We start from the raw sequence: 71,916 nt of genomic DNA on the forward strand, positions 1-71,916 counted from the left end.
GCGTGATGACGGACCGCACACGAAGGAACGGGTGTATTTTTTAGCCGATCGTGTTTTTCCAAGTCCTGCAAGTCGTGTCCTGCGCTTGTTATTCAGAAAATACGAGAATAGCAAGAAGAAATATCAGTTATCATCTTGAAGACGGCTTGCATGAATGCGCCGGCTAAGGCGCTGTTTTTACGGTTCGATTTTTGGCCCCCTGGTGGCGAAATGAGTGAACTACCAAAACCAATAAAGTCTTGGAAGCGTGTGCAGCGACTACCCCAAGGCTGTGAAACCGAAACAGGTGCCACTTTGTAAACAAATTTGTTGATTGATTGATTGTAGTGTTTAACGCGCCGACGCAACGCACGCGATGAGGCGCGCCGTAGTGGAGGGCTCCGGATTGATTTTGACCACCTGGGGATCTTTAACGTGCGCCGAAATCTCGTACACACGGGCGTTTTTGCTTTTCGCCTCCATCAGAAAAGCAGCCGCCGCGGCAGGGAATCGAACCCGCGACCTCGTGCTCAGCAGCGCAACGCCTTAGCCACTGAGCCACCGCGTCAGGTTAAACGAATTTGTTGACCCACACGTTTGTGTGGGCTGGGCTGTAAAGGGATAAGCTGTGCCTAATTTTCCTTAGCTTTTGCCGGCCTCAGCCAATTGCAGAGCTGGCGTGTATGACATCATAGGTTCTGTTGTGGGAAATGAGCTAGTGGGTCGCATGGCCATTCTCTTTTATCGTAATTATATAGCTTATTTGAGTGAAGTGTGCGTTAAAAGTAGAGCCAGTATGATTTAACGAGGCAATGTTTTGAACGACCCAAACTTGTGCTTTGTGTGTTTAAATGTGCTTAAATGCTTGATTCCAGCCTCCACTGCACACATGTCCAAATTAAATGGCAACCTCAGCTTTGTGCACCAAGCATTGTCCGTGCAAAAAGAAAACCTGAATAGACTGAAGGGTAAATGCTGTGGCTGATGCTGTTCCACTAAGCCAGACATTAGTATATTGGTCATGGTCATATAGGTGGCACTCATACTCTTTGAAATGAGCAGCTAGAGGGCCGCTAGCGCAAAAGAGGAAGAAATCAAAGGCAACAACCACCTGGAGTCAATTGAAAACCTATTCTTTTTTCCGTTTTTTTTTTTGCAGTTCGTAAAAGTCGTGTTTATATTTACAACAACGCCAACTCCGGGAACATGTTGGTGCCAAAGATGAGGATGGGGGGCATTCATCTTGACTCAGGAACATCTGCAGGCAAGGAGGGAGCAATCCAAGAAAAGTTAGTTAACCTCAAGAAAGCAAACAAACAAAACACTGGCCGCGTATCTGCTCGCTTCGCTGGAAATGTCAAAAGACGATAGTCTTCTGCACGTAACTGCTACGCAACTGCCTCCCCTCCTTCAACCTCCTATCTCGGTTCTTCCATGATAAACGTAATCAACGTTTGCTAAAATTCAATTTTCCCGCATTTGCACTGCTTGTGCGTCACCTGTTGGCACCTTTTGCAACTGTCGGGCTCGAGGCTCAAGCATCTCATGTTCAGCGCTAGCCCTTTTTGTATTTTTGGCATTTTTTGTTATTTGCAGCCACAAAAAACAAGCCCACATGCATTTTTAATTCACCAGTTATGCATTGATGTCTCTCTTCAAGTATGCCTAATGTTTCCTTTTGCTGAACAATGTTGACGAGTATGAAACACTGTGCCAGATTTGGTAGTTTGGGAAGTTTTTTGCTTACACAATGTTCTCATTTCAGAATTTTTTTTATCTTATGGCTGGGCAGCTGAATTGAGGGACAGACCAAAATTTTCTCGTTCGAGTAGCCCTTTAAAAAGAGCAGTCTTAAAAAAAAAATACAGAAGTTGCAGTTTATTCGAGCTATGACACAACTAAGGTCCACCACAAGTGCAGTTCACTGTTTTAATAGCTTCCCCGTGCTACTTCCACATATGCTTTATATGGAAGTATAAAGCGTTTAACCAAAAAGCATATGCTTTGCAGAGAGAAGGAATTTCTTCAATAGACTTGTGCTTGCGGTGTTACACTTTGCCTCATGGACGGAATGTATAGGGTTGACATGTGAGCAGATAGAGTGGATCCCAATATTCGAGGCACTTTTTGCGCTGTACACAGAAAGTCCGACCACAGCATTTCCTCCGCATGGTCGAGGTAAACCACACAAAAATGAGGCAGACTAGAGAGACGCACATTTTGAAAATTGCTGCAAATCAGCTGCTGCCCGCTACGGCAACACTTTGAAGCTGAGATTACAACGGTGGTCCCCTTTCTATGGCTTTCAGGAGCGGCACACAGCGAATTGTACTACAGTGTTTCCCTTCCGTTTTGCCCAAACATACACCAGTTTCCGGTGGTGTCTCGTTACGAATGCCTTATTAAAAAACATCCCATCCTAAAGAAAGTTGAGATAAGCGTGAAAGTTTTATTGCACCAAAACTGCCTCAAAAGTGCATCATCAAAACCTTCGCTAAAAGTGCGTGCAAACCTCGCTGAAAGTGCACACCCAATCGATCGTCAGACCTTCAAGGACCCAAATTGCAAACAAAAAACGAGCCCACGTGATGATTTTTTGCACACTAAGTAACCGCATTCATGAACGATCTGCATGTGTACCGATACGTGGTTTATGAGATAAAGGTATAATATTGTACTCCTTCTCGATGGTCGATGTGTGCATCGTCTTATCTAGACCGTTCCTTTTTCGCAATTTTTAGGTAGCCGTTTTGACACAATGCAAGCCCTGTTTCACGCACGTGCCGTGTGCCCAGATATCGTATCAGAGCTCCTCGGTCGACCAACCGGTGTATGAGGGAAATGCATTAGTTTTGTGACAGGATGCCGTCAGTCCCACCAACAAAGCTTTCGCTTTAAAAATCAGCTCAAATGAATCAAATGGCTCTAATCTGTCCTAAGAAGTACATTTCTCGGTGGAAAGCACCCCGAAACATTGACGAAAATGTACAGGCCACGATAAACAGGACACGGTGCCGACTAACAACTGCATGTTCCACAAAAAGAGAACACGGTTATACACCGATCTCTTGCTCTTCCTTTTTTCTCCACTGTTCGGGCTGGTTTTGGCCAAGAAGCAGATTCGCACTTCACGAGGCACATTAGAATTGTGAAAATGATGCATTTCCCAACGGGCTGCAAAAGAAAACTTTTCCAGGATCGTTCCAGGATCGGTGCACGTTCCGAAGATACCAACAGCTGCATGCTTTGCCCTAAGCTACGCGTAGGCTGACGAATGATGCTTACCTAACCGACTGCACCTCGAAAGGCCCGTGCTGTTGCAGCCAGTTCTCGTAGCTCACGCCACTGCCGCGCTGAAAAGCAGTGAGACCAAACGTTCGTCACGCAAGGCTGTTTCTAGAGGTGCGAACAAGCATGCAACCTTGCTCAGGCTATCCACCAGAACAGCGGGCAAGCCCTGCCTGGTTATGAGCAAAAATGTGCTGCAGCTTGGTGGCTTCCTTCAGCCATCAAGCTTTTATTTTTTTTTTTCTTGAGGTATAATTCACGCAACAATGAAAACAAATACAATGTAAGCAGACCGCTTATAATGCAAGTCGTGGGAGCCGTGAAAATCCCCCCTATAATTGAAAGCGCACTATAAACAAAACATGCACAGATCCAATCACATCATAAACTACCGTTCACTCGTCACTCAAACGAACGCTATTCAAAAAAGGTACGGTCTTTAGTTCGCCTTTTTGTTTTCCCTGCATCAGATTCTGCTGCACAGTCTTACAAACTGCTAGTGCAGCTGTAACTTATACTTTGTGTTTATGTTTGGAGGGACCTGCGTTTCTTAGCGTCTAGAAGAACGGATGCCGCAGAGAGGGAAGCAGCCCGGCTCATGCCGGGGAAGCAGCCCGGCTCATGCCGGTGAGACGCGATAAAAACAAAAGTTAAATTTTTATTTCTTTGTTTCTTTCCTTTTTTTTTCCATCGGTGCTTTGCATTTGGGATGCCAAAGGCGGTTGCTTATCAGCACAACTAGTGGAAACCTCCAGCGTCACATTTTGGCTCGATATCTCCAGATGTTCGAAAAGGAAAAGCGTGGTGGCTCATCTGCACAAGGTTCTATAATCATAACAACTCACCGTGCTCACAATGGGGGGGGGGCTTGCTATTATCAGAGGTGTGCCCAGAACAAGGGCAGGTGTGGTTATCACGCGAGTGGAAACAGAACATGCGAACTAAGAGGTGCCTATTTAAAAAAAAAAAATTGGTGTGTCTAAGTTGTAGGGGAGTCCTTTCTCTCAAGCTGCGTTGAACGGCTGAATCACGTTTTTTCTATCTTTTTTGCGTCCCTGAAATGATGCTCCAGCTGCACCGGTTGATCAGTGGACCCACAAAAAAAAAAAAAAAAAAAAAAAAAAGAGAGCACTATAAACAGTATTGTTTTTTGGCCAACCGCATTAAAAGTGTTACGCTTACGCACCAAGTTCTCTATGTGAGGCATACCAGCGGCCAAGAAAACCCACATTATATCCAGCAGCGCCCCCGCACTACAAGCGGTAATGTTATAAATGGTCTACACTGTACAATAATCTAGACAAACAGGGCAAAATCTACATGTGAATGTCGATGCTCTTGTTTTTCTGGCAGCGAAGCAAGCCCAGTTTGTTTTGCATCATCACCACAAATGCATCAACTGTCTCGTTTTAGGTGTCCTGCCCAGGTTTTGGCATAATGCTTTTCCAAATGTTTTGCATATAAAATCATTGGGGTCTGATCAGTCAGTCCACAACCCATTTATATCACTTCTCTCACCTGTGGCCTTTCCTAACCTTCGGTGCCCGCCACGAATGCACAAAGAAGCTAGCTTCATTGAGTCTCCGTGGCCGATTTAAGTGTGACCCAGAGCGAAAATTTCCTGGCACTTAAAAAAAATGACTAGTGAAACTCTCCTCTATGCTGCAACACGAAGTTTGAGTGTTGTCGCTGAAAGTAAGCTGCACAGTAAGCTCATTTAAACCAGACACACGCACGTTCAAATAAATGAGCTTGATTTGTTCAGAAAACTGTCGCATTGTGCCACAGTGTGTGGTGACAGTCTAAGGATAAAACGCGTCAAGGTATGACAAGGTGGAGCTGAAAGGTGTGCCTCTCATGCAGGAAGGCATTGATACCTCCAGACTTTCTTTTTTTCTTTCTTTTTTGCCTAAGCAGAGGCATATTGAGATACTAGCCAGGGCTGGACCTCAAGATTGCACCCACCCAGGGGCCTTCTTGACGGTGGCGGCGGTCCACTTGAGCTTGTTCGGCGGTGGCACGCTGGTGTCCGGGTGGGTGTAAGGGCACGTCGCCGACTGGCACTTGGCACCAAACTTGCACGGCTGCGTACAATGTGGCGGGTACAACAGGGTGGTTGATCTCAAAGCTGGGGTGGCAACTCACACGCTAGTTCTCTCTCCCCCATTGAAACAAAAAGATGGAAACTCAAAAAATGTCGACACGTGTGGTCTATGAAAAGAGGACAAGGCACCCCACTGTCCACCACCATCGTCGGACTGGTTTTACATGCAACACATGAATTGGCTTTGTCAAGGTGTAGTAACAGTGCGGGAGATTATTCTTGGCACCACCTGAGGTTGCTCGACTTCAGTGAAAGTCTGCGTACTCCCGTTAATCTCCAATGTTTCCCTGCAAGACCAGAGGCTTCGGCGAAAGACAAACCCAGAAAACAAAAAACAAGGCTGGCTTCGCACATGCACTTTGTACTTCTTGCAGCCACGACTTCACAAAGAAGGAAGCTGCTGCTGCCTGCAAGTGTACCCGGCTGTTGGTGGCGATCTTGCGCCGTGCTAAGGGCATTGCCGCTCAAAAGCATTCTGCACAAACTAACGCGATACATACTGAGCACGGGAGTGCTTCATTAGCAAAGATTGCCCACTGAATAATACTTACCTGTTCAACACAGCCTTAACTCCAATACCAACACTTTTCATTTTCTTCTTTTGTACATTTCATGATCGTGAATAGCCCACCCGACAGAGTCTCCACGTTTCAGTGCACGGAACTAACGCTACCACCAACTCCACCCCCATTTGTGTCGTCATTCTACCACACAGTGCCGTCAGCAGTTAGGGGCACCCACCAAAGTGTGACTGCGTGCAAAACAAGTTTTGCAATCGTGAGAGAAGATCCGAGGGGTGTTGACAATGAGGTTTCTATCCTCGACATCACAAATTTGAAACTGGTGTACACGTTACACATCAGAACGTCTGTACATGCCTCCAGTTTCACAGGAATGCAAAAATTACGTTGTGCACGCAATCACCAAGCAGTATTAAGATTAAAACTGTAGCTTCTGTAGGGAAAGTTTGGGCCTGAGCGGTGACCTACTTTATGCACTTTAACCCTTTCAGGGTCACGGACCTACATGTACGTCCTCTGCAAACACCTTCAAAATTGTCAATAATGTACATGTCATCACTTGTATGTTTAAAAAGCGTGCATTTTTCACCATCTTCTCTTGCTTGTATATTTTAGGAGCGGTGCGCCGTCTATCGCGCGCGCATCTGGCCGCGCGTGCGCGGGCGCAGCGGCTGGTTTTGTTATCGTCCTGCGGGCGCTTCCCGCTCTTTGCGCCCACGAGACTGATGTCTATCTGATTTCGATTGATTGATTGATTGTAGGGTTTCACGCGCCGACGCAACGTAGGCGATGAGGCGCGCCGTAGTGGAGGGCTCCGGATTAATTTTGACCACCTGGGGATCTTTAACGTGCGCCGAAATCTCGTACACACGGGCATTTTTGCTTTTCGCCTCCATCAGAAAAGCGGCCGCCGCGGCCGGGAATCGAACCCGCGACCTCGTGCTCAGCAGCGCAACGCCTTAGCCACTGAGCCACCGCGGCGGGTCTATCTGATTTCGATTAACTCAAAAGGTGCCGGCTTGTTACCCTCTCGTTTTTATTTAGATTTTTTCTTGTGTTACTCACGAATAAACCACATGTATGTAACACCACAAACGATTTTTTCGTCACTTTATGGCCACCCTAAAAAATTACGATAATGTTTTCGCGAAACAGATTCATCCGAAGAATTTAAATCAGCAATAAAAAAATCGACCCTGAGGGGGTCGCATTTGACGAAAATATTTGACCCTCAAAGGGTTAATTAAAGGCGAACTGCACTCAAATTTCACCTCGGCCAAATTTATTTTTAATGTGCAGTACGTACCCCTAAAACAGCTGGTACAGGAGTGCTAGAGCTTGCGCGCAGGTTCGCTCCCGAGCTGGTGACTGTTCAACCGCTCGCTGGACGGCTGCGACGTCATTTTAATGGCCGTGCTCTCCTCGGTTCCGATTTCAAAATCGCCGATTTTTGCTGGCCCCTTGCGGCGTCCATGTGCGATTTGCCCTGCTGTATTTTGCATGTTGCTTTCTTTTTCGGCGAACTGTGCTGAAACAGTGTTTTCAAGAGGTTGAAATTTTGAGCGCAGTTGGCCTTCAAGAGACACAATGGCAAGGCGATTTATGCCAAGCTGGTGCAAGTTACAAGCTGGGGCATTGTCTTCATAGACCACTTTTTCACTCTGCTTACCCCGACTGTGGTGATAGGTGATATAGAGTGTGGGATGACCTTTGGGATGGAGACACACAGCCCTCACCTTTGGGTGGAAGAAGGGGCACTTGAGGTTGGTGCAGTGGGGGAAGAACTTGCACTGCTGCACCGGCGGAGACGACAGCGCTGGCGTGGGAAAAGGAAGAGGACACGATCAGGAAGAGGCTCCCACATCTCACGCACATTCCACCCCAATGCATCAAACTGGGAAATTTATACACAATCTGACACGATCTGGCTAAAACCGACACGAGCACCAGACTCCTTGCCTTTCAGGCTGTTTCGGAGCATTTTGGCGCAACTTTCGCAATTTTCATGCTTTTGGAGCAGCTTGGCGCAGGAAAACGGAGTTGTATCAAACCTGCGCAATATGCGCAGCTGTCTCACCCCTGCACAATACAAGCAAACTGTTCAGAGAGAAAAAACAAAAACAACAAAACAACAGTCTGCAACTAATTTCATAAGTAATTTCAAGCCTCCCCTGTGAGAGGTGACACATTACGCAGACGTTTGTATTCACCTTAGGAAGCAACCTTGCGCACTTACATTTTTGTGATTAAAAAAGAGAGAGAGAAGCAGCTCACCGGTGGGGGGCGGCGGGGGTCCGGGTGCGAAGGTTCGGCGGCTGGCGTGGGTGAAGGGACAGTCCTTGCGCTTGCAGAAGGCGTCGTACTTGCAGTTGGGGTGGATGAACAGGCACCGGTCGCCAAACTTGCACTTGGGGAACGCCCTGTTTCCAACCAGAGGGGGAAACTCGGCATCACCACACGAACGACCCGTCGCATCGTGCAGGGAGGTGCACACAAGTCAGTGGCTCTGCCACAGCACATATCTCAGTCCCTGGCCTCCCGGGCTTCTCAGGACAAACAAAAAGACAAAGGAACACGCACGAAAGTGCCTGATAAAGCCGAGAAACTACTGTGACAAAAATGAAGGAAGCTCGCACGCACGAGTAAGACTTGAAGGTACCGAAGCCGTACGCAAACCTTCCCGACCATTATGACGGTTTCGGTCCATGATTGCAGCCGATTTGCTTCTTCTTCGCTGCCGCAACAACCTTTACTCCATCATTGTTAGTAGAAGAAGTGTGAGCTTCCTTCATTTTCTTGGAGGTGGTAATCATTGGACATCACATTGGAGAGGCGTACGCTATGAAGAGTCTTTCTCGTTCCGATCAAGTGTTGCTGCGATTACGACAAATGCTAGATTTTTTTTTTTGCGAATATTGGCTTATGTCTCCTGGTGCGTATGTTCAGCATTCTTGGCCAATCTCGCTAAGTGGGTATATGCGTGGCAATTTTCTTTCTATTTTTAACCGCGGCCACAAAAAATAATGATTTGCTAAACAGCTTCGCTGTTCATATGCTGCTTGCCCACCTCTGCTGGGCATTTTCCTCCACCACCAGTGGCCCTGTTTTCCACCGATTATTACAGGAGTGGTAATTCAGCAGTAGTTCACACCACAAAATGCCAAGCGAGATGCACCATACACATCAGTTGAAGATGGTTGATATACATGGCAACTGAGCCAGGGAAGCAATTTATCCCAGCAAACAAGCGCTTCGAAATCATGCCAGTGACCCCTCCAACAAATGTGTCCGTAGAGGTGTCCATGCTACCGGGGGACCACCGACTCACTTGCAGGGCACGCTGGGGTGGTGGAAGGGGCAGCGGTCGCCGTTCTTGCAGGCCGGCCAGTAGCGGCACTTCTCCAGGAGGCGGGGGACTCCACCATCCTCCACCGCCATGGCCTCCTCGTCCTCCTCCACCACGCCTTCCATCAGCGCTGCGGAGCAGCAGAGCAAGCACAGTCCGTTTTAAAAGTGACAGAGCAGAAGCTGGGGCTTGTGGGTGTTTTGTAGCGGAAGCTTTCTCAGTGGGATTGATGATGGCGTCCCGTCAAAAAACTAACGCGTTTCCCCATAGACCGGTTGATCGACTGAAAAGTTCTGACACACGGCGCGTGCGTAAAACCTGGCTTCCGTTCCATCAAAACGGCTCCTTGAAAATCGCGAAAAGGAACAATTCTAGATAAGACAACACATGCACCGATCATGAACAAGGAGTACAATAGTGCACCTCTATCTCATAAACCACATATAGGTATAGATGGTATTCACTGAAAAGTTTAGTGGCCGATTTCTTCACTTCGCAACACAGGAAACCGCCATGTCTGTGTCCCCTGTGCCTGCGCATGCACCTTGTGCCCGGATCGCGCAGCAGAAAGAAACGCCAGCGTGCGTCGTCTGCCCGTTTCGGGTTGCGGCGTCAACATATATTATCATGCAGTGCACTCTCATTATGTGGTGGCGCTCTAGTTGCCCTCGCGAACTTCGCGTAAACGCAGAATGAAACCGCGGCTATGAACAAAAGCGACATGATGCGCAAGAGGCCAATGCTGCAGTCGCCTGCGACCACGGATGTCGACACAAGTGCCCTCTAGTGCGTGGTTGACTACGAAGACCAAATAATGGTTTGGAAGAAATGTTTCACGCGCACGCCGATTTAGATACGATGGTAGTGTAGCCACTAGTGCATGCGAGGCCGCCTCCCGAGCCGTGGTGTGCTCGCACCACTTCCCAGTCGGCGCAAGTGCTAGCGAATCGCAAGCGCCCTGTGAACAAATCACTTGAGTTTAGATTGCGCACAGCAAAATCATTGCCAACAATGGGCATCCTCAATTTACCAGTCCTGGACAGTCAGCGGGCAGTCCGGAGACTATGTTCGGACCGAAAATCCCATAGGAATACATGGAAAAATCAGGCGCCGGATCGCATCGCTGGCAGTCCGCGGACGATCCAGCACCAATAATCGAGGAGGCCCAATATTTCTGTTGTCTTTGAACAAATGACAGACCTTGAAAGGGCGATCGGCTTTCATTAGCGTGTGAGCGCGACTTCGTTCATCATGACGCAATTGCACAAATACGTCAGCTCCGAAGTTTTTACCGCTCTACCTAGTCGCACGACAACTTCAACTGTGTCTGGCGATAGATGGATCAAAGCCTGCTGCATGGAACAGTATTTGGCATCGAGGTATTATATAGCTTCGCATTCGGCGGGACACAGATTGGAACACCAAACGGTTCTTGTTGTTATGTGCAGTGCTTTAACGGACGTTTGACGATCAGTTAAACACATCTTGAGCTTTCGTGCTTCTCTCAACTTTCTTTCCGAAAGGATGGTAAATCAATGTTTCGTATTGCCACAAACTATAATCTGGGCCCACTTGCACGAACAAACGTGCTTATTGGCAGCCTTATTCACAGCCTAGTCTTATTCACGGACTTCAATAAGTCTCTGAATAAGATTCGGACTAGTTCGCTTGCTTGAAAGCACTCAGGCCGGGCTACAGAGTGGTCTAGTTGAAGACTACAGGGACAGCCGGTACCTAGACGGGGACAAGAGAGGCCCCTAGGGAAAAGCGGGGAATATGCCGCAAAACTGCTTGTTGCTGTCGCCAGCATTCGGAAAGCGTTTATTTTTAACCATGATTGGATAAATTCAACAAATGCCGACCATCAGGTGGTGTATTTGGGTCTCGTCACAAATGTGTTACAATGATCTGCCATCCTTGGTAGGCCAACACACGCGGCCGGGCCTCGGTCACCCGGCCGCGTAAACGAAGTCATAAAGATTGTCTGCTACAAATCGTGGGCCCGAGAAACCCACTGGGATCACGTGAAAAGCATCCACGTTGTCTCCCGTTGTCGCAACACGAGTCGTGCTTTTCATCTCACCATGAATAAGACTGTTGTGAATTGGCTTCAGGTTCATCGTCATAGACTCAGATGCAACGGGCACTCCAGCGGCATGATCCAGCGGCTCATGCCGCCAAGAACGGAGACACGATCGCAATAACCCGCTGCCCAGCCGGCAGCTCGCTTACCGAATGTTGATATCATGCATGCTGCTTTTACATGCAAAAGATCCCACTTGCTCAAGCCAAATTTGCAATCAAAGTACAAAAGTACACAGTACAGGCCTTGTGGCTTCCGGCGCTGGTGTTGTCTGGCCATTTCTACCCTCTCCTCCCCGACGCCGTAACAGGCATTTATTTGAAGGTCAAGCAGCCGCCACTCGGCATCGTTCGCCACTTCTACGGCTTCTGCACTCGTTTTCACAGTATGGAGGCCGATCTTTATGATGATATCAACCACCTCAGCATAAGACTCTCAATAAGGCTGCTAGGAGCAGGCTTATTCACAGTCTTATCCCAATCTTATTTAGAGCCTCATTCGCTGTCTTACAAGTTTACGGAAAGTGTCTCATAGCCTAGGGAACATAAAACCCTGAAAAGACTGCCAATAACATTAGATTGCAAATCAGACTGTCTTATTGGGCTTCGAGCAAGCGGGTCCTGGTCTGAAATTGATGCCCCGATGCAGGAGCTAGTGCAGAATAAGAGCAGCAATCTCAGCGCGACGAGAGATTCCGTTCCATCGTGGGTGCAAGCCCTATGCGCACCCAGTGCCATCAACGGCTTCACTTGGAATGGAACACTCTTATTCTTATATGCAACTCTTCCTCAGTAGCCTAGGGGTAGAATCGCGGGTGTTGGAACGAACGCCCCGGTTTGAGCACCGGCAATTGAATATTTTTGTAGCGTAAGCTACACTGGCCGAGGTTGAGCAGTTTCGCGTGCGCCGTGAAGGGCCGTCCTGCGCAAGCGCGAGTGGCATTGGATTGGATTGGACTGACTTGACTTGGCTTGGATTAAAGTGGACTGTGTTGGATTGTGTTGCGTCATAACCGCAGCAGACGCACTGGCACCGGCGCGTTCCCAGGTGTGCGTCTCAATTGCGCAGTAGCCAAGTCTGACGCTGCACCGGAGATGCTTGATAGCCTTTTCGCGTGGCTCATGAAGAGCTGCGCTGAGTATGCGCGAGGAGCAGTGACTAGACAGGACTGGACTGGACTGGATTGGACTGGATTGCTGAACGTTAGCTCACGCTACGTATATCCTGGCATAGCAGAGCTAAGCCACTACTAATTTTTTCCCAAGATGTGCAATTTTCTTACTGTAAAATGTTCTCTTAGCTCAAATCTGTGAATTGTTAACATAAATAAGGGTGGTTTGGTATCATTCAGGTTGGCTTAAAGGTGGGGCGTGGCATACCAACACTTTTAATCAATGTTTTGCATCACACCGGAAGTACCAGGCTTGTACCCTCCATGGAATGGAATATTGCTAGCGCAACGGCACGCACAGGTGAAAATCAAAGAAGGGGAAAAGAGAAGGAAGAAGACTCTCGGTAGCCACGTTAAAGCTTCTTTATGCCACGTAATTAATGTAAATACAGTTAGCCTTCCAATGCCTTCCGTTCACCTTTGAGATCCTTTAACAGCTGTTGATTCGTAATTGACTAGAAGGCACAGCGCCAAATACAAGGACAGGAGACAAGACAGGAGAGGTGAGCACATGCCCTGTGCCCCCTCATGTCCTTGTGTCTGGCGCTCTACATTCTAGTCCAGCTGGGGCCCTGCAACCAACATGAGCCATTCCAAACTAGACACGGCAGTCCTTGCACACTCTGTCGGCCTAAATGACATCTAAAGTGTCCGTACTGTACATTGCCAAATAAACCAGCAATCCAACATGCCCAAAAGATGGTCAGGACGACGCAAATAAAAACTCCGCTCAAGCAAAGTTGCATCCAAGATGGGCGTCCACTAGTGAGCCTGTCAGGCACAACACGCCAGCACGGCCAACGCTTCAGAGTGCCTGCAGTCGCCATCAAAACCTCTGCATCCCCTCCGTGACGGGCTACTCCGAGGGAACGTCTCGGAAGAGGTGGCCCCCCGATACGCACCCACTTCAGTGACGGGGCCCGTGATGAGGCGGCTCTTGACGGGTCTCCGGGCAGTGGGAGGGGCCTCCTCCATCTCCTCCTCCTCATCCTCGGGCAGTTCCTCCAGGTCCCTGCCAGAGGCCAGCACCTGCCTGCCTCCCCCTCCTCCACCGCTGCTCCCCTTGAAGCTGAGGGGGTCCACCCCGTCCAGGGTCACCACGAAGCAGGGGGACCACTGCTGCTTGCCTCCGGCCGCCGCGGTGGGGCTCGGGACGTCCCCACCCGCACCGCCGCCTAACCGGGACATCACGCTGCGAGAGAGTCGGGCACAATCAGGCCATCGCCCAGCTAGACTGCACCACAGTACAGCATCCAGACCCACGGCACGAGACGACCAACTGTTTTAAGCGTCACGCACTCACACACACCCTCTGGTGTGTGTGAATACGTGTAACAAGGACTTGACTTGTTTCTTTTGCTTAACAAGACCTCTTGGCTTAAAGAATCTTGGCTTAACTTGGCTTAACAAGGACTCTTGTTGGAACTTTAGTGTTCATAGAATGTAAACAAAAAACAGGCTTAGTGATAGGTGCGTCAGTCAGGCCTCTGTGTGCCTATACGATAAAGAGTTCGCCTTTTTTGATTGTTACTTGAATGCATAGCGTGAGCGTAGTTTCCTTCTAGGTTTTTTTTCTTTTTGAGCTTGAATTCGTGACGACATGAAGTTAATCTGCGCGTGTGCAATATTGATGCAATTATTTCACAAATGTGGGTCTTTCTTCCATAAATCTCAGTTGATAGTCAGCGTTCACCCTGTCTGATTCCTTCTTCTTGTGTACATGTTACCCCAGGTTGTTTCCCCACGATGAAGGTAGATAGTTCCACACATAGGAGCCCTTAAGACATAGTACGAGAATTTCATTTTCCAGTTCCAAGTACCCTATTCACTCGAATCTAGGCTGGCCTCAATTTTAAGACGATCCCTAAAATTAGGAAGTTCGGAAAATACATTAAAAAATTCACCCAATGCAAGCCAGTCAAAAATAGACAGGGGAGACAGCAGCCACACAACTAAAATGCATATAATTAGCTGGGAATCTGGTCGGGTTCACCTGACATCGTTGTAACAATTTCTTTCATTCATTCATTCTTATTCATTTTCACTGCCCTCCTTGTACTAACTGGCCCCCTCATGGACTGCACAATACTTTGTGCTGTCCACAGCACTTCACCCTAACATGTACGTGAGGGAAATCTGTGGCTGCAATCGTACATCACTAAACAGCTGGCAACATGCCTTAGCGAGCCGCATGCCTTATTTTCCTTTCCTGAAGTCGAAATCAAGATACCAATTTCTGACAAGTCCCGGCGAAATTGCATTGTTTCCAATGGGAAAAATTTCGGCTCTTACGAACGGACATGCGCATCCCGGGGGATGATATGAATGAGCCGGCGAGGCGCCCGTCAGCCGAGCAAGCAAGCGACGGTGATGTACGGAGACCCTCTCTCCCCTTTTTGCCGCTCTATTTCCAGGAACGGCCAGGCTGTTTTCTGCTCGCAAAAACGCACTGTGCACTCCACAGGCGCGCGGACGCCGCCACGAAACCGCCTGCACTTTCTGGTTCGTCTCGCACGAATCTTCTAAATAATCCCCGACAAATAAATCTTTTGGAGCTCCCCTTTGCTATCCAAAAAACAACTTCGAATATTCTTTTACAATATTATCGCATTCTTTCAAAGCCACAGGCAACTTTCCAGCCTGCTCACAAGCCAAGCCAAGAAACAATGGAATGCCACTCTCCTTGCGGTACCCAACAGAATGCTCGCTGAAGCACGGCTCACCTAAAACCTGGAACCAGATTTCCCTCTAGCATAAATTACCGTATTTACTCGCGTAATCCTCGCACCCCTAATGTGAGCCACCAAAACTTGGATTTTTTGGTTCCTCGCATAATCCTCGCACCCCCAACTTTGCAGCGCCGAAAGTTGCCTGCTCGCGAAACCTGCATGGTGCACGCGCTCTCCAACGCGCACCCTCCCCCGCCGCCTCTCCGTTCGGCGGAGAGCGCTTTCCCTAACAGGCGCCCTAACACGCTACTCACACTGTCCTTGAGCCGGTTTCGCGTGCGCGCAACTAGACGATGTTCGCGCAGCCTGTTGTCGTGTCGTCGTGTCGTCGTCGTGGTCCCGTCGTTGAGTGGCAGCAGTCAGTAAGTCACCCGCGTCAGTGGTAGATAGCTCGCTGCCATTTTGAGAACTTTTTAATCTCTCTGTTTTGTGCTTGGTGCCGCTTCGCCATGGGGAAGAACGCCAGCTACACTGCCGCTTTCAAATTGAAAGCGATAGAGTACGCGATCGAACACGGCAACCGTGCCGCAGGCAGGCACTTCGGCTTCACCGACTTCAACGTGCGTTACTGGAGTAGGGCACGCACATGACGACGACGACGAGATAGGGCGCGCGCCAGAAAGCAAAGGCGGCAATGTCATGATCGCTGATCGACGGGAGACTGTTTACGTTGTAAATAATAAAATAAAAAGAAATAGCTGCTGTTGGCAACACTAAGCTTACATATACAAAAAACAACCGCTACATTTAGCGGGATTGGCTTAAGGCAAATTGGCAACACTGTGCATCGGATTTTTTCCCCCGCATAATTCTCGCACCCCTAACTTTGCATTGACTTTTCCGAAAAAAAAGTGCGAGGATTATGCGAGTAAATACCGTAGTACGAAACAATCCTGCTGTCAAGTGCACTTATTTGCAATGCTGCACTTTGTGAATGAACCGCAGATGAAGCTTTTTAAGACATCATCCCGGGCTTGACCCGAGACCGCCTTTCACATTTCTTTCACCAGTGCCACCTGGCCTAGAGGTTCAATGAGTTCCAGGCAGCCAGCACGATTCTCCGTTCAAAAAGCTACACTGCAAAGACATCGCACTACCTATGCAATACCCATGCCACACGTACACGAAAAATGACATTAAGTGCTTAATGCCGTAAGTTTTAACGTCATTAATTCACTGCTACATGCAAAAGTCTAATGCCATTCGCTCTAATGTTATTTCTGGTTTAAGGAGTTCCGCACAACTCATTTGCCTTCACGAATGCCTTAAATTTGCGCACTCTCAATGCGATGAAGGCCAAATGAAACCAATGAAAGCCTCAGCACCAGAGCGTTGACGTGGAAACGTAACTGAACTTTGAAATAATACGATTTTTTGCGCACTCTTGGTGGCGAAGTTCTGAAGAAGACGCAGTTTACTAAAACAGCGACAAAACGCAAAACATTGTGTTACTCTTCGCTTTGAATTTTTGGATTTGGCTAGTGCTAGCAGGCGACGGCAGCTGCTGCACTTTTTTCTAGAAAACATGATTTCTCATGTCGTTTTCTTTCACAAAAAACATTTTTAAGCTTTTAAGACGCTTTTCTCTACTTCTTCTCTCGACTTCTAAAATATAAGTGAATTTCTTTTTTTTTGGTCATTATCACCGTCATGCCTAACACATTTAATGCCTTTGCATTCTGGCATGTGGCACAGCCCGCCCAAATAATGTCATTCGGTATCTTAAAGCCTTAAGGGGGGACGCGGCTTTCAACTTCGGAAAAATGACCAAAACATCGTTTTTTTGAAACCCGCATATTCGGCTTCTATGTTTCCTATTCTGTGCGTCTGCAAAGTTTTTACGCTGAAAAGCGTCGCAAAGTGGCATAAAAAAATACTTTTTTCAGGCGCGGTGACAAACTATCAGCGCAAAAGGGCGAAAAAACGGCAATTTTCGGAGCGCTCTATCTCCGCAACGGTGCCACCGGGCGCGGCCATTTTGATATGGTTAGATCGGCCGAGCGATCGTTTTTCCGGTTCCGCTCGTCTCTTTTATCTTCGTTCATTCACAAACGCACAAACGGCAGAAAAGAAACGACGCACAAACGAAGCTAGAAATAAATGCTGAAGCGCTATTGGTCCTCCGGTCGGGGCGCAGAACGACGACCCTCCTGATTGGATGTCGCGGGCGCAACGCAAGATGGCGGTCGCCTGAGCTGCGTAGCGAGCGGATTGAGTTCATTTTCGCCGCTTCGCTCGGCCGAGTTTCTGTTCAATCTGTGGTATTCAACACGGACGTTATCGCGATGGGAATGCCAGAGATAACGAGCCAGATTACGGGAAGTTGTGTGGCTCGAAAGGCGGAGGTCATCGAACGCTTCGTGGTGCGCGTGACTCTACCGTCGCCAGACCCCGGAGGGTGACGCGGTGTGCGCGCTTGCGATAGCGGTTCGTGAAGTGAACTTTTAGTCGGATTTGCGATGTTTACACGCTTAGTTAGTGCTGTGTTTTGACTGTGGGCTCGCTAGCCTTGAGAAAGAAACGGTCGACGCGTCAAACGCTGCGGCGCGCACGGCATAGCCGACGCGCATTGGAGCATCACATGACTGGGCAACCGGTTACGATTGAACGCCAGTAGTTGTAATTAATGCCTGCGACGTTAGTTTTAATCTTAAAAGCGACCTGACCAGCCATATCAGGTATAATCAAAGCTCGATATGTCGCGGTAAGCGTGCGCTACGATGCGCGCGAGCCATATCGCCTTTCTTGCGCAATGTTTCCCGTGCACTTGTAATTTTCATGCAAACAGGTTTGAGTTAGTAATATAGGAATAAAATATGCTCTCTGCGTTAAAAATGTACGTTACTGTGGCAGCATTTAACAGTGATTTTTTTAGGGAAATTATTGATACCATTGCTCAGGGCATACTGGCTGTGCTGCGAGAAATATTGGATGCCTTGAATGTCAAAAGTAGTAAAAAAAAATATGCTCTTGCATTGAAGTTGGGAGTTATGCAGAATACTCTACCAAGCTTCAAAGTAGCTCATTTTCAACCTTGTGGTATGCAAACTTTTGGCAATGAACACCTGCACTATGAGTACTAAGTTGCTGTGCCAGGCAAGATAAAACATGAAAAAAAAGCCAAAAATGTTCAAATTTAAGTTAAAAAAATGCTTAACTTGTTGCCATGGTGACAACACTGCAAAAGGAGGTTGTCCAGTGCGATACAGCCAACCAACTAACCTACTTTGCATTGAAAGCCCATTGAAACACATCTCCCCTCCGTTTGGTTTGCAAAGGGGGGTATGTACTCTTCACGGAGGAGCTGAAAATGATGTTTTCTGGAAAGAGAAAGGCTGAAAAGGCACTCCAATTTCAAGGCAAGGCCTTCCAGAAGCCCCATGTTCAAAAGGACATGAAAGGCTACAACCGTGACGACTTTTGATATGTGAAACCTATGTTGCAACTTCGGAAGCCGTTTTCTCAAAACAGTTTTTTTTGCCACCTGTGTCGCTTGTCCCAGGGATTTCTTCGTGACTGCTGGGTCTATTTTGATTCCGTTTCTTGCATTACATTCCTTGATGAACTGCTCAGGTCGTGACACTTTTAGTTTTCCAGATTTGTTTTTTGTGATTTTTTTATTCAAATAATCGTTCACAGTTGACATGCCTGTTGCACATTAACCTCTAAAAAAATGAAAACTAAAAAACATTGTTGTAAAAAAAAAATTCGAAAACTGTCACGACCTCGTCCATTCATTTGAGAATGCAAAGCACTTCGAACAAGTTTTCTATCGTGTTTTATAAGCCGCTCAAGCTCGGTACAAGCGGAACAGAAAGAAAATTTCATACATAAAAAAGTTATCAAAATATGAACTTCAAATTTTTATGGTGTTATCACAGAAGCATTTCCAGTTGCTGTGCCAATTTTCATCAAAATCCACAAAGAAATAAAAAAGTTGATTTTGAAAGCCACGTCCCCCCTTAATAAACACTTAATGCCATTTTTCGTGTACGTGTGGCACAGGAATAACAGCACCGAGCAGTTCAACTCCCACCACTGAGCCCATATGGATGTGCCACCACTCACCTCGGCGCGCCCCCTTCGTCCATCACGGCACCGTGGTGCTTGGGTGTCGAGGTGGGCGTGGCCTCCTTGACCACCGAGTGCACCTCCTCCCTGGCCACCTCCAGCTCCAGCAGGTCTGCAACGAGGCAGACCACCGAGGTAACCAGGTAACTACATCCACACTGGGGGCTCCAATGTGGCACTGAGGCGAGCTCCAGCTGGTTTACGCATCCACCCCACTTTTATAAAATTCAAAAATTCAAACGCCAAGGCTATGAGGCGAGCCATAGTCAAGGTCTACGGATTGATTTCGACCACCTGGGGATCTTTAATGTGTGCCGGAATCGCGACACACTCGGGTGTTTTTGTTTTTCACTTCCATCAGAGAAGCAGCACCACGGCCTGGATCAAACCCCCTCTGGCCCCAGTTCAAACGAAATTGTGCTTTCAGACACTTCAGGTACACCTGCGCTACTAGGCTTGGCCCCGGTGGAGGGCTTTAGGTTGTCATTAGAACAAATTTACTGCAAACCAAAATTTAATACACACTGGTACAGTGGAACCCCAGTAATACGTCTTTCAAGGGGCCGTGCGAAAGTGTCGTATGGCCGGGTATGGGTAAGTGCCGGCCTAGTAGACGGTCTCATGCGACAGGGGAACTAAGAACTTATTTAAACAAATACGTTTAGCATGTTCTTGCTTAAAGGCCAACTGCACTCAAAATTTCGACTTCTTGAAAACCCTATTTCCGTATAGTCTGCTTAAAAAGAAAGCAACATGCAAAATACAACAGCTGGAATACGCATGTGGATGCCGCAAGCGGCCAGCAAAAATCGGCGATTTTGAAACCGAAACCGAGGAGAGCGCGGCCATTGGGGTGACGTTGCAGCCGTCCAGCGAGCGGCCGGACGGTCACCAGCTTGGGAGAATGTCTGCGCGCAAGCTCTACGCACGCACGGGACAGCAGAGCTCGACCGGTTCTCCGGGTGCGTGGCTGGTCAGAGGAAGAAGCCCCCATCGGCTGGAACGTCACAGGCGCGTCATGGCTGTTTACGCGATCCGCCGGCAGGTGCAGTGTGGTCTGTGGCATAGCTTTTTTAAACGCTTCTGACTGATTAACGAGGCGTTTCACGGGGCTACCACTTGTGTCCCAGCTTATTTGGGGGTACTTACTACGCATTAATAATAAATTTGGCCGAGGTAAAATTTGAGTGCAGTTCGCCTTTAATTTGCAAACCCTTAGCTAAAATCTCTCAAGTTTATAAAAAAATAAGAAGCGCCTATTTTGTGCCCCCCTCCTCTCCACAACGTCTGCGTTAGCCCGCCAGTTGCCGCCAGCCATGCGCCGCGCGCGCACCAGAACAGTGGGAAGGCAGTGGGAAGGCAGACGCGGGTGACCAAATTGAGAGGGGAAAAGGCGAGAGTGTAAAACTGCCAAGGCCAAGCGAAATGAACAATAGCACGAGGCAGCGATGAAAAAAAGGCGGCAAAAAAAGGACCGGAGCGACAACGTGGCTTTGAAAGACAATGATAAGCAGAGAGCGGAGAGAGAGGGGGAGAGGAGAGCGTTCTGAAAGGGAGGAACTTGAATCGAGTGGGCAAGGAAAGTGGGTGCTGGGTTGCATCGTGGGTATTTTCACATTCGTCGGCTCGATGCGAGCTTCAAATTCGCGGTCCGCTGGCCACCTGGGCTTCTTGCAGTTGGTGCGTCGGTGTTTTGCTGCTGCAATGGAAACTCCTGCCCGCCAGTGCCCGCATGCTTGCTTGCGTCTCTTCAGCAAGCGGTCAGCCTCACTTGTGCACCTTTGCAATCAAGCAGTGTCAAACGGGGGTTAAGAATAAAGAAAGGTAGGGACAACACCGCAAAGTGGTGTAAAAGATGGAAAGAACGTCGGTTTACCTGCGCCAGGGTCCGTCATATGAAGCGGACAGCACGCACCTGAGCACTGTATCATCAGGATTTCTAATGCACTGTTTCTATGGGGAGTTTGCCGGGACCACGGTGATCAGTCATAAGAAGTGGGTTGTCAAAAGACCAGGGGACGTATCACTGAGGTTCCACTGTACTTTAGTTTCTAATGAACAAAAAAACAGCCCCCAATGTCGAGAGTCCAAGCCGTGACCCTGTGCTCAGCTTCCGAGTTACCACAGAGGGTTTTCCAGTGAGTTGAAGGTTGGGGATGATCTATCAGAACACTCACCGGAGTCCTCTTCCTGTTCCATGACCTGGCTGCCACCAACGTCCACTGCAACAAAGTTGGCAAGGCATGAGGCGCCTGCTTTTGCTTGCATGGCATCAATTTGCCACACACTGCCATGAAGAAATGTTGATTCCTCAACATGTCAACACAAGAAGGGTATTCAACTGGCTGCAGTTCCTCCAGCCATTGATAACAAGCTAGGCATCCTTGCAGCTTGTATGACCAATTATTGACCTTACTCCAAGCATTGCCAGCAGGTAAGAACTCTTGACTCCTCAATCATGACACTATACTGACAGAAAACTTTTTTATTTCTTATAACTTTTACAACGGCAGCATTCTATTCCACTTCAGTTGATGTACACCGGAGTTAGCCAAGTTTTGCACAATGCCTGCACGTGTTGGCTTTCTTGTGCAGCTTCGGTGTCGGGCGAGAAAGCCAACCCAAAAAGATGTGCACTGCAGTGAAGCTTCAATGATCGCATGTCTTGCTGCAGAGCCAACAGTCACCGCTCTACTGCTCACAAATTTCGAATCTTCGAAAACCTCAAACGGCAGAACTGCGCCGTGAATCGAATAGCAAATACTATTCGCAAAGTAGGCATTCAAACTTTGAAATATTCGCACAGCTCCAGTTGTGTGACGAAACTTGGAGAGTGCGTGCCAGTTTAAATGAGAGCAAGACATGAATCACCACCACCAACATCATCACCAGCCTGTCTATGCCCACAGCAGGGCAAAGGCCTCTCCCATTAATCTCAAATTACCCCGGTCCTGTGCTAACTGAGACCAATTTATCCCCGCAAACTTCTTGATCTCATCTGCCCATCTAACGTTCTGCCAGCCCCTGCAACGCTTGCCTTCTCTAGGGATCCACTCTGTTACCCTTAATTACCAACGGTTATCTTGCCCTCACATCACATGCCCTGCCCACACCAATTTCTTCGTCTTAATTTCTACTAATATGTCCTTAACACGCGTTTGTTCCCTGACCCACTCTGCTCTCTTCTTGTCCCTTAATGTTACACCTGTCATCTTCCGTTCCATTGCCCGCTGAGTCGTCCTCAATTTAAGTTGAACCCTCTTGGTGAGCCTCCAAGTTTCTGCCCCGTAGGTGAGTACCGGTAAGATGCAGCTGTCGTACACTTTCTTCTTCAGGAACAATGGTAGGCTGCCATTCATTATCTGAGAATGTCTGCCATATGCACTCCACCCCATTCTTATCCTTCTAATTATCTCTGCCTCATGGTTGGGATACGGGGTCACAACTTGGCCTAAGTAGATATATTCGCTTACCACTTCCACTGCCTCGCCACCTGTCTCAATGGGGAAGGGGGGGGGACGGGGGGGGGGGGAAGACGAATGAAATACCCTAAGTAACACACACATACGCTTGCCAGGGCATATACTTCCGTCCACTGAGGGGCGACTTTCCGCTCCCAGATAGGTACAAGCCTGGTGCTTCCTGCACACACCCAGCACCACCTACCGGTTCGCTTCGAACACTCCTTCTGTTCTTTTTGTCAAGTGCTAAAAGAGCTTCACTGCTTGAGCGAGTTTTGATGTGAATGGCTCGTGTTCGAGCACTAGCAGTGTGAAATTTGTTTTCCAACACAAGTGATTTTCGTAACATTTTGTAAAAAAAAAAAAAAAGAACAGCGAAAATACGAGGACACAAGGCAGAGAAAGGACAACACACGCTGGACTAGCAACTGAACGTATAGTTGAAGAAGGATACATCCTGGGATCAACCAACCATTAGCATGTGCAAAGCTTTGAGCACAAAAACAGACGCCTGACTCAGCGCACCGCTCTAATCAACAAACATCAGCCTCGTAAGAATACAATTTATCACTCACGGCAGTACAAGGAAATTTCCTTCTCGTTGCGGTCCGACATAAAACGCTTCAAGTATCTCTTTCTCACTTCTAGGGTCAAAGCACACGAGGGGCTCGGGCTGTCGGCATCTTCTGTTGTTGTTTCATGTCAGTACAATAAATCAAGTGGTCAAACGATGGTAAAAAAACAAGTGTAAAATGGATAAAACCGGTTCGAAATAACTAACATGATTTAAAATAATTTAGAATATAGGAATAATCATGATTTAATTGCATTAATAACAGAAACTTGTTAATTCTGTCTGTCTCGAAATGGGTTTCAAACGCCAGGTTTTCTCCTGTAAAGCATACCGTATTTGCACGTAACGTGACCTCAAATATAACACGAGAGGGGCACTTTGGCCCTTCCGAAAAAGAAAAAGAAAAAAAATATTACGACTATAACGCGCATAACGATTATAATGCGAAGTTGTCTTGAGGCCCACTGCACTCATGTGCAAGCTCTCTTTGAGTTGCACAAGCTCAGCCGCGACGTTCCCGGAAGAAATCTGCCAGGTCATTCTCAAGTTTATGGTAGTGGCCATTCTTAGGTCCAGGGTACGCTTTGTCAGCCGGTGCGGCTTGAAAGATGAAAACACAACACTTCCTCCAACCACAAATGGTTGCCGCGCCTAGTCTGAGATGTTGCGCCGCGCTTGAATTTCTTTGCTCTGCGGACAGCAGGATTGCCAGTTTCAGCGCACGCTTTGCGGCAAGAGAGAGGCTTACAATCTTTGAACACATATGCACTACATGCTCCGCCCTTCCCCGAGTTTCACGTTAGTAGAGGTGGACCGGGATTTTTGTTCTACCTCTGTCCAGAATAGTTACACTTCCAAACCATGGTGTACACTGCGCTTGTGACAGTGAAAGGCAAGATGACCAGCTCCTTGAGAATTGGTCAACGCGCAGTCGTGCAATATTTTCGTAGTTGCGCATCCTTTTTGTAAATAAAGGTGGTTTGGCACCTAACAGGTAAGTTTAGGGGCAAGTAGCGGCATACTACAATGTCCATTTTCACGCTCCGCATCACACAATAAAGGTCAAGGTTTGGGCCTGTTGTCCGTGTCTAATTTGCGCTTTCAGTTCCCGTTATGCAGCACCATAAGTGCCAGGCTTCTATCTATCTTGGAAAGGAACGTTGCCCCCAAGAGGCCACGTGAGGCGTGGGGAGGAAGGCTGCCCGACCTAGGCACCGTTTGGACACACGACTGACCTGTTGTCGCCGCCTCTGCCAGCGGGGGCGGGGCCATCAGTTCGTCCCTCACAGCTTTCGTGTCCTGCCTGATCTTGGGCGCAATGGCACCCACCACACGAGGCACCCTCGCACCTGTTTACACATGGGGAGAGAGGGAAGGGGCGTGCACTCACTCACGACACTGGAGCCAGGCACAGAAGCACGCCACCCCACGCCAGCCATCAACAGAGGGAGAGAGCGTAGCTAGGACTACAGGGCAGTAGTGATCATCAAGCAATGATATCGTGGCGCGAAGGAAAGGAAGCGGACAGTGGCACATAGCACCATGGGCATCCACTGCCAATGACAATGAAAACAGAGGTGGGCGTAAACATTGCTCGAGCTGTTGCAGCCAATTTGTAAATAGATTGATTGATTGTAGGGTTTAACGCGCCGACACAACGCAGGCGATGAGGCGCGCCGTAGTGGAGGGCTCCGGATTAATTTTGACCACCCGGGGATCTTTAACGTGCGCCGAAATCTCGAACACACGGGCGTTTTTGCTTTTCGCCTCTATCAGAAAAGCGGCTGCCGCGGCCGGGAATCGAACCCGCGACCTCGTGCTCAGCAGCGCAACGCCTTAGCCACTGAGCCACCGTGGCGGGTAATTTGTAAATAGATCACATTGTCTTGTAAATACATCGCTTCACCATCAGCCACGGTTCCTGTCACCGCTGTCCTGCCACCCTGTAGCAATATTTAGGGTGGAAAGTCGGAAAATGGTTCATGAAAACGGTTCATGACTGGAAGTGCGCATGAAAAAATGGAACCAAGGAAGAAAACACACACAACGCAGTGTGCTCTCTTCCCTGGTCCCGTATTTTTGCGCGCAGTTCCAGTCATGAGCAATATTTAACCACCTTGCCTGAGTCGTTCGTTGACAAGACATTTAAGCCAGTAGCAAAGCTCACCTGTCATTCAAGCCTGCTGTTGGCGATGCCCCCCCCGCATTGAGTGACTAAAGTACTCGCCACCACAGCCGAGGAGTGATCACTTATCAAACAACGGTGCATTTTCCCCGAGACTAAACACCTTCATCCAAGACCCCTGCCTTTGGCCCCTCGACGGCAAGCGCCTAAGGGGCAAAATTTAGGGTAGTGAGCTGTGTTGACGTCACTGAAGCAACACCACAACAACTACTTACTGACCGGCCAACCGCCAGAATGTTACACAACACGGCCGTCCCCACAGCCGCAGCGTATCACAATGAGCCACAAAACCAACTGCACTTCCTAGGAGGCAGGGCCAGTGGTGGGGCAGAAATTGGCGGACTCACCCCTTTGCTCCGAGTCAGTGCCCAACGTCTCCTCTGCCACAGACGTTCCTGAAAATGGAAACGCACGCAATTACCCCTGGCAGGTACACCCACACACGCACAATGTGCACTGCAGTAAAACAATGTCACAAGACGTCTGGCTGCAGGGTTTTGAGGACCACTGTTCAATAAACGTCCCCAAAAAAGCACACGGGATACAGCCCACCTGCCTGAAAAAAACCTCCCACCAATATTTCCAAAAGATCAACATGTTGTGCCACGGGCGGCACAAAAGTTGCAGCCTGGAACTTCCTCCCAGGCTGAAGCACGGTTGTTTCGCAGGTACACATTTTCTTATACTTTTCTTGACACATTCCACAGGTCTATTATGGAATTCGAGTACCCAACAAGTAGATATGTTCAATTTCAAAGCAGTACAGATTGGAGCTGGATCTGGCTAGCCAGCCACCAGCACAGCACAAAAACCAGAAGAGTACCTGTTTTAGCACGTCTCGCGCTGCAGACCCGTCTGCAGTGACGCTCACCTGGCCGCAGCCCCAGCCGATGCTTGATGGACAGGCCACTGCTCCGCTCTGCAAAGCGAGAACAGCAGCAGCAGTGGCAACCAAATCTGAATGCCGAACAGTAGGAACATCTGATAAAAAATCAGTGCCCTTCCACCCTGTGAAAACGGATGACCTGCAAAGCTGCACGCACAAAACAAAACAAAACATGTTTGTTTGTACCGTATTTACCCGAATCTAGGCCGCCCCTTTGATTCTAGGCCGACCCCTGAAATTCGGAAGGTCAGAAAATAATTTTAAAAAAAAAGCTTACCTCGAATGTAAGCCGAACGAAAAAAGGCACTGGACTGAGACTAGAACATGCACTTCTGGCGCTTGTCGTAGCATGTTCAATGCTCACTCATCGTCATCATCGATATTGAGGGCACCGCTCAATCAACCATTCTCGTGGGCTCGTACGACGACAAAAATAATGTATGGAGGCAGCTTTCGCCCATCGGCCATGCAACACAACATCATGGTGGTGCGCTGCTTCTCGTAGCCTGCAGTTTTGACCTTCACTTCTTTCGCACCCTTCTTGTTCACGGTGCAGATCACTGGCACGTCGAAAACACCGGGGTCTGATCGGCGTTGCTGATCTGGCCCAGTCGGTACTCCTTTCCCTGCCACTTCTTGATGACAAAGCGTGGAACGTGACTAGCTACCGTAAAAACCCGCGTATAATACGAGGTTTTTTTCCCAATTTTACTATGTACAATTTGTGCCTCGTATTATATGTGGATCCCAAAGTTTTCAGCTGAAAATTTGCACTTTCGGTTTTGGTTTCAGCGGAGGGTGGGCCATCTTGCAGTTGCGGTGAGCTGGCTGCTGCTTCTCTCAGCCAGCGCCATTTTGATTGTTTTGACCACGCGAAGGATCGGCACGTTCACCGCAAGTCTATCACGATATGTTGGGTGCACGAAGGCAGCATTCAGCGGCAATTAAAAGAAAAGTTATTTTATGTGCCAAGACCATCAGGAATTGCGCCGCAGGACGGCAGTTCGGCGTCACCGAAGGCAGCATTCGCGGGTGGAGAAAGCAACTGGTGCTTGACTGGATAAAGTCTGTGTGGTGTCGGCGGCCTGGAGCACTGTTAGGGGTTCCCGTCAGTGGTCGTGTTGGACGCCTTTCGCTGCCACCTGGCTGATTCAGTGAAGAAGTTGTTGCGCGAACCCCGCACCGAACTCATTGTCATTCCAGGAGGAATGACATCCCAGCTGCAACCGCTAGACCATGGTTTCTCAAAGTGGGTTCCGCGGAACCTTAGGGTTCCGCAGGCCCCTCCTGAGGGTTCCGCGAGCCACTGATAAATTTTCCCTGGTTCCACAGTCGCAAAGTCTTATATGGTGAACTTGAGGTGCGATAGATCTAAGGAACCTCCATTTCTCACGCCCGAGTGTCAGTAAGCACATCTCGGCGCATAACAGAAACGTGCGAGCTGCGCAATAAATCTCGCCAGCAGCTTGTAGCCAGCCAGACTCCGAAAACGGGCCACGTGGTTAAACTATTGCACTTGAACCTCGGCCTTATATTACCCCCATGCGCATTTCTCCTGTTTGGAGATAGGTGCCGCTAGCGTACGCATTCACGTAAAGTCGACGGGGAAAAAACGATACCCTTGCTTGCTTTTTAATTTATTGCACGTTAATGTAGCATGAACGGAATGAAAAATGGCGGGAGGGGGGTATGGGGTTCCTTGGCACTTAACGGAACTTAGCAGGGTTCCCTGGGACCAACATGCTTGAGAACCCCTGCGCTAGACGTTTGCATCAACAAGCCTTTCAAAGACTGCATCAGGTCCTGCTACCAAGAGTGGATGAGGTCAGGAGACCCGTAAGTGACAGCTACCGAATGGCTGACGCGGGCCTCTCCAGCGGAGCTTTGTGGCTGGATCGCGGATGCGTGGGCCAGCATCCCAGAGGAGCTCGTCAGTCGCTCTTTTAAGAAATGCGGCATCTCGAACGCCCTTGATGGCACTGAGGACCCCTTTCTGTGGGAAGACATTTCCAACAAGGCGACTTCCGGAGACAGCGGCAGCGAACTTGACGATGTCTGAACGGACGTCGGGAGACAGTGCCAGCGAAAACTGACAATGACTGAAGGGTTGAAGGGTAACTGCAGTGCAAATAAATGTTTTCTGTGCTCTTTACCTCGTATTATATGCGGATGAAAACTTTTTTTCTGATTTTGCTGTCCCCGAATTACACCTCGTATTATACGCGGGTTCGTATTATACGCGGGTTTTTACGGTACTTCTCGATGTCAGGGGGTAGCTTTTGGCACGCATACGTCCGCCGTCGCAAGCTGACACCGAAACGCTTCATAGAACGAGTGAACCAGTCCCTGCTGGCCTTAAACTGAGTCCGCACAACGCCTCGAATGTTTGCGATCTCCCTCGCCTTCACTTGAATTATCTCAACCATCACCTTCTCGTTGCTGCGGGATAAAGTCAGCGACTTCGTTCTCTGACCTTTCTTGGGTCCTGTGAACGCCATTCGCTTTGAAGCGCAGTTGAAAAGTTCGTTCCGCTGCTTCTGCCCTCAACGCATGTTCTTCTCATCGACGCCTAAGTCGCACTGTGCTTGGAGGTTTGAAGTTCTCTCGGCCTCCAAGACTTCACCTTTCGCTTAAAAACGCCGCAGTGTAGTGGCACCGCTTGGTGGGCGTCATTGTGCCGCGAACACGGGTGCTTCTTGAGGTCACGCGGCGACGTAAGCAAGCAAGCACGGAACGCTGAGAGCTAGGTTCATAACGTTCAAACAAACAAAATGGAGCCTGCAAGATGGTGGCCGCGAAATGGTGTCGAGTGTCTAGCGGTGACACAAAAGCTGCATCCTCGAATCTAAGCCGACCCCCCGATTTTCGTACACAACTCTTTTAAAAAAAGTATCGGCCTAGATCCGAGTAAATATGGTAATTTACGACTGAACATGCTTCCTAGCCAATTTACCTGAATGAAATTTGGGAAGATTTGAGCTTTATCCTAGCGGAAAAACGTAGAGCCGCCTCTTTCCACCCCGCATTGTAGGCATCTTACTGTTTCTGTATATCATATCAGCTGCATTACTGACCAGACATCATTAAAAATGCAGAAGCTGCCTTGGGGAAATGTCAGGCAGTGACCCGAATTGTTTCACGAACGGTTTCAGGCAAACCTGCCTCGCCCCGAAGGGTTTGAAAAGAGCCTGGCTAATTCTGGTGGCCATGACCCATTTTTATAACTGGTTAGTAACCGCTCCTTGTCCCACTGTTGCTTTATTTGCTCAGCTTAACGCGCACCTCTACGCGCACTCGACCGCATGTGCTAGGCCTTTTCCAAGTGCCGGTGCGAAGCTTCGAAAACTGCGTCAGGTAATTCTTTCCCCCCGCGTGAACACTGTGCAGAGATGCTGCAGGCATGTAGAAACGACAAATTGTAGAAACAACAAACAATGTATATGCAATACTGGTCAAAAAAGTTCCCACTTTACGCGCTCATATACCGTACCCTGTTTGGGTACTGCGTACTTTGAATACAGCGGACACTTTTTTCCAGATTAAGAGGGTCCCTTATAATGGGCATAGATTGTACGTAAGCCCACATTAAAAAAAAAAAAAAAGCTTCCGTAATGCAGACAGCCGTAACAACAGTGCCTTAGAACCAAGTCAATGGCTGATGCCCATTGGCTGACAGCAGCAGATGACAGAGGTGACTAGAGGCAGAGGAGGTGCTAAGGCTTTCAGAAGGGAGTGAAAGGAGGCCCTCTAAAGGTTATATTTTGGGCTTGCTAGGGTCTATGTAAATAATGTTTATGTTCCACCACACATCAGGCCATAGCAACAGCGCCTTAGCAACAGTCAATGGTTGACAACATCATGCAGCAGTGAATAGAGGTAGAGGAAATGTCAAATTAAAAGTTCAACACGCCAAAGTTGATTGATAGTAGGGTTTAACATGCCGACGCAACGCAGGCGATGAGGCACACTGTAGTGGAGGGCTCCGGATTAATTTTGACCACCTGGGGATCTTTAACGTGTGCCTGAATCTCGAACACACGGGTGTTTCCCCTTTCCGCTTCCATCAGAAAAGTAGCCACCCCGACGGGTATCAAACTTGCGTCCTTGGGCTCAGCAGCACAACGCCTTAGTCACTGAACCACAGCGGCAAGTCAGGGGTGGTGTAAAGGGTTTTTCAAAAGAGTAGAGAAGGGGACTTCACCGAAAAGATGACACTGAGGCCTCTCCAGAGTTTCTTTTGCCCAGAAAAGGACCCTCTGGAACACTGTTTTCCAGGCAAAAGTGAAATGCGAAGGATGCCCGTGTGTCAACATTTCGGCGCACATTGTTGAAATAATCCGGAGCCCTTTACTACGGCGCACCTTAGCCCAAGTGCTGCTTTGGCACGCTAAACTCCACACCCAGTCAGACAGGTGGAGTTCAAACGGATGCCCGAACACTTACTAGTCGGAGGCGGGATAGCGTCCTCGCCCTCATCGTCTCTTGCAGAGGATGGGCGGCTGGGGCTCTGTATTCTGCGGCGCTTGGAAGCGGACTGGTGTCCCAGCTCGCGAAGGGGGGTTGGCTGGTACGGCTCCACTCGGGCCGCTGTGCAGACAGAGTTCGATACAAAACACATGTGCAGTTCATTAAAAGAGTAGCGACACCAAATTTGCGTATTTCAGTTTTTTGGGTCCGATGTGCTTGTGCTACACCAAAAAACATACCACACGAGTTAAGAGTAGCCAAAGTGCTGCCGATTATGAATTACAGCGCCGCTCTTCGCGTTAGTTTCGGTTTAGGCGTTTCAGAGGCGGGAGCAAGCGCGGGGGGCTCTACGGCAGCCATGACGTCGCAATTTCTGTTCAAGACAGAAAGCGACCTTTCACAACGCCGCTTTCCCCTATCTTAATCAAAGATAGGTTCTGCCACATTCAGCCGGCCTAAAACTGTCGTTGCAGCTGGCGGGGTGAAACCGGACGAAAGACACCACAACCCCACCAAAATATTTACTTTTAGTTGTTGTCGGTTTCGTTCCAACAAAAATACATATCACTCGCTGGGAGGGAAGGCACAGACCAGACCCTTGATAAAATTGATACAATTGGCACCACTGCTGTTGGGACCGAGCAGTGCTTTTAAAGGAGTACTGACACCAAAGTTAGATTCCTAAAAACTGATACGGTACGCTTCATAAAGCTGCCACGCTGCCTTCCTACGATTATGAGCGTCAAACGGTGCTTGGAACCTATTTTAAATTGATATCATTGCCGCAGTTTTGAGAGACCCGGGCGCGCTTCTACGCCACACCCCTCCGCCAGTGGTACTTACGTCACAGGATCTCTCAAAACTGCGGCAATAATATCAATTTAAAATTGGTTCCAAGCACTGTTTGACACCCATAATAGGCAACTTGGCAGCTTTATGAAGCAAACCATATCAGTTTTTAGGAATCAAACTTTGCTGTCAGTAGTTAAACCTCGATGTAACGAACTTCAATGTAACGAAACCTTCGATGCAACGAACCAGGGAATTTTTTGTAACTTCAAGTGTATGAACACCACGTATTTTCACCCTCTGTGTAACGAAGTCCCGTTTGCCGGAATGTCAATGTAACGAAGTTTCATGGAGAACTAGGCACAAAATTTAAGTTGTAGAACTAGATTATGGGAGACGCAAGCGCCGAAACAGGGTCTCAATAAAACGCAAACGGCGACACGGGCCACCCAATGCCGCGGATGAAGCGAGTCACGGAGTCTGTGAGCGAGCCTCTTGCCTACAAACCGCGTGGCGTGCATACATGGCTGGCGCACTGTTTCTGAATCTGTCAGAGCTTAATCGTCTACGCGGGCATCAGCGTGAACTGCATGGAGAGTTTTCTGCCCGCAAAAACGCAAAACGCCCCACAAGCCACAGGCACGCTGACGCAGACGCGGAGACCACCCACGCGATGGGGATAGCTCCAGCGACCGCTTCTAACCGCTCGATGAAACGCAATTCGAGGGGCAGACGAGAGGGACATGCGAGGTAAAAGCGGATAACGTGGGCGAAATTTTCACTGTAAAACGTCATACGCGCCGCTTACGAAAGCGCCCATCAAATATCCTCCATGGTGGTAAGCCTAATCGCCTCTGGCGGGGCCGCCGCCGCCGCATGCTGCCGCTTTGCCCTTTGTTCGGGTTCGCTCATGCTTGTTGGGTTTCATCATTCCAGCAAGCATTTGTGACTCTTTATGAGCCTTGCGCGCGCGTTTTTTTCACACCCGCGTCTGCGATTGCGTGCCGCCAACGGCTTTTGCCTCAGCCAAGAAGTGACTCGGCGCTGTGCGCGGCAGTGGGAGGAGCCTGACCAGTTTTGCCAATGGGGAGGCGCGCACCCTATGGCGGGAGCTTCAAAGCGCTCGGGGATGCCGGCTGGCCCCTCCAGAGACGATTAAGCTTACCGCTGCGGAGGATATTTGTTGGGCGCTTTCGTAAGCGGTGCGTATAACGTTTTACAGTGAAAATTTCACCCACATTATCCGCTTTTTTTCTCCCGTGCCCCTCTCGCCTGCCCCTCGAATTGCGTTTCACCGAGCGGTTAGAAGCAATCGCTGGAGCTACCCACATCGTGCGGGTTGTCTCTGCGGCTGTGTCAGCGTGCCTGTGGCTTGCTGGGAGCATTTTCGCGGGTAGAAAAAGCTTCATGTGGTTCACGCTGATGCCCGCGCAGACGACTGAGCTCCGATAGAAACAGAAACAGTGCGGCAGCCGTGTATGTGCGCCACGTTTCCTTTTGCAGGAAACGCTTCACAGGATGAACACTGCATTATAACCGCAAATTTAAATGTAGCGAAATTTCAATGTAACAAAGTAAATTACGAATTTTATCAACTTCATTACATCGAGTTAACTTTACTCCTTGAAAAACACTGCTCGGTCCTAACAGCAATGGTACAAATTTTATCAAAATACTTATAAAAACAATTCAAATGTTAAAGAAAACAGACGAAGCCGCGGCAACTCCCCGGTCACTTTCTGGCAATGTCTCTGCGACATCAACATTTGTGCGATGGCCCGCTGCCAACCAAAGCCGGTGCCAAGAAACATGACTCGGCGATTGCAGTGAGCTCTTTTTATCCGAGGTATTGCATCACTTAATTGCTAACGTAGAGTTTAACGCATCGACAACAATGCTTTTAGGGCTTGCTGCTCCTGGCCTAATACCGTCACTGGCGTAAAATTCGAAGGTTTCAATACTTGTTGCATATTTTCGGTTAGAAAGCATCTTTTGTGGCCGGAGTGGAGCTGGGTGAGTTAGCAAAAGCAAGTTCTGTCAAACTGAGCAAGCTATTTCGTCTCCATGGCCCTTTCAACACACAGAGACTACAGTATAGCCCACATATGGCGAACCCAGTTTTAATAAAATAGCGGCTATAACAAACAAATCTTCATTTCCCATCACTATTTAAATATATATATTTTTTGTGTCCAGACATAGCGAAAAGTGGATATAATGAACTGATTTTTGTTTTTCGATGTGTTCGTTATGAGACTGTACACCATGGACAGCGCTCACAATTCACTACCTGTCACGGCAATGAAATTCAGGCGAACCTCGGTTTTGCAAAACCCGATTTTGAATTCTCCCGCCCCTCCACTCTGCCCAGTGCCTTCCCAGCAATGCGGCCCCGATGTCGAGGCCCTTACAGGGGTTCCGTCGGGTGGTCCGGGAGACGGACTGGTGGGCTGCCTTCATGGCCTTTAGCAGCAGCAGCTTGTTGGCCTGCATGCTTTCGGGGACGCTCGACCTGCGATGGACACACACATATGCACAGGCGGAATGAAGCAACGCACTAGAAGAGGAACGACGCCACTGCAAACAACTCACAGGCACACAAAAAAGAAAAGAAGAAGAAGAAGAAGAAAAAACCTGACCATAAAACAGTGGCCCTCATCTAGGGGGCTTCATCATGTGATGGAGAAGAAGTGAACAGCAGCAGAGAACACTGCATATGCCCACCACCGAGAAAGATAAACCACTGTGTGGGTCACAAGGTTTTGTTCCCGAGTTGCTGATGGGCGACACAAAAATTACCCCTCACGGACCTTACCGACAGCTTTGGTGGCCAAACCCCTTTCCGCAGTAAGTTCCCCACCGCCCTTGTGAGTGAGGAAAAGAGGGCACTCACTTGCGCTCGGGCACCCGCACCACGCTGCTGGCCACCGAGGGGTTGGAGGGGTCGTACTCCTCCTCGTCCTCCTCCCCCTCACTCAGGAACTGGGGCTTGCGCCGAACCACCGCCGCCACCACCGACCTCTGCTGCGGCTGCTGCTGCTGCTGCTGGGAGGGACGCTGGGGCTGCTCCTGCACCCGCCACATTGCATGCGACTCCCTTTTATTCTTCAAATTCAAGGCAGACACCAAGGCACACAACATGGCCACTACAAACATGCAGCAACCATTTTCTTTCCCTTTTTCTCCAAAAAAAAGGCATTGCATATGTACCGTAATTACCCGATTCTAACGCGCACCAGATTTTCCAGGCAAAAAACCGAAAAAACTTGCATTTCCAATTGTAACGCGCAAGGAACTTTGTGAGCAAGAAAAACGAATGCGAGAGAAACGGGCGATTTATTTCCCGAAGTAATCTCACTCATCTCACTCCTCGTCGCTCTCCGAGAGCTCCTTGTCGCCTTCCGCTGACCGCAACATCTCGTCATCGGTGCCGTCAAGCGCGTTTGCGATGCCACACTTCTAAACGAACGTTCAACCATGTTCGATGGGATCGTGGCTTACGCCTCGCATGCCCATCCCGCGAGCTTCTCCAGAGGCGCACGCTTCAGCCAACCACTCATTGTGAACGCGTGGGAGCCGCTCGTAAGTCGCAGAAGCGGCGCACCTTCGTTGCCGCTGCTGCCATTGCTGTTACCAAGCGCGCAAGTGGAATGATTTGACGATTTGTGTGAACGCCGATAGAAAAGCCTAGGCACCTAGGTCCCTATTCTCGACTGCACATATTGCCGGCAATTTTTTGCATAAGCACGACGTAAGCAATCAGTGACGTGTGGCACCTATAGCTATGACGACATGCAGTGTAATTTGACGATTTACTCATAAAGATCGCAACCACGGTATCAAATATTGTGCAAGAAAGATATAAAAACACTTGGCATGTACTATAAAAATTAAGACGGTAGCTGAGGCTGACAAGAAAAACACATTTCTGGAGGTCAAATTTGGCGTCAACACCACAAGGCGATCGAGTAACGTTGGTCCAAAAGCGAGCGAAAGGCGGATGTCGAGCTAAAGAACATCACACAATTTTTTTTACCGTATCTATTCATTTCTTTCAATCACTTTTAGTAACATAGCTGGGCTCTCTGCTTCAATGCAAGCTTTGTTCCGTTATAACCTTCTCTGCCGCCACCGCCGCCACGCCATCGTCTGTTGCTATGTTACAAGTTTACGGCGTGATCACAGAAAAAGACGGCCGCGACCATCGCTTCTATGACACATAAGAGCAGCGAAGCGCTACGCCTGATAACCGCGGAGCGCACCGATGTCGCTGACTCACATTCATCAATCTCGACTTCAATCAGCGCTGTAATGAACCAAAGCGTCACTTTTCTTTGTTATTTTTCTTTTGAGTTCGATCATGTGACCCAACAGCTTACTAGGACGAGTGTGGACAAATGCCATGCATTGGGATCTCTTTGTCATGGAGAGGCTTGTACTGCCCTCTTATGTTGCGGTTACGCCAAACAATTAATTTTTATTTTATTGCCAAACATAAAAGCAAAATACTGCACATTATTTGTATGCTCCATGATCGCTGACTTGGAAGCAGTTGACGTGCTTTAAGCAGCGTGCATGCGAAACTGTGCCTGCTGCAAACTGGCGGACATTTCGCGGCGCCGAACGCCGGGGCAATTTTTTGCCCTATTTTGCTTGTATTTTGTGACAAAAACAGCCGCCATTTTCAAGCTGTTGCGTAGCATTACGTCCCTTTTACGCAGCCTGAAGTTGCCAATGCATGACGTAATCGTTCCCGCCAACTGTTTAAATTACGTCATGCCTTCTCAGCCAATCACAGAGTGGGCATGTATAACAGGCATTATTGTTGTTGAATAGCAAAGACAGGCCTACGTTGTCATGTCTAGTGCTTTTAGTCCGGTTTTTCATTGCCGGCCAAGAATTATGCGCTCCCAGTAAAGAGAAATAAGGCAAACTTTAGAACTGGTGCCCGTAAACATCATAAAACGTCAAAATGACGACAACATACACAACCGCTTTGTCAACCGGAAGCACGTGACCAAAGTTGAAAGCCAATCAGACAAGACTTCCGGCAAATTTCGGCAATTTGTGCCGTCGAGAATAGGGCCCCTAGATCCGAAAAATTGTTGCTAAAAGCTTTGGTGCCATCTTGAGATGGCGATGGCAATGGGTGGAACGAAATTTCAGCTGTTTCCGCAGTTTCAGTTTCGTATCCCATTCTAACGCGCATGCGATTTTTCGGCCTATTTTTGCGGAAAAAAGGTGCGCGTTAATATCGGGTAAGTACGGTAGTTGACTGTGCCCCTGACATGGTTGTTAGCAAGTTTCTGTCAAACCTGTCATTTTGTGTGTGCGCACGCGTGTGTGTGGGTCGGCATAGGATACGTTTTTAGTCTGCCATCTACAGAAACTTCGGAATGAATTTGGGGGTGGGTACATTATGCAGGAAAAAGTTGCAACAAAGGTGCTAAGAGAAGCACGCTCCAAACTTTACCTTTCCAGTAAAAACACTTAAATACTTATGTAACATTTTTTTTTTATTCAGAACATGCTAGTGGCCACCTACTCGCCACCAAAGTTGTCCTCCTCGTTCATCGTCAACCCAAGTTGCATTGTCTTCCGTGCTATCAAGGCACTCCAAAACTTTTTCTTTTGCACTGGAAAAACTCTTTTCTAGGGCCCCATGAAACCCACGGCAATCCCTGTTCATCTCCCAAACTTTTTTTTTGCCAGTAGTGTACACGCACTGGGTCAACACTGAAATGCCGCCAAGCCACGCAGTTTTCATATGCTTCAACACATGCTCTACCACCTTCAGATTAAAACCTGCTGCATAGTTCGTGTACTGGCCCACTGTACACTGTGCACCAGGAGCACAAGAAAGGTCGGAACACAGCTAAACAACAAAACTATGGAGTATAATGGCAAAGTCGCGAAACAGCACAGAGCAGGGAAGGAGTGTGGAGTACATTTGGGGCTCTGTTCGCATGTCGCACCACTTTCATGGTGCTATACGCGAGAAGCTTTGTTTTGTGTTCAAAAGGCGGAGCTCTGCAAGCATGCAATCGTTAAATTGTGAGCCACGGCATTCGCACTCACGTCTCCGGCTACTGTTGGATTTTCTTTTCGTTGGAATGCATTTTTAGCGTTTCTGTGCGAACTGTGGCGTGATATCAAATTACTGCGATTGTCGACGGCATCAACAACCATGCCGAGATGAAAACATATTGAACAGCACCTTTTCTATTCCTGCTGCATTTTTTTACGCATAGCAACAAGAAAGTGCATTCTCAAGAAGAAAAGTTGCGGTGCACGGCTCATTACGCAAGTGGGTTCATCACGGGTGTAAAATCGGTATTGTCACTGCAGCAAGGAATTTGAAGGTTCTTCAATATTTCTCGTGTTTTGTCAGCTAAAGAACATCTTTCGTGGCTGGAGTGAGGTACCAAAAGCGTGGCTGGAGTAAGGTACCAAAAGCGCTTTTTCAAACTGAACAAATTTGTATTTTGCCTCCATGAACCTGGAGGACTTCCGGTGGGATTGACTTTTCGTGCAGTCCCATGTGACTGGCTGCCTGAAGCAGTTTTCCAGCCCCCAATAGGATTCATCCTTTTGACTCCCTTAAACTAAGAGCCACCGTGCGGCCATGCTGTCAGGACAGGCGCGACAGAAGGTGACCACCTTGCCTTCATCGTGCTCACCCTGGGTGGAGAGGAGGGGTGCTCGGGGGGCGTCACCCTGGGGATCGGTCGCACCAGGGAGATGCTGCTGCTGCTGGAGGCAGCTGGCTGCCGCGGTGGGGCCTGCTCCACTATGGCCCGCAGGTCGTCCGCCAGGTCGTCGTCTGTGCACAAGCGACAACACGGGAGTGCCCCAAGCACTCGTGTTAGTGCCCTTACTGTTCAAAAAGGCCACGAAGACAAAATGCAAATTGGTTCATTTTTTAAAAAGACTGCTTCGTCCCGGTAACAATGGTACTACCAATTTTATTGCAAACTTCAAGGAAATATTAGAGATATTAGGGCAAACAGATGCAGCAGTAGCGACTCTCCAGCTACTTTCAGGCAACATTTCAATGACGTCACAAAATCTTGTTTTTGCGATTGGTGGCAGCCAACCTAGCCCACCGTTAAGACGCATGGCTAGACTGAAGTGGGTCCTGCAGTTCCGTTTGGAAAAAAAAAAAAAAAAAAAAACACATCATGTGAGTGCTAACACAGCTAACACAATGATAATTGTTTTGTGCTGTCCCATAAGACATCACTCGTGCACATAACATGTCACTGCAGTGCGAAATTTGAGTTTTTCAATACTTCTTGCATTTTTTTTTCAGTTAACTAACAGCTTTCGTCGCTGCAATTGAGCTGAATGAGGTACTGAGGCTCAGTTTGTACAAATTAAGTAAAGTGTTATTCTGTCTTCATGCCCTTATTTTGTCTTTAAATTGCTGTTTTCTTCTTTTTGGTGCTTGGCCAAAATTACGACGTAAATTAAGATCGCACATCTGAGATGCACACTGGACCACAAGATACTGGACTGCTCCAGATTATTTTGACCCCTATCTGGGTACATTTTGACGCACACCTAATTCCACGAACTCTGGAGTTATATTTTCTCCAACACCTGAGTATCTGAGCCATTTACTCAACAAAACTTAAAAAAATAAGAAAAACTGTGGCCGCATTGTTCTTGGATGGCGATTAAAATAGCATTGCTTTTACAAATGCAAACACGTAATGAAATGCTAGCGCTTATAGACGGCACCAAAAGCAAGCCCTTTCAGGACTAAACAAAAGGAAGAAGAGAGGGCAAATACTAGTTTATCTAGGCTGTATGTTCAGTCAGTAGAAAACGCCCCCATACTGCTGTAATGTCTAGCTTCAATGGATCGCAGGCAAACAGCTGTCCTTCCCTTTTTCTTTGGACACTGATGGGCACCACCAGGCGTCGTTCGCCCCTTCTTCGCCGGTTTTTTTGTTGCATGGAGGTTGACCTATGCACGCTTTGAGATGGCTGCCAGACCAATATAACTGTATGGAAGAAACCTGTGGTTTGGCAAAGTTGGCAGGAGTGGAGCAGCTTGGTTGGGTACAACAGGGCAAGTGGTGCAGTTGCATCCCTGCTGAAAATGGCAAATTCATCAGCCACATCCCTAGCTGGGGTGAATATGTGAGCGGTGACTTGAACCACCTTCCTTTGAACCACGAGTGCCTTACGTATAGATGCAAGGTATAGATCCATGCGATACGCATGGTCAGAAGGGAGGGAGTTAGTGTCACCCACAATATGTGCTCCCAGATGCTTTCTCGTCTGGGCCAAAGACAAGTTCTACGAAATACCAAGCCACAACTGTATGGCTACACATAGAGGGAAGACGAAGAACCTCAACGTGAGAGTAAAGCAGCAAGCCAACGACCTACACCGCGCGGCGACCAAGCGGAGCGCAGAGCACTGCCAAGTCTTTGAACACAAAAATGACCTCCCGGAGATGTCGTGCAGGAGCAGGGAATAAACTGGCACTGGTGTCTCTTACTACACATGGCAACATTTCCAGTAAAATGGCACCGGAAACCCCAGCATTCAGCAGCGACAACATTAACGTCAACAGATCTTGGTATTCCAACTAATGTTTACGGTCTCCACATGACCGCTAAGCACATTTCCACCTGCCAGCAGGTGTACTTGCAAAACACCCTCAAATATATGCACCGGCATGTCTGTTAAGTGCGTGTGAAATGTGCAGGAACCCGGCGGCCATGTTTCTGTTTTCATGGCGACGCCCAATCAGGAGAGCCGTTTGAGTGAACACGGCTGGATAAGCCAATCGCATGTTAGAATCTATCGACTGCTTGGTTTCACTATCTTTTTTTTTCTGCTGTTTGTGCGTTTGTGAGTGAGCGACGACAAAGGAAGCGACCGGAAAACAAAAGTTAAAGAATCGGCCGATCTAACGCGACCGAGATGGCGGCACACGGTGCCGTCGTTCCTGAGATACAGCGCTGCGAAAATTGGTGTAGCAGCTAGAAAGGCTCGATATGCCAAGTTGTTCAAGCTAAGAAATTCGTTTTTTTTTTCTCTCTTCAATTGCAGCTCTCGCCTTTACTTCGACATTGTGACACCACGCGAGAGGAGCCGTGGCTACCCGAGAGAGGTCGAAGAACAGCAGCCGAGACCACCCACCGGGCTCTGGGTCAGCCTTGAGGGCGAGCACCTCGTCGCTGTACTCGGGCAGGGAGGGCTCCTCTTGGGGGGGAGGGGCCACGGCCACCACGGGCGGGGGGCTCTCCCGCTTCAGCTGCTGCTGCTGCAGCTCCATGTGCGGGGGAAGCACGGGCCGCACCACCGCCTCTCCTTGGGAGGAGGAGGAGGAGGACATCGACAGCTGCTGCTGCTGCTGCTGCTGCTCCCGGCAGCGCTGCTTGGCCTCTGCAACAGGGGGGCAGACGTGCAGTTTTTCAGACAGGAGGACTCAATGTGCACATGTATGACGTAAGGATGATGATGATGAATAAGCTTTGAGCCAAGGTCCTGATGTTAGGGCACCCGGCCAGTGGGAGGGTTCTTTAGTCCGGGATGCCTTGGAATGTGCTGGCCATCCGTGCCCTCTCCACCAATTGTCACTGGTGTGAGAGGTCAACAGCTCCACCCACTGCTCACAGGTAGGGTTGGGGTTAGGGGTGAGGGTAGGGGATTGCTGGCACTCATACCATGTGGTACAGTGTGCCTGGATGGGGGCAGGATTTGCATGCGGCAGTGTGTAGGGTGGGATACATGGCATGTAGAAGGGTGTTATGTAGGTAGGAGTTAGTCTGTAGTCGCCGGAAGGTAGTAGCCTCATCACGAGAGAGGTTCAGGAGGGGGAATGGGTATTTGCGACACTCATTCCTATAGTGGGTGAGTATTTCGGCCTATGTTTGCAGTGGGATGGGCTTACCTGACGAGGAAAAGAAAAAGTATCGTCCGGAGCTTTGGCTGGAACATGCATAAGCAACTCGCCATGAAGTTGACTGGGCCAATGCGAAGGTAAGGAATAAAGAGAAGAACTGGACCTCTCGACTTCATCTAAAATTCCTGGCAATCCCGACCATAGATCCCACGCTAGCAACTACTTGCTCGCTGCCTACGTCACGTCTCGAAGTTAACATAACTGGATCACTTGTGCCCTCATCTTCACTGTGAATAAAGCTCACATATGGGAGCTGAAATAAAATTTCCTACTTGGAGCCAGTTTTTAATTGTTGTCCCACGTTTTTCCCACCCAGACAGACTTCTTTCCAACTCAATTTCAAGAAAGGGGGCGGGTGCATTGAGGGGTGTGCAAGGGCTTTTCCCCCCCTCTCGACAACATCTGTGGGTTTCTTCCATGGATTGCAAAATAGGGAGCAGAGCTTGGAAGGTGACAGAAAGAAAAGGCTGTGGTCGAGGGCATTTTTTTTAAATGACGATATCGTAGCAGTTGTTTGAGACGCCCTTGCAAGCTGGTTTGACCAGCCCACGTCAGAGGACTATTAGGTTAGGAGCTATCTTTTTTTGTTGCATGCAAACTAGTAACTGCACTTGGAGAGGTGGTGGTTTAAGGGTTCAAAAACTACACCAACTAGCTGGTACAGGCCGGCACCCGCACTTCGCCGCTCAGTTCACTGGCGACACAGGACAGCGCTGAAAGCAGCCCCTTCCCCCAAAAATCCATTCACAATGACTGAACTGCCGCAAGCTTCAGCAAAGCTGAGCAAGTCTGCTAAAAAGCACTCACACACTTTGTACAGCCGTGGTTAAGTTCCACTACGGCTAAGGTCGCACGTGCGAATGCAAAGCCAGCAAACTCACCGGCAGCAATGGCCTGTAGGTGGTCCAACACTCCCTGCAGCCTGCAAGAGGGCAGAAGGCAGACATTATGCATAAACTCATCACAAAGCTGAAGCAGGCTACGGGCCAATCACTTGTGCATTGAAACATGCGCATTAGTCCGTTAAACCTCTTCAGCAGTCGCATTACTTCAGCTACCGTGACCATTCCAACCGATTGCACTGACTGACAATTTTAACCCCCAACTTTATCACCCTCGATATGTTTCTCAGAACACGATATGCTACTTTGGAACAACGTTCAATGTCATTTTTGCCAGGCTAATAGACCGCAACAACTCTAGTGCAACTCTACCATTTGTGAAGTAGCTGCGAAGCAGCATGTTGATTTATTTAGAGAACTGAAAGAGTTCTTCACTACATGCACCTTGAGGGCTATTTCTTTTTCCTTTTTCAGTTCTCTTTTTTTGCCTTTGGAGAACTCCTGTTCAGAAATTGCTTTTGCCATCTAGGTAACGTTATTGCAACACTCAAGAAGTAAAAGTATAATCTGGAATTTTATTTTTGGTCACTTGCCTCTATTAACGGGACACTGAAGTGATTTGTAAACATTGCGGGATTACTAGCGCAAATTGTAGTCTGGAGTCCATAGGCCATGTTTCGACCACTCTGAGAACATTTACGCAAATTTATTTAGTAAAAAAATCAATTCGAAAATGCTGTCCCCCTCTCTGCACCCTCGCCCATTTTCTGTGGCGTTTTCGTGTGACGTCAGCAGGAGATGAGCTGGCAATTGGCTGCGCTACTGCACGGCTCGCTGACCTTCCGCGACCGAGTCAGTCGGCCCAACGCATCGTCCACCGGCCGCCGACGGGTCGTCGCAATGCGCTCGATCAGTTGGAACTAAGCCTCAACACATTTGTGAATAGAAGAATGTGCATTTCTTTACTTTGTTAGTTTGTACACTGTATCAAGCTCCGAGTCCGGGTCGCTCCACACAAGCGCTGCACAAGTGCACATGCGACGCTTCACTGACTTTACGCTAGTAGGAAAATCTAAGGCCACTTGAAGGTGGGAGAAGAGTCAGCAAGGTCAATATACGTACTAACGAAATAAAATCAAGCGAAACTTTTACCATACAGCGCAAAACTAGAGAGCCGGAAGCACTTTTTTGCGCTGGGTGAACAAGCACAGCGGTCAGCAGCACAACCACACATCTGCGAACGCTTTTCAATCTAAGAAATGCAATTGCTAGACGTGAGATGTTGTGGAAGTTTGGGGACGCTTACGGCACGAGCGCTATAGAACAAATAGTCACCTAAGGTACTTGAAATGCTAAAAGTAAATAAAAGTGTAAGCTGGTTGTACATTATATACCTTATAATATATCCAACCTCGGCCACGCTGGCTCGTGGCCGAGTGGTCTGAAAGCTAGGATTGTTGTTTTGCAAGTCGCAAGTTCGAATCCTCGAGGGCATATGCTTTTTTTTGTAAGTTGATTTTTTCGTTTGCGGCCGATGTTTTGTAAACCGAGTTCACTATTTTTGGGCCGTAACGTTCACTGCTCCGCGAGCGAGTTTGCAGAACGCACTTACACCGACACCGACGTGCTAGTGAGTTCTCGTTGGCGTGCTGTTGCCACAAGCGCGGACTACTTGCGAGCAGTGGGCACAGGCCAGAATCATCAGACCCATGGCCTGGTGCGAACACGCTTTTTACGATACAGGCATGAATGAGGCAAGCTCCAAATATGGGGGAAAAGCGCATGGCATTTGAGCGTCTGCGGTGACGCGGAGGGCGTTCATGCACTGCGTAGGCCTGAGCTAGTGATTTCTACAATGCCAAGCCGTCCTGGGAGGCTTATATTAGGCATATTACAGCTGACAACATGGCAGAAGCACGATATGACGATTACTGAGTTATCTAGAATGCCCATCCAACGATGCCGTCAGATGTCAAGCATGTTGTTTTACAGAACCGAAACCAAAACTTGTTTGAATGCTAACCTTGGACATCGTCCAATCACGGTGCCCTCTCCTCCAGACGTCACAGCCTTTAGTTGGTGCGGCCGCCACAGACCCCGCATGGTAGCTTTTCTTCTTTCCCGCTTTATAAAATAATTACCTACTTATCAACAGGATAAACGATGAAAAGTGTGGTAATTTGACTCAGTCTACGCAGTGCAAGCCAAACCGGGAGCTTGACAAATTCACTTCAGTGTCCCTTTAAAATTCAGATTAGAGTAAATTTTCGTTTTGTTTTGCTACGTCACTTTGTATTAACCATTACCGGCTATTTTCAAAACCTGGATCTACAATGTGTATTCAGGGATGTGTGATTTCAACTGGCAGGCTTCATTATGCACTGAATTGGTATCTTTGGATAAAAACATAACATTCCCATTTAAACACCTGGAAAAAAAAAAGCTGATTTCGCATGCTAACAAACATGCAAATACTGCTAATAGCAGCAGCAAGAAAAAGGAGTAGAAAAATAAAACAAACTTACGAAGCAACAATGCAACACTTCGATAGCGTCAAGATTCATACAACCAGAACCATAACCGTGAAAAAACTGCACTGCCTAAGTTCGGAAATACGTGAATAACGAGGAAACATGCAGCACTCACACAGAAGCGCAACAAAAAACTGAAATTATTTTATCTGAGCCTTTTGAAGAAACAGAAAAACATAGAGGGAAATCTGGTTTTGGTCAGTCCCTGATAATTTACTCTATCACCCTTATACTGCTGCAGTGTTTTCACGGTTAAGATGTACCTTGCTTGTGCAGGCACTCCTCGACTACAAATCGCCACCACAATGGTCAACCTCCAGCGTGATACCTTCTCAGGGCTATGGCTCCTAGACTAACTAGAATTTCAGGGCTGTTGGGAAACAAACTCGGCCACTCATTTCGAGTTGCGTGAGAGACAGAGAGAGAGAGAGAGAGAGTTACCATGTGGTGAAGCTGACGGTGCTCTCACCCAGAAAGAGGGAGAGGTCATGGGTCATCTGCTCTTTGGTCTTCTTGTTGGCGATCATCACCATGATGTAGTCAGGCAGCTCATCGTCTGCACCACCACCAGAGGGAGAGGGAAAATGTCAGGCCGGTGAAGAAGACTACGCAGCTCACACACAGGAGCACGGCTTAATTAAGTGGGGCGACAGTATTTTGGCCATATCGACAAGTGCGCACTGCAATGTTTCAGAGAACCTTGGCAAAGGCCCCTTCTGAGGTTGGAAGCTAAGAGAACAGAAGGGCTGTTGTGGCAAGGGGCTATTAGTAGTTTGGTAAGCATGCCACATTCTGTACAGACAAGAACCTACGTTCTCAAAGGAGGGAGACTCTGGGCATTACCAGGTGCCACAGGAACTGGAAGGAGGCCAACAGTGGTATTTCCAGCAATGTGACACTAATCCATGCATAACGGGTTCTAAGCATTCTTGCCCAGCCAATACTGACACATTAGTTATTGCCTGTACACAAGGTTGACCCATGGAAAACACTAGTTTGTTGAAACTTTTTTAGCACACATCATTTACAGGCCTCCTCCCAGACCTGAATGAAGCACTGGATATATTAAGGTTCAACAATATGAAGATTATACTCAATAACTACTTTCATCAAACACTCTGGACACTTGTTGTGCCCCAAGGTATCCTGTTTGAAGGCTGTGGGCTGCACCCAAGTGTTCATCTATACACCCATGCTCGAATATATCTGCTCAGAGCGTTTGCAAGTTGCATATGGTTGAACTCTGTCCAAAATATTAGTGTAGACCATTGTGAGGTTACAGCAACAATGTATACAACTTTATATTACTTCATTTAATTTCTTTTTTACTTTTCGTGGAACTTTAACGTCTTAAACTCGCTTCAGTGTACTTGGCCACTGACAAAAAGCGGAAACATTCCGCCGTTGTCCCGCTGGAAACTCCCCAAACAACTTCAGTAAGCTCCTCACTACCACCTGGTCGTGCTCCCCACCACACCAAAGCAGTCACACCCAAATTGAACAAAGCGAAAGGTGAACAAAGACTATTGTTTGGACACCTGACCAGCAACCCTGCGACTTGCTGGAAACGGTAGTTTGCGATGGGACAACTGCTTGCTTACCCGCCGCGGTGGCTCAGTGGCTAAGGCGTTGTGCTGTTGAGCACGAGGTCGCGGGTTCAATTCCCAGTCGCCGCGGCCGCTTTTCTGATGGAAGCGAAAAGCAAACACGCCCGTGTGTACCAGATTTTGGCGCACGTTAAAGATCCCCAGGTGGTCAAAATCAATCCGGAGCCCTCCACTATACGGCGCGCCTCATCGCCTGCGTTGTGTCGGCGCGTTAAACCCTACAATCAATCAACAACTGCTTACTTTTCAGTAATCTGTTCATCCATGGGAGTTTTCCACTCAAACTGAGTGTGAACTGATGATTGTGGGGTTTGACGCCACGATGCTACACATGCGATGAGGTGCGCCGTAGCGAAGGATTCCGGATTAATTTTGACCACCTGGGGATCTTTACAGTGCGCCGAAATCTCGAACATATGAGCGTTTTTGCTTTTCGCCTCCACCAGAAAAGTGGCCGCCGCAGCCGGGAATCGAACCCGCGTCCTTTGGCTCAGCCGCACAGCGCCATAGCCACTCAGCCACCGCGGCAAGTCACGTGTGAACTGCTCCCAACTTACCACATGTGCCCCGTATGACCCATTTCGCATCGCATGCAACCCCCTTTGCTGTGCTAACACAGTGGCGAAGCCAAAATGGCAGGCACAGCTTCGGCGAGGATGCAGGGGAGATTGGAAGGTGTGCCTTTAGTTGAGACTGCCAGCAGCATTTGCCCCACATCTTGTTTCCTCTACCAAAGCCCATGATCCCAATGGACCGAACAGCCAAGATAAGGCGTAATAAACCTTTTTTCGCGCTGATCCTTTGTTTTCTTTTTTGCATGATGCAATGTACTCTCCCAACCAGGTGAGTTTCCGTACGACCCTCAGCTTCATTTGCCATGGACAACAAATGTCGCACTGCGTGTAACGGTTCCCGCAGTTTAGTTTGCTCTCCCCATACGTTGCGTGGTGTCCCCCCTTTTCGCAATCTCCTAGCGTTGACAAGTTACTCACCTACGTAGGCACCAAGCTCGACCAGCTTCGTCTTGATGGCCGCCTGGGATAGAAGGAGAGAGAGAGAAGTGAGAGCAGGACGCAGGAGGGAACCACCCGCAACGTGGCTGCTCTACGAGAAGATATCACAAAGGTTACACCGGATAAGGTTGTGATCACGCCTGCGACCTTAAAAGAAAGAGGTCATGACCCCTAACAATTATTCGTACTTGGGTTTCACATGCTGACAATGAACTTCAGCTACAAAGGTACAGTTGCAAGCTTTGTGACAGTAAACACGAAAGTGTGTGCTGCACAGTACATGCAGAGCGGTCTAGTGATAGGGGTTGGCAAACTTTCATAGTTTGTACATTTAGCAGATTCACTCCCTGACGATTCTGTGGTAGCTTTGTCAGAAATGTAGAAACGATTCCAGAGAATACATGTGCAGCTAAAGGGCTCTTCATCAAGCATGACACCCAGTGAACACATTCAGACGTTTAATTTTGAATAAGAACGCATGGTGATAAGAATGCATTATCCTCACGTCCTCATATTTCGAGATGCTGCGGCTTAACTAATGCAGCAGGCAGCTACGCGATTCTGTGCGTTCACGGAGTGCACCCGCTAAATGTGCCGACTGCAATAGCATGCAAGCGTCTCACCAGAGTGCCCTACATGTATTGAGTGGCGCGCGCTCGCGTATTTACCGCCACAAAGCCTCCGACTGTATTTGATTACCTTACACACGCTGGACCCCCTTAACCGTTTTCCTGTCATACAAATCGAACATCAATGGCAGACTGTGAATAAATGGCAAGCTCCTTTAACACGGGCTTGTCGGCGGGAAACAACATCGGCGGGAAACTCCCATTCTGTAGACCTTGCAGGACCTCCACAGACCGGATCAGCTCCCAGTTCCTCCTCTTCTCTCTTGGACCCCAATGTGCTCTGCTACGCATGCCATGGCACGACGAAGCCTGACCTTCCGCACCTCATCTGGTCTTGCCCGGGCCTTGCCGTGCTTCACGCCCAACACCGCCCAGCGTGGGTTCACTCCTACGAAGAGTGGATTCGGCCCTCTTGGCGTGTCAAGGACACCTTGACAGCACTCTGGAGCTTTGTCTGTGCGGCGTCGATGGCTGGACATTACTAGCGTCCTTCCTGCCCTCCCCCTTCCCCTGCGGCTTCAGGCCATCCTTTCTTAACTTTCTTAATAAAGTTTTCTTCCTTCCTTCCTTCAGTGGACGTCGAGTTGACCTGAGAAAGTTGGTTTGCAAAAAGGTCAACTCAGCCACTGCTGACAAACCTGTGTGCAGAAAAACAAAAGCATCACAAGCTTCTCAAGCCGCACACAGGAGGAAGTGTTGTTTATTGAATATCTTTTTTCTTGTGGCAAAGCATACGTCAAGACGGACTGGCAGCTGTTTGAACGAGCACTTCAAAGAGCACGACTACAATGTGCACAAAGCTGTAAGCAGACGTCTCGGCATTCACTGCCGGAACAGCGGCAATGAATGAACAGAATTTTTAAAATGCAAGATTTCAGCTAAGAGCAGTCAACTCACGCGTGAGATCACTGAAGCACATGCAACCGCAGAACTTAAGCACGGTTGTCCCAGCATGTCGCCAATACTTGGCTCGACCATTGCATTCTAAACACACGAGGAGGGACAGTTTCCTATTTTTATTGTTTTCTTTTTCACGATGTTTATCTTCCTGTCATCATCAGCAGCAGCAGCCTGTCTACACCACAGCAGCGCAAAGGCCTCTCCCATAGATCTCAAATTAACCCGGTCCTGTGCTAACTGCGACCAATTTATCCCGGCAAACTTCTTTATCACATCTGCCCATTTAACTTTCTTCCGCCCCCTGCAACGCTTGCCTCCTTCTCTAGGGATCCACTCTGTTACCCTTAATGACCAACGGTTATCTTGCCTTCGCATTACATGGCCTGTCTACGTCCATTTCTTCTTAATTTCTATTAATATGTCCTTAACACGCGTTTATTCCCTGACCCACTCCGCTCTCTTCTTGTCCCTTAATGTTACACCTATCAACTTCCGTTCCAGCTGAACCCTTTTAGTGACCCTCCAAGTTTCTGCTCTGTAGGTGAGTACCGGTAAGAGGCAGCTGTTCTCCTGTACACGACGGTAAATATGCTGCTGTTACGAACAATAAACTTTTCGTTGTTGTCAACGCCGTGGTGGTGTTCCATTCTCCGTCGTCCCTGTCGTGCTGTTTTATTTTCTCCGTGATGCCAGACCTTTAGCTTTGGTAGTGAGAATCAGCAACACAAACATGCAATGACTGCAGCAGCTTATTGGCTAGTTCCACTTGCTTGTGGCCTGTTCGTTCACCTCAATGGTTGGTTCGAAAGTTTTATGAACTGTTGATAGCACCCTGACACTAATTTACGAGGTGCCTCATGCATCTAGCAGTTGCTGGCTATGGAGCAAAGAAAGTCTTCTGCCATCTGGGAACCTGGCAATGACTACCAAACAGCACACCAATTGCAAGGCCATACAATTTTTTCGTAGCTCAAACATAATTCAAACAATGCAAGTCACCTCTGCACAACTGCTGGGTATCACCAGAAAAAGGCTTCTGTGTGCTACACGATTTTTCACCAATTCCCAATTTCGGAAATCACACACACTTGTTGAATGTGTTAACATGGCATACGAAGACGACTGAACTGTGGGAATTCTAAACACCACATTCTAGAATGCCACCACAGTTATGCATTCTTTGTTAGAGATGGCCTGCTATCAGGCTAGGAAGATGGCTCTACGCATTTAAATAAAGGTTGAGTGCTTGCACTCTTCATTTTCGTATATTTATCAAGCTGACTGAATACGTTTATCCCATAAACAACCCTGCATATATTGTGTCGTAGGGCATTGCCTGCAGTTTGTAATAGGCCATTCTGTTGTATTTCTTGCATGTAACCACAATTATAATCTGCGAATGTGCTTTGAAGCGCGCAACTATTAGTTCTTGTCAATTTCATGCGTCTTAAAAAGGACTTAGTAAATTAAAAAATATATATATTCAAACAGTGATCTACTCCGGGTAAATGTTTATTTTTTTTTAAGACACCGAAGTTTTTAATATTGAGCCTATAGCCATACATATTCCTACCATCCAAGGTCGACGACGGAGTTTACTTTTCACCGGACGCGCGCCATATGCCATGGGGGAACAAATAAGCACTACAGGTCATGTCGTACATCCGACGTATTTTAACAATTTCGCGCGGGTACGTCCGACGCATCTTTGGACACAGCGGATGTTTTTTTCTGACATGACAAATATCTAATACGGCTGGGCCAATCTAGAAGCTCCAAACACACTTCAAGTGTTGTCGGCGCGCGGTCACGATTCCGAGGAAAAAGTATTGCAGTGAAAGACGACGCGTACACAAGCGTAGTTTTCCTCCATGCCTAGCGTGGGTTTTGGCGAAGAAAAAAAATTGAATATCAACGTGTTACGAATAAGGTTCCAATTACCAATGCCTTCTGTTTCGTCGAAACGTGCTCTGATACGGCAAATTAAGCGGGCGATTTCTGCGAACGTCGCCCTGCAAGATTACGACGGAAAGGCTTCGTAGCCACCCGTACTGTCGGTATTAGTTGTCCTAAATATTTTGCCCCATTCGACTCAATTTCGCGACATTTATGTTTAAGTAAAACACAAAATAAACCCAGACTGTCGAATAATGCTAGCCCGACACGCTAGTGGATCCGTAATCCCGCCTCGCAAAATTCGTTTCGTTGATCACCTGCAAGCGAAGCAGAAGGGCGTAAACGAACCGCCGTAACGATTTGCTTACACTTTTTCTGGTGTCAATAAGGACACCCAAGTACGAAAATTAGATACACTACGTTGAGTTTCCGAACACACTTCGAGAGTTTTCCAGTGACCTAGTAAAATGGTTCGGGGTTCGAAGGGTGAGCGGCTTGCGATCGACTGTGCGCTCAACCCTATCATCAGTACCCCAGTCGCATAAGGTTCCTTCCTCGCATTACTACCTTTAGATAAAGCGATATACCAGCTCTTAAAACGAGGCAAGCGAACACGCGTGGTTCTTCGAGCGAGGTACAACACAGGCAGCAGCGGGACCTTCAATCAGTTTGCCCAGCACAAGTCGCAGGCTCACCCTGATCTTTTGCGTGACCTCGTTGCCGTCTATGGCCGACATTTGGTTAGCAGCTGTTGAGCCTCTTCCACGACGAATACTGCACCATGAGAAACTTCAGGAACCAAGAAACGGCAACGAAAATTCACGGCCGCCTGTAGTACGAGCCCACCGCAGAAAAAAGCGGCCGCACAACGCAAACAAAGTTTGTTGTTGCCAGATCAGCAAAGCGACTGGCCGTTGTCGGCGCAAGGGCGCAAGTTCGTTACCGAGTTTTCTTCTTATGTTCCTCCGTTCTTAAAGGGGCACTGACACAAAAATTTTGCATCTTGTTTTTTTTGTTGCGATAAGTAGCTAGTGACCTACTTATAACCTGTAGAAACCTCATTTGCTTCAGCGTGCGACGGTTGTTTAATTAGAGGCATTTTCAATGCGGCCAGTCGCAGTTTCGGCTTCAGCGAGTGCCGCGAAACGATGGATTTTGTGGATTTTGTGTGAACAAAGCTGACCACGTGACTGTCGGAGGGATATCACAGAGCAGAGCCGCCGTAGCACTGTCGAATCCGCATCGACGGCAGTTTCTGCGAATGCCCCCACGTACTGATCTCGTGAGGCGCTTAATTAAAAAGCGACCGTGGATGTGACGCGGGCGCTGCGAGTGCAAATGCTACCGCGGCTAAAGAACGACGCGCGACGCTCGAGACAGTGGGTGGCAAGACGCGCGCTGGGAGCTGCCGGCCGGTCTGCCTACAGGTCCGCCTACAGATGTGTTCGGCTCAGCACTGCGGCGGATATTTGAGTGCCGCTCTCGTAAGCGGTGCAGATGACAATTTCTAATGCAACCCGCCATCGCATCATTAACTCCTTTCTCATGTAAGCCACCATGGTCGGGACTTGGGGACAATTTCGTGCAGCGGTAACAAGCTATCACTCGAGCTACCTGCGCCGGCCTGGGCCACTTCGCGGCCGTGGTCGCCTGCACAGCGCCTGCACGGTCGCCTGCACAGTCGCCTGCACAGCGACCGTGCGGGTAGCTCAGTGAGCTTTTCGTGCCTCCGGCGCGTTTTCGCATCCAATGGTAATAAACAGTAATAGAAACAGAGTGCCTGGAATCGCTGTAGAACTTTGGTCGCGGCCAGCTGCCCGATTAGCTGACGAAATCACGGCGCCTCCGCCGCCAACGATCGGGTCGTTCGTTCTCGAGAGCAGAAGCTCCGCCCTCCGGCCCTCCGATTGGAGCGGCGAACCGGGCGAACCGGCAAAAAACGCCGGTAGTGCGGAAGCGGCAAACACAAACTCGTGACGTGTTTGGATGTTGTTTATTTACAATTGCGCGTGGTCCTCTGCTGGCTGCTCGGTTGCGTTTCGCACACTTCAAAATTGATTTTAAATATGTTCTAGGCTGTATTCGCCGCTGATATTTTGCAGACGATGTATATGTGTTCCCACAAATCTATCTCCGAAGTTATCTCGCCTTCAAAATTTTGTGTCAGTGCCCCTTTAAAAGGAAACGTTGTGTTTAGCCAGAGTGTTGTTTAGCTGCAAGAAGATTTTGACTTTTTGTGGCGTTTAGTGGATATAATGAAATAAATTAGTGATTTGTGGGTTAAATTACGAACACGCCAATTATTACGGGTTTTGATTCCGCGAAAAACGAACTATTTGTTACCTCAATGCGCGATACATAGAATTTCTAAATAATGCATTCTCAGTGCTGGCATCGCATTAAAAAAGCGCGACGAGAGTGCTACAATATTAAAAGGAGAACCGCGTATTTCTACACAGCGGTAAAAAAAAAAAAAAAAGAGAAAGCATTGTGCTGCTGAGCACGAGGTCGCGGGTTCGATTCCCGGCCGCGGCGGCCGCTTTTCTGATGGAGGCGAAAAGCAAACATGCCCGTGTGTACGAGATTTCGGCGCACGTTAAAGATCCCCAGGTGGTCAAAATTAATCCGGAGCCCTCCACTACGGCGCGCCTCATCGCCTGCGTTGCGTCGGCGCGTTAAAACCTAAAATCATTCAAAAAAGAAAGCAAACAAGAAACAGCTGATCAACAGTCGTGAATGCGTGTCACGCGGGAAAGAAAATAGCCAAGGAAAAAAAACTAAAAGACGAAATGTAAAAAAAAAATGACGTCTATAGTTGCACCAGTTAAAAAATAGTAGTAACAATTACTACTATTACTAGAAAGGAGTAAAAGATGGCGTATAAAACGAAAGAAACAGAAGAACGGGAGGAAAATGCGGGAATAAGCTAGCTTATTGCCGCATTTTCCTCTCGTTCTTCTGTTTCTTTCGTGGTGAATGGAGGTATTCCCCATACAAGAAAGCACATAGAAATGCTTGCCGACAGGACCGCACTCCACGAAGGAATACAAAGTTGTCGCCAATAGGAAATTACCACGACGATAGCGCTCGACCAATCCAGGGCTGCTTCGAGTAACAGATATGCCTAACAATGATGATGATGACGAAAAAGAAGAAGAAAAAGAGGAACATTTACTGACAGGGTTGCCACCGGTTACCTCGATCGCAGCGACGACACGTCAGCTTCTGTGTTCGGAGCTTCACTCCTCGCAACGTACTCGGGGTTTTGGCCAGGTTTTCTGTGACCGAGTTCTTCTGACCTTGTAGTTTTCAGTTCTCTAGTGAGAGTGGGCGCTTTTTGCACCAACTGGCTGCCACAAGCAACCCCCGTAACGTACGTCCATTCCGGCTCTAGCGGACATCCGCAGGACGTCCGTTTCAGAGCCGATGGACACACCATGTACGTCTGTGGGACATCCGGATTTAACACTTCCATACGTCCATTAAAAGGTCCGAAATTGGGTGTATTTTGAGTGTTCAATAAAAATTTGGGGAATCGCAAAGTTTATTCCTTTCCACAAAGATATCATCATTGTGACCGGTGAGGTACTCCAAAAAAGTTTAAAAAGTAGGCTTCATTTGAGTAATATACAGATTAAACTTGCAACAAACAAGTCAGTAAGTTGATGTACAAAATTCTTTTAATTGAAAAGCAGCGAAGCTTTTCAGACCTTGCTTTTATAAATAATTTACGCCATTATTTGATGCTTCGAGGTAACTTTGTACGCCCACGGGGTATGTCCTCGGACATACGGCAATGCATATCCTGGGTACATCCGTTGCTGGATATCCGCTGCACCTTTACAGACGGATATCCAAACGTGGACGTAAAGCGGCGTGGACGTACAGTGGCCATCCAAACTGGGCATTGGATGTTGGGGCTGTTTTTCGGACGTTCCACGGACGTCCGCGGTTGCTTGGATAACTCTCGGTCAGCCTTTCTCCGCAGGATCTTAATTTGCAGGCCTTTCTCCGAAACGGCTTGACCGACATCACTGTGGCTTTCGTTCCGACGAATGGGGAGCCATCGCCACAACAGTCCTAGGAAAACCCAAGGCGCCTTTCGTGCGGCCACTGATCCCTTCAACAAAATCTCGAGTGTGCGTCCATTCGGGAAAGGTGGAATGGTGATAGGATCATCTGACCCTGAGTGTGTACAGGACATTGTCAAGTGTGAGTCCTTTGGTACGTTCCTGGTGAGCCCATTTGTACTCTCACATCTTGCATGTATACCAAAAGGACGACTCGCGGAGTTGACACTGAGATGTCCGTGACCTTTCGTGGTCTACTCATATCGATCACATTTCATCCTTAGCTCAAAAATCCCTTGACAACTCCATATTTCCCTAAGACAGGCCCCCTCCACAATTTAAATTACAAGCTTATACCGCGCTCGTCTGCCCCAAATTATAGTATGCTTCAGCAATATAGGACTTTTACTAAACTATACCTTATTAATCATCATGAAGTCATTCAACATCGCGCGGTTAGGTTTAAATATTCTGACTCCTCCCCTTCGACAAGTGTCACAGAACTAAAGCAACACGCCAGCCTTCCTCTGCTCACCGCCGAAAACTCGCCAAAATGGCCCTGTTCCACATATACTACCATTCGCTCGTTCTCGCTCGATCTCACGCAGTGAGTAGATCCCCCCCCCCCCCCGCAAAATTCTTGCCGCAGCAATAAATCAATGCAACTATCATATCCTCGCCATAGAGCCACCACTTTCGCGAACTCACTCTTTACAACCCGTGCAAAACTTTGTAATCATCTGCCTGACTATGCTGTACAAATAAGCGACCCTGAACTATTCAGGCTTCGGGTTGGGGTGACGTTATCCCAAGTAGTTCCATGCTTGGCCTGCCCGTTATCACGCGCCGTTTGCGGACACATGCGCTTTCTGTGTGCTTCCTGCGTTAGAAGCTGATGTTTGATTGATTGTAGGTTTTAACGCGCCGACGCAACGCAGGCGATGAGGCGCGCCGTAGTGGAGGGGCTCCGGATTAATTTTGACCACCTGGGGATCTTTAACGTGCTCCAAAATCTCGTACACACGGGCGTTTTTGGTTTTCGCCTCCATCATAAAAGCGGCCGCCGCGGCCGGGAATCGAACTCGCGACCTCGTGCTCAGCAGCACAACGCCTTAGCCACTGAGCCACCGCGGTGGGTGATGTTGAACACTTGCCGTGGACTTGTCTTGGTCTTAGAGACGCCCGAACGAAACACCTTCGAGGCAACGGGCTTCATCCTGGGAGACTCCCAGATCTCAAGCGCTGGATATGGGGGCCCCAGCACCGGTCCTTCTCGGATTTTGGCGCGTTACTGGTGCAGTGCTGTACATATAAAAACTTTTTCTTATGCAAAAAAAAAAAAAAAAACAATGCATGCCATGGCTTCATTTTAGTTTGTGCCAAATTGTACAACCTTTACCAATTGGTGCTACGTTATCTATGAATTCTACAACTTCCACGATGCTATTAATCTTATGCTATAGTGCCTATAATATAGGCACTAATGCCTTGGTACCATTGTTGCTTTGATATGTTCCTTACCCACCCCTCATGTAATGCCCCTTTTTCATGGGGCTCTTGAGGTAAAATAAATAAATAAATAAATAAATAAATAAATAAATAAATAAATAAATAAATAAATAAATAAATAAATAAATAAATAAATAAATAAGCACACCAGCTCCCGGGACTATTAAAGTGGTCTCCTTGAGCTACGCCTTCAGAGAACATCACTGAAGCATGGGACGCAGCTAGGCCGTACGGGACTCCAAACTGGGGTCGTGGGAAAGGTGAATGGCGGCGTGAACACTTCGTGTCCTGGGTCCCCATCCAACTCGTCGACAAGCAGTGACTCTATCTTCAACTTTATCTGAGCCTAGTATCATGTCTTATGGCCATCTACATATCCTTCACGGCCACACGCGCTAGGCCTCCGGCTAAGTAGGCATCACGACGACACGTGTCCTGTTATATGTCACGCGTTTTAAGGGAGGTAAACGTGGTTTTGGCACTATTCTGTCGTCCGCCCCGCTATGAATTTTAGCGCACCTGCGGTTTCTACCTGGCCTTGATTGGTCACCAAATAGTGAGCAACGATTACACTACTTCATCCACATGTTTCAGTGTGGTTTTTGCTCTGTCGGGGAAAAACACCGTGCGTCTGTGTACAACTTTTACCGCTAAAATAGACACCTCAGTCACAAATTCCCGATCCAGACCTGTCCGGAATGCTGCCAAGCTCTCCGTTGGTGTTGCTTTCCCTCACTGTTAAAAATAGATCCCGCACCTAGCCTTAAAGGTGCTTTTGTCTTCGGTCATTGTATTGCTTTCGCGGGTCTTGTACGCTCAAGCACCTTCGCGGCCATAGAGTTAATACTACCACGGCCGCTGGATCAAATGCCGTGATACTACTTTCGCGACCTAACAACGGCACGTCTCAGCGGCCGGTATTGCCTTCGTACTTCGTGCGTACGAAGGTATTTCAAAGGATATCTCACACCAAGGAGACTAGCTGAGCGCCATAACAAGTAACAAGCATAAATGCTTAAACGAATAGAACTATTTAAAGAGCGAATTATTTTCTTTATTGCGGTCGAAAAGGAAAACATTGCAACTTGCGAAGTTCGCTTTTCAGGACTTGAGCGCAGTAAGTGAAGTAGTAAAGGGTGCAAGTATATAAGTATGAATCTGGTGGGTTAAATTCAGTTGTCGTTTGGAGTTCGGTGAGAAGTGCATCCCCGAAGCTAGTGCGGTGAAATGTTACGTCGAGAAACCGAAAGGTCGTCGCTTTAGGAATCTGAAGGCCAGCGATGTAGATGTGAAGGTCTGCTTTCATGGGTGTGCGCGGCCCCTGGTGCGTGCCTTGAGCACCAAAAGGGTAGGTTTAGAGGTTTCACATGTCGGGCCTTGCGGTTTAGGGTAGGTTAGTGTTTCTCCAACTGCTTACCGAGAGGCGTATTGCTTATCTCCACTGGAGTCAGGGGTTGTCCTTGAAGTCGCCCTTGTAGAGTGCGTGGTGAGTGTTACGGATAACGTACGGTTTTGTTGGTAAGGAATGGGGAGCGATGTAGAAGAGGAAGGGGGAGATCACTGAACCTTGGAGTGTACCCTCGGCGGGTGTGTCGAAAGTAGAGGAACTGTGGGGTCTTAGCTGCACCGTTCGGTCTGATAAGAAGGCTTTTACTTAGTTGTAAATCCGAAGTCCCCAGTTTGTGGCAGTGAGGCTTCTTAGGATGGCAGAGTGGGTGACATTATCGCATGCCCCCTCTACATTCATAGTGAGTATTGCACTGAGAATGGTTTTGCTGAGCTGTTTATATGAGTTTCACTTTGAGTTGATGCAAACATTCTGGGTTCAGTTTGTGCCCGAAACTAATAAAAGGGTAAATGTTTCGAGTTTGCGTACCAACCTGCGTACCGACCTGCGTACAAGAGCCTGCGTACCAACGATGTGAGACTGATTGGGATAGGTGTTGCGGAGATTGAATCGTTCGGTTTAGGAATGAGAATGATGTCCGAGTGCCTGCACTGTACTGGGAGGGTACCTTCGGTTAAATGGTGATTGTTATTGATTGAATATATTAAGGCGAGAGTCTTACTCCTGGTGTAGTTATAGATTACACTGAAGCTTTTGAATAAATAAAGCGGAGTAGACTAGAAAACATTAAGTGTGTGGTGGTATCCAAGGGATTCCCATTGCCCTGTTGGGTTAATACTTCGGTATTCGTAAGGAATGTGTTGTTATAAATAATTGGAAATTAACTCGGATTAAGCAAAATAAGATGCGGTCTATCAACTAATTGTTTTAGAAAACTCCTTTTATCGTTTATGTAAACAACGTTTTCAAGTGTGATGAAATTGAAACATTCATTCTTTACGTAGATGATGCGGGCCTCTTTATTGTACGGTGAGATGCAAAAGGGGTTGCCACTAGGGCGGGAATAAAGCCTATATGAGAACTGTTACAATAGTCAAATTCGAATATTTCGATAATTAACAGGGGGAAAACGAAAATAATATAATTATAGGCCATTAGCAAGAAAATCGCATCTACAAATGAACAGTTAACTTTATCGTCTGCTCCTATAAAAGTTGTCAACAGTAATAATATTCTTGATGTTATTTGTGGTAAAAGTATGGCGTGGATATGTGACGTGGAGTCCATCGGGAAAACCTCATTGAAGGCATCGGCAGTGTAAACGAGATGCTGCCATTTTTTAAAACAAAGTTGTTCAGCGATTTTGTCATTCATTCTTTGCTTCGCATGTCATTTTCTGCGCAGTTGTGTTTAGCACGGCTACAGCTGGAAATATAATCTATTTTTCTCTTGCGAAATAATGTGATGTTTACATCGGCAATCTCTTGAATGCTCATTCTAGAAATGAGCTGTTGAGTTGTTTGCTTGCTACAAACGAATACCTTCTCTAAGAATAAATACAGAAATTTTGTCTGCTGTATTCTCTTAGCTTTTTAAATGAGAAGTTCCAGAGATTTTTGCAATGATTGTCTCGTTTATCTGAAAGTATTGACCATTTGTGCTCTAGACGCTGTAATGAATGACTTGTACCATTGTATGTTCTGATTACGCAATCACTAATATACCGGGTGCGCGAGGTATTTGATAACAGAATGCACTCTAAACTTTTTTTCCACCCATATACTCCCTAGAGGTTCTTTTTCGCCTGTCCTCTAGTGATCCTCCTTGTAGGAGTTTTTTTTACTACATGGAACAGGGAGGTTTTGTTTACCTCCTCAAAACAGGGTGTTTTTAGGTGATAGAAAGGAGGTAGTTAGGGAGTGTTAAGAAATGTTAGGGAGAATTTAAGGAGATCAAAATGGAGTATTCTTTACTTCCTCAAGGCGTTTTTAAGTGATGTTTATGGACTTTTTAGGCGGTTGAATAGGAGCTTATTATGGCTCTCTTGGGAAGTACTTATGTTATTTTAGGGGCGTTTTGAGGAGGTTCAAGGGAAGCATTTACTTCTTTTGCATGGAGTTTTACGTTTTGTAGGCCTCGCGAGGGGAGTTTTTAGGAGGTTCAAGGGAAGCATATATTTCTTTTGAATGGAGTTTTGCAAAGTTTGGGCGGTTTTGCAGGCCTTCCGAAAGGAGTTTTTTCAAGGCCACAAGGGAGAGTTTCTAGTTCCCTGCGGGAGTACTGATTTCACACGGTTTTGCTCGGTTTCAGGTTTATTTCAAACGAACTTTCGCATACAAGTTTACATGGTACATGGTGTACACAAGGAGGCTCCGAAATAAAAACTTAGGGCGACCTCCTATAAGAAAGCAAAAATGGTAAATTGCTAAAAACACGCCAGTTAGGAATGGAAGACAGCAATAGAATGCTAGTTGAACAAACCGTAGAATTAATATTACTACAAGAACTGGAAATACGCGAAAAACAAAGATAGGCGCAAACACAACCACATGGTAAGTGAAATCATTATATAATAATAGCGGATCAAGAACGCGTCAGTACTTATCAGAACTTATCAGAACGCATCAGCACTCAGTACACAAAGTGAAAAAAATGGTTGCAGTGGTTTACAACAACAAAAAAATTTCAGTTGGTGGTGAAATGAGCGACCTGTGTGCTAGTTGAACAAACTGTAGATACAATATTACTACAAGAACTGGAAATACGCGAAAAACATATAGGCACAAACACAACGGCATTGTAAGTGACATCATTATATAATACTAGAGGATTGAGAACGCGTGAGTACTTATCAGTACGCATCAGTACTCAGTACACAAAGTGAAAAAAATGGTTGCAGTGGTTTACAACAACAAAATTTTTTTTCAATTGGTGGTAACGAGCATTTGTAACGAGCATTTTGTAGATGGTAAAGGCACAAGAGATAAATGATGTAGGAGACAGACAGCAATGAGATGGCAATGGATAAATGAGTAATATAAAGAACGAGAAATATGCTGCGGAAAATACCAGTGCGTTTTGATGAAGACACAAATGCGCCAAGAAAAGTGACCCAGTCTGAGGAGTTAATTGCAAGGATATAGAACAGAATGGGTGGTATCGCGACAGCTTCTTCAGAGTGAGAAGAAAAAGCCATGTAATTCGTGTTTTTCCGATAATTTTGAGTTGATTCATTTGGCACCAGTTGCCAACATTATTTAGATAATTGTTTCAAGTTATATTAGTTGGTTAATATTATTGCTTCACTAAAAGATAGCTGTATTATCAGCATACAGAAGGGTCCATCAAATATCCCCTGTTCAGTAAAAAAAAAAGAAAACGTCAGAAACATAATACGAAATTCTTTAAACTACTATCCAATGATTACAGGATTGAAAACAAATAAAATATTTGTGAGGGATATTGATGCGATAAAAGTTAATTAGTTCTAAATCCTTCACACGTGGTTTGGTGCTGGCAAGATCCAAAATGGCATGTTCCACAAACGCTAGAGCTCTGTGTGCCTTCTTGGGATATTGAATGTTGAAAACCCAGAACGATGCAAACAGACTACACAGTCCTCCCAGTAAAGATGATGCAGTCAAGACACTCTGGCCATCGATGCGGAGGCTAATTTCCCCTTTCGCGGAATGCAGGCAGGGAGTCAAAGGAACATCTACCTGAAAAAGCAAAAAAAAAAATGCCCCACATGTAAAATTCAAAACAGACACTATGGTTAAACGAACTTAATAATTCGGCACAGTAATAAAATTGTTATGCCATGTTCCCTGCGAATTTCAGTACTTAAATTAGGAATGCAAAGGCTTCATAAAACCAAGTGCCAGTACAATAACCATCGTGGCTTTTGCAGCAATAAAAAAGATATTACTTCCGCACAATATACTCGAGCACCACTTTAAATGACAGTGAAGTTAAAATGCAAGTCTCTCTAGGTTGATAGATTAGCTCACGGGGAACACAATTATACCCCTCTTACACCTGGCATTTTTTTTTTTAAATAAGGTTGAAACTAGCAAAAACACGTTTTCACCGGAAGGGCTTAAGTGGCCTGACGCGCACAACTTCTTTCTTGGCTGCCGCTGGATGGTGCTACTCGTCCATACTTGGGGTGGCAGTACCGCTTTCCAAAGGAGCATGCGAGCTACGCATGAGAAAATCGTTCGACGCCAAAACTTCCGAGGCCTCAAAAGGCCAATGTTCTTTTTCAGTGAAGCGTAAATACTGATCACAGGTCCAATGGAGAAACATTTTACTTAGTGGTCTCGAACGGCAAATGACAGGGGAGTTTGGGGAAGCATGAGCGATTTGACCGAAACTGACCAACTGCTTGGTACGTGGTAATGTTGTATTCAGTTGCTTGTATACTGCTATTAATCACCGCTGCTTCACTTGCTTCCAGTTTATTCTGATGCAAACAGCGACTGCAGTCGTGTTTGCGTCACGCTTGATGAGCAGTTGAACAGCGATTTTTCAGCACTTAAGGCATCTTGGCACTAAATCAATGCTGAAATGGCTATGCGGAGGTCCGACTTCCGTTTGAAATCAACTTGCTGGTTGTCTTCAATGACCCTTTAACAACAAGTTACCCTTATGCCTCATCACTGCAACCGATTGTTCCTCCGTGTGGTGCAAAGTGTGTTAGTGTGTAACGTGAAACGAACCGTTTCTGTGATTTGTAGGACTGATTCTGCTATTAATTACTGCAGTGACAACAAGCTATGAAAGAAAATCCCGCCATCTCCACGAAGTGAATGATGATGAGAGGGGCGAATCTAAAATGCTTATCAGCAGACAATGTGACGCATTAAGTGCAAGCTGCTTTCATAGTGTGTGCATTGACATTAGGATATGGCCCCCTGGCAGAATGATGCGCTGCGCGAGATTTTGCCGTACCTAAAAGGACAGGCAACTCATTTTTACGGAGTATAGGATCTGTAAAAGGGTTGCGAGTTCGGCGAGTTGGTAATAATGCATTGCGAAAAATAAACTGCGCGCAAATTAACGAGGACAAGAACACATGAAGATGGCACAAGCGCACACTCGCAACTACTTTATTATTGCACGATTCAAAGCTTTATATGCCCAAGCGCCCAATTGCCGCGCCCCCAGTGCGTCACAGTTCTTGGCGCACTCAGCCGAAAATACTAAAAAACCGTAACAACAAAACCACAAAACGAACTTTGAGGCGCACGAAAGGCGAAAAATCAGCAAAGATAACCGCATCATACATGGATTAAGACCCCCCTCCCACCCCTAACACGCATTCCCAGAAGCACCGAAATAGCGCTCAATGTGCGTCTAAATATGCGACTTCTCGATTAAGCAGGGCGATAGAGGGATGACTGACACATTCGGAACCAGCTTTTCTGATGTGGCTGGCTTCTACAATTTCTCGCGTTTGCTGGTTCTTATATCGCAAAAGGATGGCTGTGCGCTCAAACACAGGGACACAATCAGGTCTGCATGCGCGGCAATGAGAAGATAAGTGGCTCAGGTCACGTTGAAAAATGAAAAAAAAAATATACGGTACTTTTAGACGTCGTACGCTCGAGTCTGTGACAACGTACCCGTGTGCGCCTCTGTCCTGAAGTTCGGAGAAATGCAGGCGGGTTGTGTTATATTTCTCGTCTTGCATTACGCTTTCTTTTATATATTAGCGCCCTCTTCCCCGACCTCTCTACCTTCCTTACCGCTTCCGTCTGACTGCGCTGATTCTCGCCAGCACGAAGTAACCGTCACGTTGCTTTGAAACGACGCCGCGCGCGACAAACGATTTTACCTCGAATGCCCTGTTACAAACCAGCCTACAAAAGAATGCGAACGCATACCCCAAAACCCACAAACAAGTAAAATAATACGAGTGTGCGCTTTTTTCTTTGCCCGTGCGCGTACGAGCGGTGAGCGGCACGGGTACCCGGGTACTTCGCTGTTAACCCTATCCAAACGTTTGACAAACGCATCGACTGATGAAAGACCACTTACCAGCGAGCTGTCCACACCTGTCGCCGTATCCAAATGCTGTTTGCGGCCGTTCCTCGTGTGACAGGGGCACATGAAAATCTTTCCACCAAATGGCACTACTAGTCCTTCACAAATAAGAAAAAACGACGGCCCAAGGCGAGGCTTGAAGCTCCGGCCGCGCCGAGTCACCGGCCGCGCTGCGTTGATAGCACAGAGGCAGAGGTTGTATACATCCGGGCAGCCAGTCGTGCCGCCAGGGCAAGTTGAGTCGCTGCAGTCGGGTGCGTTGGCGCGCTGGCACGGGAATTTAAATCGTCTATGTATGCGCAAGCAAGCGAAGCAGATGAACGTTGCAATTGTTTGCAACGGCGAGAACTGCCTCTTCGTTAGCAGCAGAGTTTGACACCACCTATCGCCAAAATAAACAGATTGAGACAACACGGCCGCGCTCTCTGCCTGTGATCGCGCTGGTTGAAGCATCTATACGGGTATACGTACGGTATTGGTTTTGTAGCTGCGTGCAACCGTTGCGTCCTGCTTACTCGTTCTAATTAGCATTAGGCCACGGTTGAAGTGCTGGTGCACGGAGACAACAGAAGACTAACATGGCGACCGCCCGCTTGAGATGATTACCTCAGATAGGGCGTTTATTGTGGACGTGGTAGTATACAAGGAACCGAACGCCATCTCACAAATGGTGTTAAGTCGTTCTAAATCCTCCCTTTTGCTACCCGGATGGGCAACGGTACTACCGTGGAGGTTCGTCCACTTATTTAGATCATGCCTAGGGAGTACATTTTTTGCTATAGGTACTTTTCAGGGCACATTACTTGATTAAAACTCCATTTCCGGCTAGTTTGCGTTTACAGTGTGGCATCAGGCGCAACAGAACATCTCTAGCAAAATCAGACATATTTTCACCAAACATGGTGAAGTACTTCTATTTATGCTTTCTTTCAGTAACTACTCAATGAATCCGTCATCGGCAGCAATAGGCGATCCGATTCGGCTTCCCAAATGGCTGCATGCACGAATCAGGTGATCCTTGGAGATGTTGGCCATTGAGTGAGAAATGGCGGCCTTCAGCGAGTATTTTGTATTATGCGGCCCTTTGTTGGCCTCTCTCTCAACGACGCCCCAGACATAGTAGTCGAGTGGACTTAAATCTCGAGAACTAGGAGGCCACAAGTTGAGAGTGACAGGGTCGCAGAAGTTGTCATCCAGCGTATATTCGGTGACGCAAGTGATGTGGGCAGGAGCCGACTCTTTCTGAAAGGCATCTGGTAACATTTTGAAACACCCTCTATCCATGGCTTCACAATGGTGGCAAGCACATCCACGTAACCGGCAGCATTAACGCGGAGTCCTGCAAAAACGTGTGGCGATACGACGTCACCCTCATTCACCACCGCCGGAGAAATGAAGGAGTTCTGAGAATGTCTGACCGCTGACGGTGCGTTTTCCTTTTCACCACAGATGCCACGTCACCACCACAACACATCAGTTCTGTCCGCACCTTGTAAACGAAACACTTCGCTGCTTTCAGAAAGGTGACAATTTTCAAGTCGCTGTGGTGCGCGACCAGGGCGACGAGGACTGCATGACGTTTCATTTCCTGCTTCAGCTTGCACACTTCCATCTTTGAAGAAAAAGTGCAGTATCGATGATAAGGGGTCGACGAACAAGGAGCCGCACACCTGTATATATATGATGAAGCTGCTGGTGTCGATGGCGATAAGGAAAGGCGTTCTGAAATACCTGGCACCCCCGCAGACTGCCATTTTTGCTTAATACATGTGAAGAAAGGGGCCATCTAAGGCAATGGTCTTAAAAACCGGCGGCCGCAGAAGAAACGGGTCTTTAGAAAGTGCTTCATGCCACAAAGTGTTTTACAGCGCAAGCTTGATTGATTGATTGATTGTAGGTTTTAACGCGCCGACGCAACGCAGGCGATGAGGCGCGCCGTAGTGGAGGGCTCCGGATTAATTTTGACCACCTGGGGATCTTTAACGTGCGCAGAAATCTCGAACACACGGGCGTTTTTGCTTTTCGCCTCCATCAGAAAAGCGGACAGCGCAAGCTTGAACTCGCCAGCAGCAAGAGGAGGTCGTCCACGACAGTATACCGCAGATTGAGAGACCGGGAAACACAGCCATACGAGCGAATTCACCATACAGATAAATTCACCATCCCTGTCAACTCTCATATGACAGGGGGGTAAGATCGAGCAGTGGTGCAACGCGTAGAACTGATAGGTCGAAGTCATTCGAAAGCATTAAAGGGGTCCTGAAATACCTTCCGCCGATGCATGGATGTACATGTAACCAAATAAAGGAATGTATTAGCAATCTCCTCCCGCAATAATTTTGTTAAAGCGATGAATATGAGCTGAGAAATCGTAAATCAAAAACCGCGCATTATCGTCGCGCCGCGTTTCCTCCTCCTTTCAACTTACTCTCCGCTGTTGACGACGCGCGAGCCTTCCCTCCCATCATGGAGGAAAGAATACTGCCTCCCATGATGCTGCGCTCCTCAGAGGTGACGTACTTCCACTATAGAGCTGCTGGGGCTGTCGTCTGCTACGGGCAAGCTTTGTTGACACCATGAATCCCGCACTCCGCTCAAAGCTGGAAAAGCGAACGAAAAATCTGGCCGCATGTGTGCGGCGGCCTGGCTTTGCCCTTTTGCGGTGTACGTTGGTGCAGTTGCTATCGGCGGCGAACTCGCAGCCGCACGGGGAGGATCGTGTGCTCGTTCTCTTTGATGCACGGCGCACTGTTTATCCAAAAAGCGCCGTATCAGATGTGGCCCCGCTGGTGCCGGGTCTTATTTTGCGGCGGTGGTAATTCCTGCCGGCGGCATGTGAAAAAGACATTTTAAACCGATACAGAACCCGTGCACAAAACGCTTCAATCATGTGACCAGTTCAGCTTGGGGCGACGCGTGGTGGAGAGCGGCAACGCGTTGGCAAAACATTCTCCGCCGCGGCCCCTGAGCTTTCTAGCGCTGGAGCGAGCGCCATTTCTTTGACAATCTCAAACATCTGTTGCCTTGGCAACAAGGCACAAACCGCTTAGAAGTCAGTTACGGTTCCGTGATCCCGGTTCAGCTCGGGACCCCACCTCGCGACATGTGGGCACTGCAGGCGTATCATTCATTCCCATTGGGAAGTGCGAGATGCGTTTGGCATTACAGGAGGCGATGGTGTGTGTGTTGTGGACGCCTTTGTCTCGCGATGAAATGCGACGCTGTGCTTCTGCGGGTGGATAGTGCTTCCCATGGTCTGGATTATCTTTCTCGAGCGACGTACGACTCAACCTCGCATGGGGTATGTGCAGTGTGCGTGGCTAAAAGCCATCTCGGCTTGTGCGCCATAGTTGACTTGCTGTTCCTCCCCGCAAACCGCGCGCGAGGTGAGTGCCGAATTTACGATGGGCAGGAGGAGGCAACCCATCGTCTGTCAATCGCTGTTCAGACTTGCAACGCATGTTGTGACGTTGTGTTCGTTCGAAACGCATCTCTGGATTGTTTTGAAGTTGAATAAAAAGGTGTGCGTCAAATCCGGGCATTCGGCTCAGGGCGTTCTCTGCGATTGCACGAAAGAAGTGCCACGGGGCTTCAACGCTTTCTTTATGGAACGTACTCAGGTAAGAGAATATCCATGTCGTGTTATGGCCGTGTTGCGTTCAATACAAACGATTAAGCGTTTGTTTACACTTGTTTCGTTTGTCGTAAAATGTCCAAGCACTCCGGCACTACGCTGGCAGATCAGCCGGCGAGCCGACGCTGAGCAGACGACTCATTTCTTTGCCGGAAGTGCGTGAAAAAGTCGCCCAATAGTAGATGTCTAGCTCATGACGAATATCTGGGAATCGATGACGTAGACATGTGAAGATGGCGGCGTCCAAAAACACGAAGGGAAGGGTGACAAAAAAGCGACAAACTTTGCAACAAAAGTGTGAGCTTTCCGCTGCGCGTAAAACAGTAATACTTGGCACAGATAACGTTGACGACCCGATCTAACGATTGCGCTAGTTCATTTAGTGTGCTCAAAATGCCTTTCAGGGCCCCTTTAAGGAGGATCACAAAGCAAAGTCCCCCAATTAGCGGGATTACAAAGCCCGAATAGGCTAATATAAAGGAGGAGCGAAGACGTCTGAGGAGTTCATATGGACATTCATGCCTTCACATGTAAGCCCATGCGCCAAAAAATAAAACGCCGGCTGCAGACGAAGTCAAAATTACAAAAAGAATACGTCTCGGGAACGATACGGCTCCTGTAGCATCCCAGAAACGTCATTTTTCATTTTAAAGCGAAAGCTTGACTGGCCTAGTCGAGGGAGTTTTGCCGTGAGTGACAGCCTGAACAAACTGCAAGAAAACTGCAGCGAGCGGCCCGTACCGTTGCGAGGGCGTCAACTTTGAAGAGGCCAACAAAAATGGCGGCACGGCCGCAGAGTTCAAGGACGCGCGACGCCGCGGGTGAGGGGAAAGGAAAAAAGTGGAGGGCGGCGGAGAAGGAGGGAGCAGTTGGCGCTGCCTCCGTAATTTTAGGGGCCTCATCCTCGTCCACTTCGCCTGTCTGCCCACCGTTGGCTACTGTCTGGGCCGCGCAGTGACGTGGGGCCTCGGTGGGCCAACCTTCAGCGCCGTTGATAGGACGCAGTTGCCAGTGGACACCGATGGGAGTGAAAAATATCCCGGCCCTCTCCACTAGCGTGAAACCTGGGGAGGGGCGAAGCATGCAGTGTATAAGTGTACTCTTGGAGCCTTGGTGTTTTTGCCCGCGGAGATGAAACCGTTAGGGGTAGAGGTACACAGCTTTGCTTGAAGCACGAAGCGTTCTAGTGCGAGGCGTTGGAAAACGTATCTCTGGGTGTGTTCTTTTAAAGTTCGAGCGCGAGGCGTTGGATGACGAGTGTCCTGGTGTTTTAGTACCGTGACAAGCGCTAGGCGTTAACGAGTGGCCAGGTGTTTGAATACCGTGACTATATCGACAATGACATTAGACGGCGACATTACACGACGACATGAGACGCCGGCAGCCCGAGCCTCTGAGAAGATTTTCCCCTAAAAACCACCTGACTTCGTCCCCACTTCTCACGGTGCACCGGTAGCCCCCAGGACGTCTCTTATGCTTTTCTTTCCTTCATGGTAGGATAGACCTTTCTTTTACTAGAAATCGCCTTTTCCATGAGTGCAAAAGTAAGTATCCGCTGAATCAATTGCACCTTTCTCAGATTTAAACCACTCAGCCTACGCTGATACAAATTTGCCCCTGGAAACAAACATTCGTGTCGTACTTCATGCCTTAACAAGTTCAGCTCTAATCAGAGAATTTTTACCTATGAATGTTTTTGCCGTTGGGTGACTTAACTTGGGAGGAATGGGACATTTGAGTTGAGGGAGAAATGGGACATTGTCCCGTTCCTTTCCACAATGAGGCTGAATGGTTGGGTCGCATTAGCTCCGAAGAAGTTTTGTTTTTAGTTTGACTGTAGAAATGCTTGGTTCTATAAAAAATAGACAGAACGGTGGACAGGCTGGTTACAGGACAGTTCGCGTTAAGACAGGCTAAACAGGGCATTATAACAGGCAATGTTGCAACACCTCAAATGTTCTGTGCTCTCTACACATTTGCAAGCAGCCAGTGATAACCACGTGAATACTAGGATGCAATAGCAGTGCTGCAAAGTGTATGCAACTAACGTAAGTCCCTTTGTGTGCATCGATATTCATATTTGCAAAATTATTGATTCATTTGAATTATCAGGAAGATGTCAAGGGTACACAAGAAAAAGCATCCCGAACGAGCCAAGACATCGAATAGTGTGACGCTGGATGCTGTGAGATTTATAGGCGATGAAGATAAGAGTATAAGAGACTTAGCAGAAGCTTTTAAAAATGGCTGAGCAGTCAGAAGTACAAAAAATGCAGTGACAAAGGCAGCACCGTGTTCAAGTCAAATAATCGATTATTTGACTTGAACACGGTGCTGCCTTTGTCGCTGCATTTTTTGTACTTCTGACTGCTCGGAAGATCTGCTATGGCAGATCTGCCCTATGGTTTTCACAATGGAAGATGAAGTACTCTTGAAAGTACTCTTGAAAGAATTATTGCTGAAGGCAAGAAAGACGCATTATGGGCTTACGAGAATACAGCTTCGTAAATTAACGTACCAGTTTGCAATAAACGTAAACCTAAGTGGCCGGCGTCATGGGAACTCAAGAAGGTAGCTGAAAGAGGCGTGTTTATGCGCTTTATGGACCGCCTGAGGTATGGCTTTTATCGCCGGAAGCGACCAGTCTTCGTAGGGCATAAAGCTTCAACAAAAACAACGTCGATGCTTTCCTTTCAAAGCTGAAAGGTGTCTGCGATGATGATCCATACGAACTAACTCCTAGCCGCATCTGCAATTGTGAAGATACAGGCTTCAAAACTGCACAGATACCGCCCAAGATTGTAGCAGCACGGCGTGAAAAGCAAATTGGTCAAACCACATAAGCAGATCGCTGCAAATTGGTGACCGTTCTGTGAACTGTGAATGCCATAGGAAACGCTCTACCACCGGTGCCAATTTTCCCGCGCGTGAGATTTTAAATATATTTTTTCTTAAAGGCGCCCCAGCCGGAATTGTAGACACTGAAAACAGGTCGGATGGATGTCCACTGAACTGTTTTTTACTGGCATTAGAGCACATTGTGAGGCATACAAAGTGCTCGAAGGCAAAACCCATTCTTCTAATGCTAGACAATCACGGAAGCCACGCCAGCATCCGCTCCATCAACCAAACTAAAGACAGCGATATCACCCTGCTGACCTTCCCCCCTACTGTAGCCAAAACCTGCAGCCACTTGATGTTGCATGCACAGACCATTTAAATCTCTGCGCAATGCTGCTTGCAATTATTGGATCATAAATAACCCAGGGAAGGCCATCTCAATCCACAATGCTGCAGAGCTAGTTGTATCCGCATACGTGTTAACAGCGACGCAAAATAGGATAATTTCGTGATTTCAAAAAAACGGCGGTTCGGCCTGTTTCCGGTGTCATGTTTCTGGTCGGTATAAGTGTCTGCAGGTTTTGGCTGCAGTTGGGGGGACGTCAACAGGATGATATCGCTGTCTTTAGTTTGGTTGATGGAGCTGATGCTGACGTGGCTTCCGTGATTGTCTAGCATTAGAAGAATGGGTTTTGCCTTCGAGAACTTTGTATGCCTCACAATGTGCTCTAATTTCAGTAAAAAACAGTTCAGTGGTCATCGATCCGACCTGTTTTCAAAACTACAATTCCGGCTGGGGCGCCTTTAAAAAAAAAAAAATTTAAATCTCACGCGTGGGAAAATTGGCGCCGGTGGTAGAGCGTTTCCTATGGCATTCCCAGTTCACAGAACGGTCAGCAATTTGCAGCGGTCTGCTGATGTGATTTGACCAATTTCCTTTTCATCCCGTGCTGCTACAATCTCGGGTGGTATCTGTGCAGTTGTGAAGCCTGTATCTTCACAATTGCAGATGCGGCTAGGAGTTAGTTCGTATGGATCATCATCGCAGACACCTTGCAGCTTTGAAAGGAAAGCATCGACGTTGTTTTTGTGTAAGCGTTTTGCCCGACGAAGACTGGTCGCTTCCGGCGCTAAAAGCCTTACCTCATATAAAGCGCATAAACACGCCTCTTCCAGCTACTTTCTTGAGTTCCCATGACGCCGGCCACTTAGGTTTACATTTATTGCAAACTGGTACGTTAATTAACGGACCTGTATTCTCGTAAGCCCATAATGCGTCTTTCTTGCCTTCAGCAATAATTCTTTCAAGAGTACTTCATCTTCCATTGTGAAAACCAAAGGGCAGATTAATTTGACTTGAACACGGTGCTGCCTTTGTCACTGCATTTTTTGTACTTCTGACTGCTCGGCCATTTTTAAAAGCTTCTGCGAAGTATCTTATACTTTTATCTTCATCGCCCATAAATTCC

General features: G+C 47.8%; 1 protein-coding gene across 4 annotated transcripts; it reads right to left on the reverse strand.

Annotated features, from left to right (window-relative positions):
- Window positions 1-1,095: 1,095 nt before the first annotated feature.
- On the reverse strand, window positions 1,096-51,897 carry Nab2 (Nuclear polyadenosine RNA-binding 2). 4 transcript variants are annotated; one of them, XM_077678916.1, is made up of 21 exons: window positions 51,693-51,897; window positions 47,552-47,594; window positions 45,394-45,508; window positions 42,461-42,501; window positions 40,814-41,059; window positions 38,335-38,477; window positions 34,548-34,723; window positions 34,066-34,166; window positions 30,842-30,985; window positions 26,336-26,431; window positions 25,860-25,907; window positions 24,563-24,676; window positions 21,470-21,514; window positions 19,290-19,404; window positions 13,395-13,684; window positions 9,221-9,368; window positions 8,167-8,312; window positions 7,629-7,708; window positions 5,233-5,351; window positions 3,265-3,332; window positions 1,096-1,237 (listed from the first exon to the last, which is right to left on the reverse strand). In XM_077678916.1, exons 1-20 carry the CDS (start codon window positions 51,732-51,734, stop codon window positions 3,317-3,319), a joined length of 2,268 nt encoding a protein of 755 aa, XP_077535042.1. In that variant the 5' UTR covers window positions 51,735-51,897; the 3' UTR covers window positions 1,096-1,237; window positions 3,265-3,316. The 4 variants fall into 4 exon arrangements, with proteins under 4 accessions (XP_077535042.1, XP_077535043.1, XP_077535045.1 ...); XM_077678917.1 differs by having other exon boundaries at window positions 26,384-26,431; window positions 51,693-51,896; XM_077678919.1 differs by lacking the exon at window positions 24,563-24,676 and having other exon boundaries at window positions 26,384-26,431.
- Between the last annotated feature and the right edge of the window lie 20,019 nt (window positions 51,898-71,916).

This window comes from Haemaphysalis longicornis, unplaced genomic scaffold, assembly GCF_048455015.1.
Source record: "Haemaphysalis longicornis isolate Haplotype H1 unplaced genomic scaffold, Haemaphysalis longicornis Haplotype H1 scaffold_7, whole genome shotgun sequence".
Lineage (NCBI taxonomy): Eukaryota > Metazoa > Arthropoda > Arachnida > Ixodida > Ixodidae > Haemaphysalis > Haemaphysalis longicornis.

Excerpts from the sequence above, each read along its gene's own strand:
- Nab2 (XM_077678916.1), bottom strand. The coding sequence starts at position 51,734 with ATGTCGGCCATAGACGGCAACGAGGTCACGCAAAAGATCAGG. Across the intron at positions 38,478-40,813 it reads CAAGGCTGACCCAGAGCCCG|ACGACGACCTGGCGGACGAC; the intron begins GTGGGTGGTCTC and ends GCTTGTGCACAG. Across the intron at positions 5,352-7,628 it reads GCCCCTTCTTCCACCCAAAG|CCGTGCAAGTTTGGTGCCAA; the intron begins GTGAGGGCTGTG and ends CATTGTACGCAG.